This window comes from Megalopta genalis, chromosome 5 (assembly GCF_051020955.1).
Source record: "Megalopta genalis isolate 19385.01 chromosome 5, iyMegGena1_principal, whole genome shotgun sequence".
In the NCBI taxonomy this organism is placed as follows: Eukaryota; Metazoa; Arthropoda; class Insecta; order Hymenoptera; family Halictidae; genus Megalopta; species Megalopta genalis.
Window position 1 is genome coordinate 27,346,160 of NC_135017.1, and position 72,089 is coordinate 27,418,248.

Sequence of the window (72,089 nt, forward strand, 5' to 3'; positions counted from 1 at the left end):
GAAATCAATATTCTAAAGATATGAGGAGAATTTGAGAAATAACAATGCAATTTATCATCCGAACTCAAAAGTATTTAATTTTTCGGATTTTCTTAACACTTTATTTACTGGAAACTTGTTAATAGACTTTACAATAATAGAGTTGCATCTAAAAGAAGTTCGATAATTGATCAATTGAACAATTTTTTGAGAAACTCTCGACTGTTGATCTTCAAGTTTGAGATAATTATTAGAAAACTGCCGGCACATAAAGTGTTAAGAGGTGTCGAAGAACGAAACGATTTGCAAGGTTTATTGAAAGACTAATTAAATTAAAACGAATCGATGAATAAGACGATGGGGTAGCGTTCATTGGACGGAAATCCTAACGGGGTACAAAAGGTACTTCGAGTCCGGGATCAGGACGCAAAATGGCGGCGGCAGCGGCGGCGTATCAGACGGAAATACGTTCGAAAAGGTAGGGCGACATTGGAAATTGAAAAATAGTGCCTTGGGCCGCTGTCGTTCACAGTGATGGCTCCGTGACAGCCAATGTAACGCACGAATTAACGAAATAATTGATTTTCATACCGTTCGGAGTAAGCGGCGCGCACAAAAGACCGAGCGAACCGATCGCCGAACCGAGGAGATATTTTCTCGATTTCCTGACCGCAGGTGCATCCACGTTACTGCACCGTGTATCAAAAAATCACGGCGCTTGCCTTGGGCGAATTTCGCGTTACGTCACGAAATCGCCGATCTTTCCACCGATGCTTCATTCATGGTTGGAACCCAACTTGTGACAGAGCACAGTTCGATTTCGACTTTCACTGAATTAATCGTTTCTACGTATATATTAAAATATTCAAAATTTCATCGTGAAATGATATCTCTAATAAGATGCACCAATCTTCGGATCATAGTAAATACGATAAGCATTCGCACAATTCTGCATTAAGCTAAATATAAAAGTTTTTGAAATAATTAAGTAGTCCTTTGTACACTTCAGGTATCGTAGAAATCACTGACACAGATTTCATTGACAACCACAATTCACCGGCTACAACATCGACCAACGACAGACTTCACTGACACCGGACCGACACCAGTCTTCAACGACAATAATAGACGACGACGACGGATTTGTTTAATTGTCGACCATGAAATGGTTACACAAATTGCAATTTTTTTTTCTTACGTACGTACCAGACGATCAGAACGTATGGTTCACTTTTCTTACTAGATAAATCTTCGACACATGATCTAAAATTCAAAGAAAAACAGCGTTAAAAATATCGTCCAGAAATAGTTAAAAAATATATGAAACTGGTATTTTACATAAACTGGGGCAAAGGACATAACAAGGCTGCTGATAATTGTGGCACAATCAGTACCAACGCGATGTTCTACCAAGTTCTACTTAAATAGAGTAACTATTGCCAACGTTATTACATTTTATATATCTTATTCGAAGCCTTAGTTTGAACTACTCCGCGTGCAAGGAGTTAAATGAAGTGTCTTCAGGCCAAGCATCTAAAATATTAAACCGTGGACACTGATTGCAAGTGTCGTCACGCAGCAAGTATTTACGCCGGGATGTAGATTACGTTTCCCACTTCTGAACCGGAGCATGCAGCGGGTCGACGACGATTCGTAAAACTGGAGGAAATCGGCGTGTCTCGTAACGTTAATAGGCAGACCCGAAGGAGAGATTATTCGTAGCCGGGCGGATAATGTAAGCCGGCGAGCACGCCGCTATATGGATGGGGGTCGAGGGTGGAAGCGAAGGCGGAAAGAGAACGGACGGGAGAAAGAGAGAAAAGGGGAGAAAACAGATTTATATTTGAAATTAGATTAAGCTTCTGCGCTTGAAAGCTATATAAACGTCCCTCTACCCACCGGTGCCGTGTACGTTCCGCGTTCCGCAATCCACTAAGAGGAAAGACTCAATAAACCAACCACTCACTCTTTCTTCCTCCATCTTTTACCGTCCCCTCTCTCGACCGCGGTACCTCGGTCTCTCTCCTTCTCCTTTCGTTCTCTCTGTATTTCACGGGATCCCCGGACTGTTCTACCATTCTCCCCATCTTCATTTTTACCAATAAAACAACCAGCTCTCGTCTTATTTCAACCTCCACCCACCTACTTCGCGAAGTACGATCGTAACCGCGCGTGTCTTTATTCCCTGCGAATATCTCTTCGCGAATCCGGGACATATTGAACGGGCGCAAACGTTCTGCCGATTCTGTTTCGGGATTGTCTCTGGAAACTACGATGATCTGACACAATTTTGAGGAAGGTGTAGTTCTCATGGCTTCGCTACCGAGTTAAAATTAGTCATTTTCTCGGATGTACTGTATTAACACTAAACACTAAAGTGACACTAATCGTATCGAGAACTAAAATTAAGTGATGCATATTGCCCTTTTATTGTAACATGTGCTTGAATAAATTCAATAATTTTCCATGAAAGCATCTTTGTAATTTCAATAATCATGAAATGAAGAATATGTAATCGGTTTTATATGATTGGCTGCGTTACGTTTAATGTTGAACATTCTTATTAGTAAACTGTGGATTTTATGCATTTATAGCAAAATTGGGTAAATGCAATTAAAAATAGAAAAGATTGAATAATTTAAAAGTGTCAATATATTATATTAAATCTGTTAAAACAACTAAGAAAGAATGAACTTGGTTGCTAATTCTACCAATTGATGACACAGTCTACTTATTAGACCAAATAAAGTCTGGCTGCACGAAAAGAAGTAGTTGAACGAATCAGTTTCAACACTGGATCAACATTGTAGATCCAATTTGAATTTCGAATGGAACAAGTGTGACGAAATTCAGAAGTTTTCATAATTTTAACCACTGGTACTATAATATCGTGTCACACGTTGAGTAGATTGGATAGAAAGATTATTGGGAAGATATTTTCCAGTCTTAAGAGTTTCCTCGAGATTTTATTATGGCTCGGCCTCTCAAATCACTGTTATTGTTTGAAGTCTCGGTAGCTCAAGCTTCTTGTTTCCTCGCTTTTTGTAGTCGGACGTGGACTTTCTTTGCGCAAGAAATTTCATAATTTCCTGTTATTTTTAATAGTCTTTTTCTGCTTCTTATTTCGTCAGGTTCGCAATCTGCACGCCTTTCGAGTAAGACATTGTAACGGGAAAGTAGAGCGGAAAGAAAGGGCGCGAGTGTTTCTAGCGAGTGGATTTTAGGGAACTATGATGACAGTAAGAAAATGAAACTTTTTAATGAAATGGATGGAACAAACTTAATTGGAAAATTTTCAACTTCTAACAAATGCCCTGTGGTTGTAATAAAAATTACATTGTTCCATAAACGACATTGCTCCCGTTAGTTAACATTAAATTATTAGACGTAGAAGTTCGAAAGAAGAAGCTTTTCAAGAGAGAGCGTCCGCTATTGTATTAATAAATTATATTTTAGAATACGTCTTAGAAAAGTTGTTACAAATGTTGTTTATAGTTTAGAATATGTCTTAGAAAAATGAAGAAAAAAAGTAAAGAAAACAAGATCATAAGTAATTGCAAGAGATTTGAATGAGTTTAGCTTGCTCACTGTTTAACGTTCACTTTATGGATTCACATCGGAGTTTGCAACGTTCCTGGTCCCACTCCATACCCGTATCCCTGTGGTCCAAAATTTCGGACATAACATTCTAAATATTCAAAAGAAACTGAAATAAGATTGATGTAGGAACTCCAAGCGTCGAAGACTATTTTACTTAATAGTAACCATCGATATATATCATAGACAAGAATTTTATGGTTCAAAAGAGTAACATTGTATAGATTGCAAACTAACGTTTACAGTAAATTTCTCCGCAATTTTCCTGATACGTTAACGGCTCCAACGGCTTCCTACAGCAATTGCAACTGAAGCATATATTGTGATAGGGTATACCAGACACCATCTTGAATAAATATCAAGATACAAACATATGTTTTGTAAATATTTCTTTACGAACAATGTTCTAAGTCAGTAAATAAAGCATTCTCAGATACCGATAAGCGTCGATTAATAGAAAATTATATAACTATTTAATTACTTCAAATTACCTGCATTTCAGCCTGGTACACCTTTCGCCCACAGCGCTGGCAATCAAGACCGCCTCCCAAACACTCGCAAATAACTTTCGGTCGGCAGCAACCACCCTCATTACAATCTGCTCTGTCGGTACTGCATCTTCTACGACTCGATCGACATACGGGACTTTTGGATCTACATGGGCTAAAAATAGTCTTATGAGAAACAATGATATCAACGGTGCATTTAGGCGATTTTGAATTCATAAGATACTCGGATAACTGCATAATTTTTCTTTATCCAGATATCTTATAAATTAGCGGCTTTAGCGGAAATAGTCTCATACCGGCTGCAACAATTCGTACTGCCCCCAGTGCTGGGGCAACAAGGTGAGCATTTTCTACAAGAACAAGATGATTGCGGGGGACAAGAGCGTGATGGGGAACAAGGTGAACACGGTTGGCATGGAGTCGTGCAAGATCTCGCCGGTAGACAGGTCTGCCCGGGTTTTCCACAACCACCGCGACATCCACCTCCGCAACATCCACCGTTGCCGCAACCCTGAGACTCGGTACACGATGGACGACATCTAACAATCGTTTTCTTGCAGATTGGTGGTGGACAGCAGCTCCGTCGTTCGTTACACGGCGATGAACAGCTTGAACAGGAAGTGACGGTGCGACATGATTCCGGTTCTCCTGAAGAATTAAAATCATGTCTTACTTTATAAGCTATGGTTTTGATCTATGCTCCTGGCAACAAGTAATCCGTCAGAATATCTATCGTAATAATTTTAATAAGCGCTAACTAATTGCATTAATGTTCACAAATTCTCCTACGCTGTCCTTTGGTACAAATTACCGATATTAAATACCAAAATGCAGGAATGTTTACTGTAAACGGAAACAAAAAATTAATATGAAGGTCATATTTTCCAGATTACACGCTCGTCGATGTTTATTTAAATGATATTTCGTCACTATGTTACAATAGCTGAGATCAAGGCCAATTCGATTACCTCCATATGATATTGAGTAGGAAAAATTCAGGAATGTTTGTGAAAAATTTAAGCAACAGGTTTCGGATTGATCTTAGCCATGCTGATAAAACTATCCGTTCTTACCGATGACCTCGGAATTTTGAAAATATTACTTTCATTGGAATGTTTTCAATACAATTTTCTCCTTTAGATCCTTATTTACCATGAAAGATTAAAGATTCAAGCGATCAAATTATGTTGTCCACCCTGTATATGGAATAATACTTTTCATAATTACTTCTTCCGCAAAGGCAGGTAGCTTCTACCACCTTCACCACGCCGCAGGAGACTTTAGGTCGAGGTCCACATGGCGTGCATGATCCCCCGCAACCTCCTCGCAGACGTTCATTATCATCCTGTCCATTCGTTGAAGTGAGACAATTTTGGTAGGTCATCGAGTCTTCTCTCGAGGACTCGTCGTCTTTTTCATTCATTGTTCGACTCTGTCCGGGATTCTTCTCGGTGTCATTGCATTTGTTTAACGCCTCGTCGTCGTCGTCGTCGTCGTCGCAACACTCCGCGGCGCTTTTTTCAAAATGCATTCTGCCAGTCTCCTCCGTTCGACTTACATTAACATTTTCGTACCCGCCGTCATTTTTACCGACCGGATCGTCCGCTTGCCAAATGTCGTATGAACTACGATATTCCTCGTTACTGTCATTATTGCTACAAAACCTACGGCGAACATCCTGCATATTCGTCATAGAATTCTGGCTGTTTCCGCGTGTATCCCCGAAGACGACGTCGCAGAACGAGACTCGTCGTCGGGAAGGCAGCGGATTGCGAGGCGGCGGTACCGGCGGATACGTAAATTTTCGTCTTGACGGAATAATGACGTTATTGGCGCTAAATTCGCAAGCAGGAGCGGATTTGTTAATTTTATTATTCCAGTTGGTTGATGGCATTCGAGTTTTGTCTGTGCTGGAAATGTCTACGCTTAGAAAACTTTATATTGCTGAACTTTCAGCCGTACTGAAAATTCGAATGCAAAAAAAAAATAATAGAGACCATTTGATTAGCGTAAAAATAACATGATCTGCCTATTCTAATCTGTAATCTCGACTCTATGACTCTTATGTGAAACGCAACGACATCGAATCATTTCCGCGTTTAGACTTAATCTTTTAGGAACGACGCGCCACTATAGTGGCTTTCGCGAATGTCATCTTTCAGAACGACACGCCACTATAGTGGTTTTCGCGGATGTCATCTCTCTGGACGACGCGCCACTATAGTGGCTTGCTCTAGTAGCTCACTCGCTCATCGTTTGAACCAAATAATCGTCTTCATATGCATTGTTTCACACTTCTTTTGTCTTCACATCGATTTACAACAGTCTACAGGGCGTCCCAAAAATGTCTCGCAATCCGGAAATGGCGGGTTCCTCGGATCAATTGAAGCAACTTCTTCCTTTACAAAAATGTTCTCCGAGGCACCGTTAACGAGTTATTAACGAAAAACAGTGACCAATAAGAATCGAGTACGGCTGACGCGAGGCGGCCCAGCCAACCAGCGCGCGAAGCCCAGTTCCGCTCATTGGCTCGATCGCCTCGCGCCAGCCGAGCTCGCCTCTCATTGGTCACTGTTTTTCGTTAATAACTTGTTAACGGTGCCTCGGAGAAAATTTTTGTAAAGGAAAAAGTTGCTTCAAATCGCCTGAGGAACCCGCCACTTTCGGATTGCGAGACATTTTTGGGACGCCCTGTATACATATACAGACAGAATATACAGTATCAGACTCTGTTCAGTACATATCAGACTCTGCCGTCCAGAGAAATAGCATCGCGCAGAATTCCGCCGTACCTAAAAGATTAAATATTGGCCCGAGAATGATTTGACTTTATCGGTTTAGCTTATACCCTAATGTTGAATGCGAAAAGATTCAAGAAATGTTCCATACCTTAGCTGAGTCTCTGCAATGTCGATTTCATTATTACAAAGTAGCGGATTTAACTCAGATAGATCGATGTCTTGCTGAGCATCGAATCGACAATCTTTCGTGATATTATTCTTCTGCGACTCCAAAGACGTACTGTTCAAATGAAAGCAGGATTAATATCGGTGAATTTCAAACATAACCACGGAAAAGGTATTATTTAATCTAGAGCTACTATTTGAATCGAACTGTAACTGGAACACCTGTAGAATGAAAATACAAATTGACTAATCCAGAACTGAATAACATACGAATATTTACAAAATAATTAACGACGGAAGGTAGAAATATTAGGCAGAGGAAAATGGGGAATAAAGTCGTCCAGAAATCTGCATTCGATGACAACATTTTCGTAGGACGGTTTTTGTAGAAATAATAAGTTTGAACCTGCGAAATTTCGAATGCTGCCGATTGTACCATGTAGTTATAGCAGTAGGACTAGGTGGAGGATCACAGAGCGTTGACATCGAGTTGGTAATACTCAAATTAGCACATTCGTTTTCTAAGAAATGCTTTTTCTCTTCATCAAAACACACGTATGCCTCTCCACCTTCACTGCCTCCACCGCGAAGTCTGAGCGCGTCGGATTGGTAATGTCGTTTTCTGCCGAATGTGGTATTACCGATCGAACTTTCAATTCCGCAAGAACGATTCAATGAATTTTTAATTGAGTTTGTAGGTGAACGAATTTTCGATATAGTTTTATAATCATTTGCTGAATGGGATTGACGAACGTAACAACTCTTGCAGAATAATTCATCAAGATGCGTCACCACGTTACAGCTATTGAGTAGTTTTCGACAGTTACCTAGGGAGTTGCAAAAGTTTATCATCCGTGAATACGAATCAAATAGGGAGAAACATTCAAAGAGTATGAATCAGTCAAATGGCATTTATCAAGAAAGCAATACTAACGACAAGAAAAGCAGAACGTGTGCCAAACTTTGCCAAGAGCTAATTTTTCTTCTGCGAAGTAAACCTCGCGATTACAGCGCGGACAAACTCCAGGCATTTATCACTCGAAAAAGTTCCTTCTTAGGGTACTGAACAATGCATACTACAGAGATTTTAATCTGAATTAATATCCACAATGCACGATGATAAAATATTTCCTTATAATTGAGGTTCGTTCCATTTGCCGCTTCGAGTGCGAGATTATAAATGTTCAGCGCATAGTTACGCTGAATAAAAAATTTCGCATATCCAAAAATGATTTAGCATCTAACCGTTTCGATAATTTCACTTCAAGGATAACATGAATTAATGGCTGTTCCAATTTTCAACAATTCACCAAAAAATTAAAAAAATGTCGAACATTAATAACTGATCGACGAAAAACAAAACACTGTTACCAACACATGTTAGAAGGTAACTTCGAGCGAGTATTTACAAAAATACGCGATGGTATTTCAAAATATCCATTAATATATTTAAGTGTTGATTATTCAATTAAATATAACTGATCAATCACTTTCAATTCATTAATTAGATTTTAGTATCACAATAATGAACGATTCGCTACATGGATATACACAATACTTACAATGACAAGTACCTTTTTCAAGGTATTGCAGGTACATTCGGTTTATGTATTTACATTTATCATGTTCGAAAATATGTGCGATTTATATTTTTGAATCAAGTAAGTCATAACTCACACCATATTGGCGAATCTATGGAACAAAGCGTGAACGTGGATTTGATAAACCTGTAGCAAACGTCAAGTCGCAACCAACGCAAGTGGTTCTCCAAAGAGGTTAAGGGGGCTGCTCGGTAGAAATGGCAGCGATAAAGGGCCTGGGTAGAAATATTCCCTATCTGAGGCAACAATTCGCTGCCCTTTTAGGAAATACCAGTACCAGTGTGAAATTTATATGCATTGTAGTCTTGTTTTCCTATTGTCTCTCTTTTTCGTCGGAAGCGATACGTCTTCTGAGTGTGACACCAGGTTACTTACTGCCTCCAGCCTTTTGGATCTGGACAGCGTTCACTTTTTGTTTCCTTGAGATACATTTTTGGGAATTATGCGTGGATATTGTCACAGTAGGACTTTGTGGCAAATTGATCGAACCACTATGGGGCGCAATGGAAATGATGACTTTCTTCGCGGTAGTTAATTTTGGCGTCGCTGTGCTGTCAGCTTTATTTTATTTATTTTTGTATATGTGTACCAGCGATCCGGATTTACTATTTGGTATACACATTCATGGATTAACTGGATATATTGCAGGTATGGTTTTTATAAATTGACAGTTTTTATTGATGGTTTTGTGTTGTTATTCAATATATACTTTCTCATTTTTTATGCTAACATGTACTATTCACAGATCTATGTGTACATCATTATATTTAAGTTACTCAAATTACTCAGTTAAGTAATATCATTATTTATATTTTATTTTAGGAGTTGCAGTAGCTGTGAAACAAATAATGCCAGATCATATTTTAGTTAAAACACCGATTGGAAAAATTACAAATAGAAACATACCATTAATGGTATGGTTTCTAGGAGTATCATTGTGGCTGTTTGGATTATTAGAAGGCACTAATCCAACTATGTTCCTCAGTGGTTTATTAATATCATGGATATACCTTAGATTTTATCAAAAACATAATAATGGTACACGCGGTGATATGGCAGATAATTTTGCATTTGCAAGGTAAATTATATCTCTACGTATTTTGAATCAGTTTACGTCTTTATTTGTTCTATAACAATAATCTTTCTTATAGCTTCTTCCCCAATGTATTACAACCACCAATAGCACTTGTAAGTAATACTATACATGGATTTTTCGTACGCATTGGATTATGTAGAAAAGTAGTTAGAAGATTCGACATGTCCAATGCTCCCCCTGGATTGGTTATAAATCTCCCTGGTATTGATCCACATGACAGCGATAGGAGAAGGTTTGTTGCATATTTTTATATCATATACCTGTTACATATTATGAAACTTTTTTTTCTACTATTATTTTTTTTACACTTCCCACTGTGTTGACTGTTTCAGGCAAATAGCATTAAAAGCCTTAAGTGAAAGGCTAAGTAAAGATCATGCAAAGCCATGGCAACAAGATCGAGCTAAGAAACACTCTCCAGTTCCTCCTGCAGTTTCAATTCCAATTCCTGAATCTTCTACACCTAAACCACTCGCATCCCCTCTCATTCCACAAGTTAGTGTAAACATACATAATCACAGCTCTACTAATACGTGATTACATCAAATAGACTGATTTCAATAATTTTATGCATAAACATGGTAAGGAATATCTAAAGAAACATTTTTTGAATCTTATTGACAGTGCTGCTCTATTCAATGAAACAAATTGAGAACATAAGAAAGTATTTATAATAACATTATTTATATTACACAAAATTTGATTGTATTTTGGAATTTTCGAATTATACCAATAAAGCAATCATTCAATACTTGTCTCTTGATAAAGCCAAGGAACAAATTATAACACTCAAGTGGTGCCTTGGTATTCATAGATTTCAATTAGTTCATGTATCCATCCTTGAGAATCAGTCCTTAAAAATATAAACATCGAGTTGGTTTGTTCGTTGGTGTTGTCAAAACATAAGTTAACAAGATGCTTCAACAATATAATTACATATTTCTGTTATTTATGTACTAATCATAAAAAATCATGTAGTTACTTTTGTTATATCTATAGAAGTTACATATGAACATATTTCATACATTTCTCTTGTATACTGTTATTTCCTCAAATTTGTTTTCATAGTTCACCAAATTTTATTTAAATATTTTCTTAAATCTATTTCTATTGATTATAGCACCATATCAATAATGATACAACAATGTAATCTTTAGAAGATTCTTACAAACTGATAAATATAACAAAATCGATCTTTCTATCTTGTGATTCTATTTTCCAACAAAATCGTGTTCTTTGTTGTTAAGAACTCTATTTATGTAATTCAATATGATCCTTACAGGAGAAATAATTTAAATGCTTTTAATAAATTGCTGTACAATTCCTGCAGCTTTGTTTCGACTTTAATATTGTTAATTAATATGTGGAAGATAAAAAAAAATTACTAAAATAATTGGCTTCCAGTGACATAATATGCAATATGTTCACTAGAAACAGACCTAAATTTGAAGAAAGATTATTGCTTTCTTAATTTGTTATTCAACGAAATGTTTTATACCACCGGTTTTGCCATGAAATATTCCGTACGATATGAAAACGTTATTAAACAATACACACTCACACACACACACAAAATTATATATAAACATGTTAAAATTGGATGATTATGAGTCAACAATATGTGCATCATATTTCGAATTCATAATTCAATCGCTATCGTTATTCTTATTTTTATAAAATGAGAAGATACAAATAATTTCAAAATATATGTATTTTCACAAATACACTTTTACTGTCATTAACTTTTTCCAACGATATACAAATCTTATTTTATATAATTCATTTCTTTTCCTCTTCTTTTAAAGATTATTCTGTTTATGTTTATACCTCAATGCATGCCTCAAACAAATTGAATTGTATTTCTGGAAAGTCTATTTTGAATTATTCTTATTCAGTTCTTGAATATATATTACTTATGTATGTACACATACAATATTAGATTTGAAGTTTGATTAATTCATTCCTTTGATTTATTAAGCATAGCACAAAAATAATTATTGAGCATATTATTACAAATATTTTAAGTATAATTCATTTAATTATTATGACATTCATTTTTATAGTATCATCGTGAATAATAATCATTTTACTTACAACAATCAACAGTTGTATCATAAATACATATTGCAACATTTCTGCCATTTATTAATATATTAAATCAATTGTTAAAACTTCAGTGCTTCAGTTTCAACATAATCTTTTAAAAACTATATATAAAGGTGAATGGAAAGTAGTTGGTATAAATGTATAGCAATGTGGATAATATTTGATATATTAACGAGTTGTAAATATAAATGAGTGATGTAAAATGTGAAGGGAACAAGACATTATAGAAATACAGTGATTATAGACATATGGAGTAAGATTTTAAAAAAACTATTTTTATGTATGACACGAAAATATCTCTTGGGAATGTATGTTATGCATATTTTGGCCTTCCACTTAAATAAAACCTATATACAAATTTTTAAGTACTTTCATTATAAGGTTTTTAGTCAATTAATATTTATTATTATAAGTATGACTAGGGCTGAAAAAAGCGAAAGGCCAAAATTATGTGTGTGGATAAATGAGTACTTGTTGATTTCACTAAGTACATTTTAAGGAACTAATGTAATAATTACACATTTATGTACATGTTATGTATAATGAACTTTGTACATACGTTGAAATCGTTACTGTCTGTACAATATTAAATTCTACTGAGAAAAATATTTACCTCATATTTTCCTATATCGCATGTGGAATAAAGTTATGAATACTAACACCACATATGCAGTATATAGTAGAAAAACGTATTTGAACTATTGATATTCTATTAATAGTTTAATTTATAAACTTATAATCTGTTAATTGTACATAAATAATAAGTATAAAACATTTTCATATTAAATAAGCTACTTCTTTTTCTTGTAAATCCTATCTCTAAGTCTACAAAAACATCAAGAACGGGAAGTAAATAAATTTATTTATAGCATGAAAACAATTTTATTGCTATATTATATATTATATATAAGTTTAGCCACTTAATGCTGTGTATATAATTCTTAAAAAGTATAAAATATTTTTAAGTCAATTTTTCCTAACAGTAAGCAGCATCTGTACAAAATTAGTACTTGTAACCATTTTGTAATTGCTGCATATTAACCACAACAGTTTTATCACAACGTATATAATAGTATATACAAAAGTCTGTCCTCTGTAAAGGTTGTTTCGTTTACCTATAAAACTGTTGTTGATGTTGTGACCATTGGCTTTGAGGTGGTGGAGCTTGCTGCTGAGGTGGTGGTGGGCCATACGACGGATCTTGTATGTACCCTGTTGGAGATGGCCTTATTGAGGTTGGCGTAGACGATACATATTGTTGCTGCTGTGGTGGAGGTGGTGGAACATAAGATACTTGAGCAGGATGTTGTGGCTGTGGATAGTACTGTTGTGTTTGTGAAACTGGAGGTGGCACATTGTAACCTCCATAATTAACTTGAGGTGGAGGAGGAGGATAATAATGATGACTTTGTTGTGAATGTATTTCATGTGTTGATATAGACGTATCTTGAATGGGTACAGTTATCAGATTTGTTCTTAATGGAGCATTACTTGGTGGTGGTGGCTGAGAACTTTGAGAATAATTTTGCATCGATATTAGTGACTGTGGCCTATGCTGTTGCCTATGTTCCACTGGTATCTGACTGACCATAGAATTCACTCTAGGATCGTTTCCCATTATTGGCTGAACCATATGCGATTGCACCGACTTTATACGAGTATTCTGCATAGCAACTGATGGAACTTTTGTTAATTGAGACTCTATTTCTGACTTAGTATGGACATATTGAGGAGGATCAACTTGCATTCCTTGAACTTGTTGTGGTGGGGCTGAGATATGACGATGATTTATATGTGCCTGCACAAATCATATCATACAGTACCAGAATTAAAACATTTTATAAAATTTGAATAAGTTCTGTCTAATTACCTGCAAATCTCTTTGACTAAGATATGTTCTTCTGCAACCTGCATTTCCATATCTAGTTCCTCCATGCGTGCACATGAACACAGTACCCAAACCAGTTTGTTCGACTCTAGAAACCTTTTCCATACAACGTGGACAAACTTTGTCTTCCCTTTTAGCACAAGACAAGCAAAACACATGTTTACAAGGTATCTAAAACATTAGTTTTAAGAATTTTTAATGTTAAATAAGAAAATACATACACAATACATAAATTTGTTTGTTACTTAAAAAATTAAAACACAAGCATTGCTTACCATACGTCCATAGATGAGAATTGGTTTCAGACACTTGTCACAACAGTGTATCATAGGATTTAAAACTTTCTCTCCAATAAGATTCACTCTATGGTCCCATCTTAAACGGAGCATTGGCTCAGGGGGTCCCCTGTTAATAGTTGTGAAAGTTGGAGCCTCCAGTTGTGATATATCAGCCTCCAAATCAAATTGTTGTTCCAAGGGAGGTTGTTGTGCTGGTGGGGCTTCATGCTCTTCCAATTCTGTTCCAGGTGTTTCTGTTGGTGTCTCTTCAACTTGTTGTGTGGTATCTTCTTCATCACTTTCAATAACCTGACTCAGGTAATAAAAATAATATTAGGTCTGGGAAAAAGTTCGTGGCGTTTTTCCGATAGATGTCGTCAATTGTTAATAATTCACGAAGAACTTATTGCAACAATACCACTAAACACTTTATTTAAAGGTGACACATTGAACATAATTTTGAGCGTATAAACATCGGGGTGGTGCAGTACTTGGAAAGTTGTTGGCGTTTGAAAATGGAGGGAAGTAATGAGAAATTTTGCTATATTTTACAATATCATTACGATAAAGGGAAGAACGCTGTGCAGGCTTGTGAAAAAATTTGTGCTGTGCATGGTGAAGGTACATTATCAAAATCAGCTGCGCGGAAATGGTTCACTCGCTTTCGTTCTGGTAATTTTGATGTGAAAGACGAGTCACGCTCTGGTCGTTCAGTTACTGAAAAAGCTAATGAAATTGTTGAAAAAGTCCAGCAAGATAAGCATATTAGCAGTGTCGATGTTGGTATGGAGTTGGATACAAACAGAAGCTGGATGTTTGGGTTCCTCATGAGTTGAGCGCGGAAAACATGATGAATCGAATCAACATCTGTGATGCGCTGCTGAAATGTAATGAAATCGAGCCATTTCTGAAACGTGTCATAACCGGTGATGAAAAATGGATCACGTACGACAATCGGAAGCGCCAAAGAACATGGACAAAAGATGATGAGCCGTCACAAGTGTTCGCGAAGCCAAGATTGACGCTAAAAAAGGTGATGCTGTGTGTGTGGTAGGACTGGAAGGGAATCGTCCACCATGAGGTACTTCCAGTTGGTCAGACGATTAATTCTCAACTCTATTGTGAACAACTGGAGAGATTACGCCACGCAATTGAAAAAAAGACAGCCTGAATTGCACAATAGGAAAAGTGTTGTCTTCCATCACGACAATGCTCAACTACACATTTCTTTGATGACCCGTAAAAAATTGCGAGAGTTTGGTTGGGAAATTTTGATGCACCTACTATATAATCCAGACATAGCACCCTCTATCTATTACTTGTTCCGATCTCTGCAGAACTCTCCCGAAACTCCCCGTTCCGAACTCTCTCAATGGAATTAAACTAGCTTCAAAAGAAGCCTCTGAAAACCACTTGATTCAGTTTTTTAACCAGAAACTACAGAAGTTCTTCATCGATGGTATCATGATTCTACCCAAAAGATGGCGAAACATTGTCGATAATAATGGAGCATATTTGATTTAAATAAATTCATTTTCACAATATAAAAAATCCAGTTGAATTTTACTAACAAAACGCCACGAACTTTTTCCCAGACCCAATACTTATTTATATGACATGTATTATAGAATAGCATAAAAAGCTTACATGTGTATTGTAAAATAATGGAAAAGTTTACCTTTACTTGCTTTTTAGATCTACCTCTGGCACGACCTCGTGCTCGACCGCGTGCTCTACCACGAGTCCTACCTCTCATTCTTTTACTTCCATCTTCCTCCATTACTAAAACAAATTTTCATTAACTGTAAAAATAAAAATTAATGCCAAACGTCTGATATGAATTGTATAGTATATTTCTAAACATAAAGTTCTAGAAATAACACATAAAAGATAATTATAAAATATGCAAAAAATGAATATTATGTATTGCTAAAATCATAATAAACAAATACAAAAAAAACGTAAATACCATATGTTTAACGATACCGAACTTACTAAATGAATACATTACATACGTGTATAAAACAGGTGAAACGATTTTCAAATTCAATATATTCAAAACATCACTTATTAATTATAGGTTATATTTCTAATTCTAAGTAATGCAATTCTAAATTTGAATTCATACTTGCGTTAAAAAGATTTATTGTAACGCGTGTCACAGAGAGTCAAGTTACTCACATTTAAATAATAATTAAAGGAAAAAGGTTTTTACTACTATACTGTCCAGTATTTTACATTAAACTTCGTCATTTCACATAGTGAATGAAGAAATACATATGTATGTACATAATCTGTTGCTACAACCATCATTGTAGTAATCCATGTGACGCAATACAGTCATGTCTCACCATAGTAAGCCATTCTACTTCATGATGTAGCCCGTGACTTTCCCCTTGCCCGCCGCGAGGCATGTTACTAATCATATAGTGTTAGAATATCATATATGTGGTAATAATATTATTATCTACGTGTATTGTATCTTCAAATTCAATTGTATTCTTATGTAAAAGTATTTGTTTATTTCTGGGACCACTTCAATAGTTGATTCCGTTCCAATATTGTTTGCAATATTTTAAAAATTAATTATCAATATTTAAAATATTAATATATTGATTTTTCGATGTATATAATGTACAAAATTTGTAATGTATTATATTGTATTATATTATATATGTCGTTTTTCTATTATTAATTAGATATACGCGCGTACATGTATAGCGGCTCGTCCCCGTCGCTCACCACCAGAGGGACTTCTTTCTGCAATCATCTAATTCGTCTCAGTTCCTCAACTGTCCTTCCGATATCTCCACGTCTAAGGCCCACTAGATAGCATTACTGATAAGTCCTCCAGCGGGACCAGAACGAAATGCTATCATAAAGTTATCCCACAAGTGTCTTTTATATTAAAATGTGTTGTGTATAAAATAATTGTACGTAGCTATTGTACATAAAATGTGTATCATCTATTAGACAAAATAGATATTTATGCATAAGAACGTACCCATAAGTCTCTGGTACCATAAAACAGAACCATAAGAAAATGAAGACTGAGAACTGTATTGTTGGTGTTTTTTGTATAGATACAATAGTGAAGGTTACGTTCGAAAATTGTGCTTAACTTTCGTGAATTAAGCCATTAATGGGACATTTTCTTATTTACACAACGTGGAAAGCAAAAAACTACATTTCTTCATTCATAAATATCTGTATGCACGAATTATTAAAGCCGAAAGAAACTTTCTTAACCTCTACTTCGATTTTAAATTTGAAGCGGCATCAAGTATCATAGCAATCTAACATAACGTTAAGATATGTTTATACAATATACGATATAAACAGCAGAAAAGATACATATTCAATAGTACATAACCTTGCAAACATATTGACAAGATTGAGATTGCAAACATAAACAATATAATACAATGAGATGATAATTGTAATTTTATTTTAATATAATTGAGAATTGATAATAATATCAAATTTGGGAAAATGTCTGTGAAAAGAAAAGCTGACACTCAAGTACCAGCAGAGGAGAGTGACTTATTGTCAATTAGACCGCTAGGTGCAGGACAAGAAGTCGGGAGATCATGTATTATGTTGGAATTTAAAGGGAAAAAGATTATGTTAGATTGTGGTATTCATCCTGGATTGTCTGGGATGGATGCATTACCATTTGTAGATTTAGTAGAGGCAGATGAAATTGATTTATTATTAATTTCTCATTTCCATTTGGACCACTGTGGAGCTTTGCCATGGTTCTTACAAAAGACGAGTTTTAAAGGACGATGCTTTATGACACATGCCACCAAGGCTATTTATCGTTGGTTGTTATCTGATTATATTAAAGTTAGCAACATTGCTACAGAACAAATGTTGTATACAGAATCAGATCTAGAAACTAGTATGGATAAAATAGAAACAATTAATTTCCATGAAGAAAAGGATGTGTTCGGAATCAAATTTTGGGCATACAATGCTGGACATGTACTAGGTGCTGCTATGTTTATGATAGAAATAGCAGGAGTTAAAATTTTGTATACTGGAGATTTTAGTCGGCAAGAAGATAGACATTTAATGGCTGCTGAAATTCCTAATATTCATCCTGATGTCTTAATTACTGAATCTACTTACGGCACACATATACATGAGAAAAGGGAAGACCGTGAAGGAAGATTTACAAATTTAGTTCATGAGATTGTTAATAGAGGAGGAAGATGTTTAATACCTGTATTTGCATTGGGCAGAGCACAAGAATTATTGCTTATATTGGACGAATATTGGAGTCAACATCCTGAACTCCATGAAATTCCCATATATTATGCCTCATCTTTAGCAAAGAAATGCATGGCAGTCTACCAAACTTATGTAAATGCAATGAATGACAAAATTAGAAGACAAATAGCTATCAATAATCCTTTTGTATTTAAACATATTTCTAATTTGAAAGGTATTGATCATTTTGAAGATATTGGGCCATGTGTAGTAATGGCGTCTCCTGGTATGATGCAAAGTGGTTTATCAAGAGAATTATTCGAATCTTGGTGTACTGATGCCAAAAATGGAGTTATAATAGCTGGTTATTGTGTAGAAGGAACATTAGCTAAGACTATTTTATCAGAACCAGAAGAAATAACAACCATGTCTGGACAGAAGTTACCACTGAAAATGTCTGTTGATTATATATCATTTTCCGCACATACAGACTACCAACAAACTTCAGAATTTATACGCATATTAAAGCCACCACATGTTGTGCTGGTACATGGAGAACAAAATGAAATGGGAAGATTAAAAGCTGCTTTACAAAGAGAATACGAAGATGATCCTAATACAACAATGGAGATACATAATCCTAGAAATACTGTAGCTGTGGAATTATATTTCAGAGGAGAAAAAACAGCTAAAGTAATGGGTACATTGGCAATGGAAACGCCAAAAACGGGACAGACATTGTCTGGGGTTTTAGTGAAAAGAAACTTTAATTACCATATGTTAGCACCCTGTGATTTATCAAAATATACAGATATGAGTATGAGTCAAGTTATTCAACGACAAAGTGTATATTTCTCAGCATCATTACCAGTACTGAAACATCTTCTAATACAAATAGCTGGAAACTTAGAAGTGGTGGATGATAAAAAATTACGAGTCTTTAAAAATATTGATGTTACTATAGATGGAAAAATTGTTACCATGGAGTGGATTGCAACACCAGTAAATGATATGTATGCAGATTCTGTTTTGACTGCAATACTTCAAGCTGAAATGATGGAACAGCCACCAAAAGTACTACCAGCACCTACAAAAATGGATCGAATGCATTTTAAAGAATGTTTAATAGAGATGTTACAAGAAATGTTTGGTGAAGATTCTGTTCCTAAAATTTTCAAAGGAGAGAAACTCTATGTGACAGTTGATGGGAAAAAAGCACACATAGATTTATTAAATTTAGAAGTAACTAGTAAGGAAGATGAAATTTTTCAACAAATAGTACAAACAGCAGTATCAAAATTACATCAATCATTGGCCCCACCTTGTGATACAATCTAAAAGATAGTATTTTTACAATTATTTGTAAAGTAACATATTTATTTATAAGATTATTATAACTACACAACAGCACACATTGTTAATTAATAAGTTATTTTATTTGATACAAATTACATTATTTGTTTATCCTTATAAATACAACAGTAAAATTTATGTATAAAAATATAAAAAATAAATTCATATTTAAATATTTTTCATACAACATCCTTGAGCTTTGTTTTACATGGAATGATTTCTGTCTTCACTGGTTTGTATATATAATTAAATTTCCGTATAATATTTATAAAATTATTCTTGCGAAAAATTGTACAATCAGATTTATGCATCTAAAATTATTTTGTTTGATGTCATAAAATATAGTAAATAAATATGTTATTTATACATGAAAAAAGTATACAATTCATTATTTTAAATTATTATACTGAGGATAATTAATCATTGTGAATGCACACAAAAAACGCATAATATTACAAATTCATTAAATATAACAATAAATAATAATTATCTGAAACATGATTCACTGGAATAGTTATGCTAAAAAGCACACATATGAATACAAAATATTAGAGATTGTACTCAGAAAGATCTCCCCAAGCTGGACCAACTTTGAGTTTTACTGGTAATGGCACTGCAAGTTGACATACTTGTTCCATTGATTCTTTCACTATTGTTGCAACTTGTCGTAAATCATTTATGTTCACCTAAAATTAAAAAATTTAAGGTACTTTCATGTTCCAAAATACGTTTTGTCGTTGTGTTTTGTACAATCGAGTATTTAAAAACGAATGCAATTTTATTTCATATTTACCTCATATAGTAATTCATCATGAAGTTGTAACACCAAGAAGCCACCTCTTTGTAGTGTAACTCTGCTATTACTTCTTAATTTGCGTGTAGAATTAACAGTAGGCATAATTGCTGATGAAGTTGGAAATTCGAATCGCATTCTTTCTTCAATATTGACCATTGCCTTTTTTGCAATATCTGCTGCTGAACCTTGTATTTTAGTGTTCACTGCTTGACGTTCCGCTTGAGCTGTAATTTATTAATAGATAGTAAAATGATTACTAACAAAAGTTGTAAAATAGAATCATTTTTAATTAATAACTACGAGAAGAAAATTTACCTTTTTCTGCTAAATCCGAGCTTGTTAAACTAGAAAGCATTCTTCGCCTTTCTAGGATAGTTGTTACATATTTATTTGCTCGTGCTTCCTCTTGTACACTGGTTAACCATTTCGATATACCTGGGTATGCAGTCTTAAAAGATTCTAAAAATTCTTTTGCTTTAATTTCATCCATAGATAAATTTTCTGCAAGCGTTTTCACTCCCATACCATAAATCATTCCATAACATAACTGTTTTGTATGTTGACGCATTTTGTCATCAACCTGTTTAAGAATTTGTTAAAATAAATGAAGCTTATACTGAATAAAAATTCTGTTTTTTCTACATACTTGGTCTTCAGATACATGGTTCCAAGTCGCCGCAATATTCTTAAAAATATCTCCTGGCTTCCTCATTGTGTCGCACAATGTCATATCTTTAGAAAAATGGGCTAATATTCTTAATTCAAGCTGACAGTAGTCTGCTGATAGCATAACATTTCCTACAACTGGTACAAATGCCATACGGACACTTATGACAAAGCTATTATCTTCAGAATTAAAGTCTCTTGGAATATTTTGCAAATTTGGCTCATGCATTGATACTCTACCAGTCAATGTGTATGTAATACAATTACCATGAATACGAGAATTGGTTTGAGCCAGATTCAAAATTGGATTAATAATCTGTGGTATAAAATATAATTTAGTACTTTAATTTTATTAATTTCTTTGTAGTACGTTTTGTACGAATAGTTGTAGTTTCAAAGATTTTTTATATACATACTTTAGATTGAGTGGCGCTTAATTTACGCCATGACATAACAAGATTAGCTACAGGATGATCAGACTGTTCTAGAACAGCTTTATTAACACTAATTTTTTTCCCTTTGTATAATCCTAACACCTAAACAATTAACAATCCAGCAATTTGATTAAAGTATGCTAAATAAATGGACTATCTTTTAAATATACAATATTAACAAACCTTGCCAACTTCCTTAGACGATAAAAAATTAAATTTCATTCCTGATAATGCATATGCTCGTTGTTCTAAAGACATTATTTCTTGATGGATAGCAGAAGACAGATCTTGTAATGACTTTAAAGATACACCTAAACCAGTTAATTCCATACAAGCCAATAGAATTACGGTTTTCATTTCAATATCTAAGATAGTATTTAAAATTTGATTAGTACTAAAAATTGTGAGGAATAGTTTATTAAAACTACATATTAATAACAAAAATGTAGTAACAATTACCTTTATATGTATACAACAACGTTGGACTCAAACGTTCTAGTTTATTTAGAAGAATATCTGTTATGTGCCACGTAAGTACAGTTTCTGCAGATGCTCGAAATTCCCCTGGTATGGAGCTTTTTATATTTAATCCAGGCCCTGTTATAGAACAAGTATCTACTCGTTTCATTATGAAACATCCTTCTGGAAAATATTCTTTTACCTATTTACAATATAAATATTTTTCAATAAAGATAGAATTTAATATTATATATATATTTCTAATATACATTCACATTTTCTACCATTTCACTGAAATTTTTTTCATAAATTTCACTATCATACAGCCAATTTGCCACTTTTGGATCTAGAAATTTGCAACTCGCAATAATATCACAACATCTATATAAGATTTTAAATGTCTCCTTGGCTGCATAACATTTTATATGTAAATGTGTATTATTAAGTATTTCTTTTAGCAGCTTCATTTGTTCCTTGCCTGGAACTTTTAAATCTGAAAATTGATTATTTCAGTGAATATGTAGAAAACAATTGATGCAGATATAATTTTACATACCTCGGTCGTTACCAAAAGAAATGTAATATGCAATATTACTTTCCCAAGAAATAGCAGCACCACATACTTTTCTATCTTCGTCAACATAATTTTCTAGCTTCTTAGATCTTTTTTTTCTATCAGTAGTGGTGGAACTCATAATTTTAGAGCCAATAGTATATGCATCATTCTTATACAATTCACAACTTACAGCCAAAGCGATGTATCTCCTTTGCATTACTTCACGTTTGAATAAATTGAATGTTCCTCTATCACTTCCAACTTTTATAATATTTAACGTGTTCCAATTAATTTTGTCACTTGTATTACCTCGAGCTTCAGATTCTGAATATGTTTCAATCGGCTTTTGTGTTTCCTTTATGTTAATTTTAGATTTCTGTAAGATTTTTGCTGATTTTATTGGAGTATCCTCATCTGAATTTGAAATTGCACTATCTGCACTACAATCTTTATGAATTAATAAATTATGAGCAAGTATTTTCTTTAATGTTGGTTTAATCTTATGTTTTTCCACTTCTATCGTATTTGAAGCAGTAGTTGGGTACTCGTTGCTCAACACAGTTTTGGAAATCTTTTGTGTATTTGATTTTTTCTTTTTCTCAGAATCCAATTTATTTTTTATCTTAATACTTGTAGTAGGTGTGTGCATATTTTGGGAAGGAATTACGATATCATCCGAATCTGATTTGTTTGAGTCTAATGATAATGTCCGGTTTTTACCGTACATTATGATATTTGCAACAGGTGACTTTTCTACAGATTTATCTTTTAATCTACGTTTCAGAGATAACTTGTTCAAGCCATTAGGAGTATCTGGATATTTATCATTACATTTCTTTTTCTTTTCTGGCATAGCATAGTTTATACCAGTACTTTCTTGAATATGTTGTATATTTGTATTTTGTATATTCCTTATATTACATGTGACTGATATATCCGCTTTATTCTTTTCATTGATCTGGTTTATCTTTTCTGTTAATTTATTTGATTCATTCCAGGAATCTTCTCTCCACGAAATTATGTTTGGTTTTGATTGTGAGACTGTCAAATTAACTGAATTTTTATTTATGTTATTAACATTTGCATCACGTTTAATTGGGGTTTCAACATAAACGTTTTTGGCAGGTAGTAACTTTGTTTCTACATTATTCTCAGTTACTGGTTTAGATTCAGACAGTCTGGTCACTTCAAATTCTGAGATATGTAAAGAATCAATTATGTTTTGTTCAAGAACATTAAACATTTGCGTATCAAGATTTAAACTATCATCAAATAGACTAGGACTTCTTGAAACCCTTTGTTTATCATTATCTTCAAAACTGGATATTCGTGTAACATTATTTATATTCATTTCATTCGAGATTTTTCTTTTTTTTGATGTTACATAACTGGAATTTTGTGAACTTTCTATGTCTTCTATGTCTATATCTATCTTTATCGTATGTTTAACACTTTGAATTTGACTTTTCGTAGATTTGTTAATACTGATCACGGATTCACTATCCCTTTTTCTTTGAGAATCAGATGCCATCTTTGGACTACTGACCTCAAAAAAATCAGAGGATAGTTTATCATTTACTGAGTTTGAAATATCTGATTGCAATAATTGATCAGTAAGTTTTATATTATCATTTTTGGTTTCTTCAACTAAGTCAGACTGCAGATTACATTCAATATTTTTAAGATTGTCTGTCATATTTGAATTAATTTTAGACTTTGCATCATTATTTAATTTATTATCTAAGGATTCTTCACGCTGATTAATAGAGTTAATATTTCCGATAGTGGGTAGATTTAATATCTGTATATTTTTTTCTCCAAGTTCATTGTTTGCTTCACTTTCAATTTTCGAATCATTAGGTATAATAATTTCAATATTTGTTGCTTGTGAATTTGAATGTTTTTTATTTTGTAATATACTTTGCTGTATGCGTGAGTTAGTTATACTTTGAGGTTCATTTGTAATAACAGACTGTTCATTTTGTTTCCATGACATATCATGTAGTCCTAGTTCGTTCTATAATTAAATGCTAAAATTATTGTATCATTGAATAATTTAGGAGAACTTAGTTAATGTTAATAACAACGATTTTGTACCTGAACTAGTAATCTGGCTTCTTGTACTAACATAATTGCAGCTTCATGTGGTGTCATACCATCTCTTCCAGTTACAAATACAGTTCTTATTTTATTTCGTTTCACTGCTTCTGATTCATGCTCTCCGTCATGTTCTTTTTCACTAATATATAATTTCGGTAAATTTATTCAATATTATTGCAATAAGGTAATTGTATTAATATATGTATAGTATATTAATATTTATTCTTTACCTTTCAAAGGGCAGAGCTTTATAAAGTGCACGTTCAACATCAAGCTCATTAGCAACTGCTAAATCTGCTACGGTCATAATTCCTTGTTTGTAAAGACTTCTAGCACGAAGTCCATTTAACATTGAAAGACGTAGTAAGTCTAGCAATTCTCTACACACGCCGAATTGCAAACGTGCTTGAAATTGAGAGACCAATAATTCCATACAGTCCCAACTTAATTGTTTACAAAATTGTGTAACCATTCCTAATCATAAATTTTAAGCATGGCATTACTAGTAAATTACAAGTTCACTTCTAAGGAATTAAGTATTAGAAATATTACCAGCAAAAGTAGCAGCTGATTGTTGTAAACTTTGAAGAACTCCTCGACAACAGCCGTATTTCTTACAAACTGCGTTAAGAGGAACCTCGCGTACTAAATCATGTAAAGCTAATGCAGTATAGAATCTTTTATGTATATTGAGCTACAAATAAGACATAAAATTATATTTTCAATTATAAATCCAGTATTCAATTGATTTAGTTCAATGATTGAATTGCTAGTTAATGAATAATTTACTGATTTTCCAGGTCGTACGATGCCTCTAACAGCCGATGCTAGAAAACGCTCTTCTACGCCAACGAGTTGACCGACTCTTCGTTCACTTTCTGAAAGCATTTTCCATAATTCCAAGTAAATCATCCAATCGATGCTTCCAATTTGGTTTCCAGAACTAAGAGGTGTAACTAAATATATCACGTGCAATTCTGTATCTAGGGCGAAACAGCGTCTTGCTTTTTGTAACTCTTCAAGTAAAAACAGACCATCCCTAGGCGGTATAGAAGCAGCCAAACATGCTTTTCCAAAAGCAGTAGCTACCCATCTATGCTCTTCTTCAGTCTTTTGTAGTCTAGGAAACAGTGCAATTTTCATACGAAGTATAAACATTTTAATTGTTATGTATATTTACAATAATTGGGATACAAATACATACAGTAAAAACTCATTGTCTACTAAAAATTGAATTGCTTCATTTGATGGATTCTCTGTTATGTCTTCATTGCATAAATGTATTAAAGTACATTTGGTGTACAATTCAAGATCTAATGGAGTATGTACAACTTCACTAGCTATTGCTTCAAGAAGAGCTCGAATTAAAGGTGTTGAGTCTTTAAGACATGACATAATTGGTTTCAAATTAGCTGATAGTAGTAATTCAGCTGCTTTCTGTTCATTTGGTTTACACATGAGTATACTTTCTCCTACATTGCATAATGGCAAAATTAAATAATATATTTTATATATGTTCAAATGTAATACAATTTAATTCTACCTGCTGTATCTTTCCCCATCCTGCCCGCTCGACCTATCATTTGTTTGTAGGTAAGACTATCCAATAATCTACCACCGAACATTGGAGATCTAATAATTACTCTTCGAGCTGGCAAATTTACTCCACTACTTAAAGTTGATGTTGCCACAAGCACTCTCAAAGATCCTGATCTGAAACGATCAACAGTAAGCAACAGATGGTAGAATGATTACACATGAAATAAGTTAAATAATTACCTGAAAGATCCTTCTATGATATCACGTTCATCCATAGTTAGACCAGCATGATGAAAAGCTATTCCAAAAGAAACTGTGCGTTTTAAAACATTATCCAAACCTGTTGGGCTACGTTTTAATTGTTCCAACGTTTCAGAAATTAATGTAGCATCTAACTGCTGCCTTAAAGTTGTACCAAGTGATGTATTTTCTCGACCTATATAGAATATATATTTCTTGAGTAGTGGTTTTTGTGAATGTATAATAGTTTCATTAACTGTGTATGAAACTAAATATACGAATCACGATATTATTAAACGGACCTAATTTGTAAAACGCAGCTGCTATTTGTTCGGCTAACTTTTCACACCAATTTTTTGTTGTACAAAAGATTAGTACACTGTGACCATCTGATATTGTTTCAATGCATAAGTGAAAAATATCATCTATGTCCATAGTGAGCTCAGGCATTGGCATTAAAGTTCTAATGAGGCATAATTTATTATCATAAATGTTTTTATTGATCTAAAAAGTTAAAATATTTTCGTTAATTTTAATTCACATAAGCTTCTAACTTGTTGTTATGAAAAAGTACCTTGCATTGTTCATTTAAAGGTATGGGTCTAAAGTCTGTCTTATAGAGTTCTGCATTTAACCATTCTGCTAAAAGTGTTAAATTTGGAAGTGTTGCAGACATACCAATTAGTTGTATATTAATATTTTCATCTCTGTAACAGAACAAAAGAACAATGTGTACTAACAATAAATTACCATAATGTGTATAATATTATTGTTTCCTTTTGAAAAATGGTAAATTAATGTCAATTACCTAAGAGTCATATATTTCAATTTAGTTAGAAGTAATTCCAAAAGGTATCCTCGATTTGGGTCTCCAACAAGGTGTAATTCATCAATTACTACAGCTCCTAAATTGATTAATTCATTTTCTTCCATTAAACGGTTTATTAAAGAATTTGCTTTCTCAATTGTTGCAATTGCAATTTGTGTAGTTGCAAATCCTCCACGAGGAACTAGACCTCCCATAAATCCATCAACTCTAATACCACTATCAGACAATAAGTCCTACCAGATGAATTTTATTAATTAAAAATTATTTGACACTATAAATTGAAGCATTCAAGTGGACAAAAAATCTTACTTGAAAGTAGTACATTTTTTCTCGAACGACAGATATAAAGGGCAAAATAAAAATTACTTTTTTTCTTCTTTCTAGAACTGTTTTTATCATAAGGATCTCTGCTACTAATGTTTTTCCAGCAGATGTTGGAGCAGAATATACAAGATTACGTTTCTCTTCCATGACTTTATGGTTCGATAAACATTCCAGTTGCCATGTAAACATTTCTTTTATTCCTCTTGCTTCATATTTCTATAAAAAAGATAATTAATCATTTTTCACATTACATCTGACAATTTAGATGTATTTGAAACAAAAAGTATATTACCTGAAGAATATTTGGAGGTAATCCCCAAGATGCTAATTTAAATCGATCTTGAGTAGTAATAATGGAAATAGAAGAATTTATTTCTGTTGATTTTTCAATACTACTTTTCATATAACTACTATCTGATAATTTAGAATATGCAGTATTGTCTGTTATATTGTCTCCAATATCATGTTTTCTATTGCCATCATTATGTGAGTTTGTCAATGTAGACTTATCTGGTTGTTTTAACAACATATTTGTTGTAATTAAATTCAATGAAGCTTCACATTTTGTATAATTAATGTTCACATTTTCTTTATTTATATTACATGAATCATTTTTCTTTTTGGAGGAAATAATGTTCTTGATTTTTAGTTTGTTTGATATTTTAACTTTACTATTACTTTCTGAAATTTCTCCTATATTTTTTTGAAATTCTTTAAGACTTGAATTATCCTGATTTATACTAGCTTTTGAATCAATTAAAGTATTCAATAAATTGCTTTGTTTAGGTTGAATTACTACAACATCATTTGATTTATTTGCTTCTTTAGAAAAGAATACATTATCTTTGAAATATTTTTCCATATTGCTTTCATCGTAAACAATATTCATATTTTTAGCTTCAGCCTGAGCACAAGCATTTATCGTATCATCCCCAAAGGATGGTATTTTATTAATTGAGTACATTTTGTATATTTTTATTTATTTCATCAATATAATAGTTTGAAAATACTTAAAATAAATTACAATCGATTTAACTAATTCATTGTTTGTTTGCATAAACTTCAATTTTTATCTACTTGATCATATATGTAAACATTTAAAAACATCAATAAATATTCTATGAAGTCCTTCATTAATATTCATTTTATTTTAACAATTTTACAAATTTTAAATGAAAACAATGTACAATTATTGGAGTAAATGTCACAAATGTTACATTCTTATTGGTTATTTTATTGATTTTTTAAATTACACAGTTCAGATAATGTAAAACTGAGAATAAATAAAAAAATAGACGTTCATTTCCATCGCAATTTTTCCTTTTCGTGCACTCAGAAAAATTTAGAATAAAATTAAAACATTATGAACAAAATAAGATTTGAAACGCGTGTCAAGCGTCCATAGACGCATAAAATAGAAGGTAGTAGAGTTATATACCTTATAAGAGTAACATACTACTATAATAAAATACTATAAAAATACATATATGTATAATCATATATATATATATAATCATAAAATATATAATCATGCTACAATAAAAAATTATGTGCATAAAGTAAGATTACAAATTACTTTTCCGCAATATAAAAAGTTATATTTTTAAACGTGTTACAAGTTTCGATGAAATAAAAAATGTTTCAAACATATGAGTGAAAATTATTTTATTATAATTATTTAATGGAATAAATTGAATTAATTCTAATTAGGAACAAAGTTGTAATTATAAAAAATTTATTTTATAGGCAAGTGTAATATAATAATTTGTCAATATCATATTTTTCTTGTTTTTATTTCAAGTGGAACTACTTTTAATTACAAAGTAACAGTAGAATAATTTTTTGTACGTTTTCATTTTAAAGTAGAAATAAATATGTTCGTAAATTACTATTATTAATTATTATTGCGTTCTAATTTGAAAATTAACAAACGACGATATTTGTTAATAATCCCTAATTATGAGAATATATAAAAATTGAGATAGTTTAGATCATTGATGAGAGATAGAAAACCTGAAATAAGTGTTGAATATTTCTGATACAAATAGCAAAATATTAAATATTGTTTCTTTTTAAAAAAGTAAAAATTTGGAGGTATTCAAGACCACTGATCAGTGTGAGCATAATTGTTCTATATATTTTGAATAACTACGTTAGTGCAACATTTTTTTACGACTGTCCTGAAAGTGTAAAAGGAGAGGAGTGTTGTAAAAAAATTTCAGAAACTAGATTAGACCAAAACAGATATGAGGTTACGCGAGATCAGTGATTGTCAAGGGAATTCAAAGGCGTAAGAGATATACAAAAGAGTAAAAAAAAACAAGCTCCAAGGTTCGAAGAATGCACAGGAGAAAAAAGGTTTTCCATGCACAAGGGGTGTTGTTACCTAAGACGTATCCTACCCAAGATACAGCTTAAGATATTATAAAACCAAAAAACATGAAAGAGGAGTAAAACGATCACGAATGCATTATGGAAAATGTCACCTCTTGTAGATATTGCACATTTCGCCGCTTACAGTTATCTACGCGAGTAATCTGATATGATTTGATCAAAGAATGTTTTTTCGGCACCCTCTAAGAGCTATTTTACGGACAAGCAGCCTTTGAAATCAATTCTACAAAAGGAATAGCCTTTGAAAGCTATTTTGTAAACGAAATAGCTTGTAAGAGTTATTGTATAAAATCGATGGTATTGTTTTTCAAGTATTAGTTTCAATCAACGTCCATTTTCGATATACCTTGTTAACTTTGTATGATTCAGAGAACATTTTGTATTGATTGACGTTTTTTGCTAGTCGCGTCTCGCGGTCTAAAAGAAAAAATAAATTGTTTTGCAAATCAAAAATATTATACTGAACTGACAAGAGCAAAGGAATAAATGCATAATTCTGACATTTTTGTGTCAGGGGGCGAGCAAGTTACTCTTTAAATAGATTATTATTAACTATGTAACAATTTAAAGATGCTCCCCAATTCTTATAACCTTGAATTTTCAATAAAGGGAATATTAAAAATATCGATTGATTTTTTGCATTTTTCGGCAATAATTATTTCATTGAAGAATAGTCAGATTATCATCTGTTTTACGATGTTTCATAATACCGAAATTTTCAACAATTACCGTGTAGTATAAATTTTATTATATGTATACTCGAATTGTAGAAAATCATTTTCGAATTTGAAATTAGATTTTATATTAGAAAATATAATATCAGGAAATATGTGAAATATTTTATATGGATTATAAACATTGATATTTACGTAGATAATCAGATATTTAACGTGTTTGTTTAACAATACATATTCGGGAATTATGTGTCCTAGGGATCTGTAGTACCGATCCTTTAAAATGCCAGTGATTTTAACGACCTCTATGTTATAAGAACGGTGAACTTGGGAATCACATTCAATCTAATTCAGAACTACGAAGATCCTAGATTTCAAACAATGATGTTTTGCATAACATTTTCCTGCCAATTTATCTCTTTAGGAACGAATAAAGCCAGTATAATAAAAGGTCATTTAAAACTATTTTTTATTAAGTAGACTGCGAATTTTTATACAAAATAAAAATTGTCCGCATTCATTGCAAGAAACAGGAATTAAATAAAATTATATTCTTTCTTCCTAGAGTTTTAATACACTTACAATAATATAACATATGTACATAATGTACCATAAATGCATAAAATTCGCAGTCTAAAGAAGGGCTTGATAGATGCACAGAGCAACCAAGTCATAAATAAAAGGTTTCAAGTGTCAAGTCTTGTGTAATTAAATATTCTGAAATATGAACAAAATTTGTTCAAATAAATATGAAATAATCACATATATCTATTTGCATTTAAATGAGTTATCGTCTAACAATACTGTACAACGTGTCTTTTGGCACGTCAGGCTAGTCATCTGTGGCAGGGTTGATGCTCCACACATCAAATGAGCCGTTTATTTGGAAAGTGGCCTGAGACCATTTATTTGAAAATCCAGATATTTAAGGTTTTTACGTTTTAATAAATTTAAAAATATTGCTAATTGATAACATGGTGGTATAATGTTTTTGTGTTCCTAAGGGTCACTGCGTTGTTTCAGCTTTGCTGACATGAAATTATATGTATAACGTAGAAATGTGAATATTAAAATAGCTAGCTCGGTGTTTTTGAAAAATGACTTAGGCCACTTTCAAAATAAACGGCTCAAATGGATATTTGTAAAAGTCTTTGTCACATTGTTTCTAACGATCGTTAGATTAACGTTAACATTTATTTCGATTGCGTTCACTGTTTACAACTTTAAGTGATTCGTATTCAGAAAATAGAGTTCTCATCAATCACGTTTAAAAAAAGCCAGTTGATGAAGTACATAGTACCAATGACATGGGCCACCGAGGTCGTTGACTTAGAGGACGATGCAGGGGTGTCAGGTGTCAGCGAGAGTGGGTCATGAAGTCAAAAGGTAGCAACACGTGCTAGTGTTGACAGGTGACAGTGTGCATCCAACCTGTTGTGCAGAATTACGCCTCTATGTTTGCAGAATGAATCAAACTTGATCAGAAATATTGATGTGTTCTCTCTAATACTAGAATATACAACGATTTGTTCAAATACAACTATATATATATATAAATCGCTCAAGTAAAATTCATAACTTTCTTAGATTCTTCTTAACCCCTCAAGTGGAAATGACGACACTCGCCTGCAAAAATTTTCTGTGCTAAACTCGAATTTAACGGATGACGCCCCCACAAATTTCTTCTAACTGTTAAAAAATATTATTATGATATCTACACATTCTTTTGCCTTTTTTCATGTAAAATTAAAAGGAATTTAAATAGTTCCTAAATTTTGTTCTCAATAATTTCGATTATGTCAAGAATTTCTTTTTTAATCTCATTATAACTTAAAAAGGATATTTTTCAATTTTCATTCAATATTAGCGTTACATTATTAATATGTTCTGTTACAAATGATATAATGTCCACATTTATATAAATACATTAAATAAAAACAGAAATATTTTCGTCCCATTTGTTGCATAGAGTTGCGCTAAATTAAATCGTCTGCGCACACATGTTTCTTTGACGATAAATCGCGAGGCAAGGGGTGAAAATTGTGTAAACGATTAACAGTCAAGTAACAATCAGTTACCGGAATATGGAACAACTAGTAAAGGGTTACTGTGACATAAAAAGAGCGATCCCGGTCTAGTTGAGATCTTCAATTAAGCTAGATTGCTTTGACAGCCATCTAACGCGAATAAGGCGTTGTCCGCATCGGATTAAAAATAATAATCGCTATCGAAAGACACGATCTCCGGCATTAAAAAATGCTCATAGACGATCGAAGCCGAGAGAATCGTTTCTAGACGACATCAATTTCACAGTCGAGTAGGAATATGGAAATGAGATGCACGTTCATCCTTCATACTCGACACATTCTCTATTAGAAAATACGGGGCATTTGAATATTAAATTATAGATCCGTCGTACGTGGTACACGCTGATCAATCGCGCATTTATCAAAATTAACATTTACGATTCGATTCTGTATATCTTAAACGGTTTACGTCTCTCATCTTCCGCATAACTCAGTCCTTCGCCAATTCCACGGCACACCGCCGCGCCGCGCAGGTCCATTCGAAGCTAACAGACAGGCAATCATAAAATAGACGCTTGATCAGGTTATAACTGCTATTCGTTTCTATTTAATAAGCAGAAAGCTGAGGTGGTAATAGATGTAATCGCGTCGAGCCCTGTGTCGCGATGGATTTTTGCGATGTTATTTATCAGGAGACTGGGGCACCCTTTTCGTTTTTATCTACCAAACACATAATCCGCGAGCAAAAATTAGTTCGGAATTAATGAATTAGTAATGATTCGACTAATGATTCGACAACTCTTGATGTCGAGGAGAGATATTTTTAAGGGTGCATACGGAAAATTCTCTCAATTGTCCCTCAGATTGGAAAAAAAAAATGGACAATTTGGGAAGAGGGGATACGATTATTCGGCCCTTGCGGTTCGTTTTTATATTTGTTGATAATCGGCAACTATGAAAAGAAGCCTTTTTTGTTTACAAGCTGAAGGACAATTGGAGATAATTTATTGTATTTGCAAATCGAGACAACGGAATTTGTCTCAGTCAAGTTTGTTTTGGATTCAACAAGACCTGTTCCAATTGAAGAAGAAGAAGATTCAAAATGGTATAAACTTTTTTTTACTCTTCAATAGACATGTTGCGTGTGTCACTGGTACATCAAGTTAACAAAGTTTTTCAAATCGTATAAACATAATTTTTCAAACTATGTTTCATCTTCAATGCATGCGCAGCAGCTACTACAATGGGCGAATTGAACGACGTCAATTTTCTCTTCGTAATGAGGTGATAATGAGTTGCATTATTAATTATTAGTTATGAGTTGTATATATAACGTACGGAGAATTTTCCGACGTGTTTTTTATACTCCTTCCTGAAGGCATACGCCAGCCAGCCGGGGGTTCGTTTGTACATATATTGCGAGTCAAGTACCTTCGAAAGGGTACGATGACGAACGTTCTGGAATCGGACAACATAGGAACACTCCCGCTACAATTTTTCTAAAGAAAATTTGGGTATATAAAGGGTCCAAACGCGACCAGAAAACGGGCTAGTTTCGAATCTATCACCGACGAAGAAACGAGTTTAATTCTCTTTCGAGCAAAATAACCGAGTTTAGATACCAGGTTAAAAGCCCCCGCCGATTCAGTGCGACAAACTGAGAGCGCGATATAGAGTTCGCGAAACATTAGTACACATACATTTGTATTTAAACCAAAAACTTGTAATATACTATCTTTTACTTTGGTTTACTTTGTTTACTTTGGTTGCAAAATTCAATCATTCCATTTCCTAGTTCGAAGCAGTAGTTGGAAAAACTCACGGAGATATGCCTTTACCGCTCTAGGTATATCTTCATTTTTTCTTGTGAAAGTTACGAGGCATCCTAACTCCAATTTCCCTAAATCCTATCTTGATTATTAGGTAGCCACCCGTGCTGAAAGAAACATCGGCTGGTCTACGCATTCTATCCTGATCCCTAGGTGGCCACCCGTGCTGAAAGAAGCATCGGCTGGTCCACGCATCCTATCCCGATTACTAGGTGGCCACTTGTGCTGTAAGAAGCATCGGCTGATCCACGCAATCTCCCTTATAAAAAATCCCAATCGAATCGAACCTCCGGCCACGCAAAGCTGCCTGACCCTCGGCTCGTAACAGAGTTTAAACATCGATTTACAATTCTTGTATGTCATGTAGGCACTCGCGTCGGAAAGTATGTTAACACCTTTTCAAACGGAATAACTTTCTTTAAATTGGTCCAAATGATTTGGACTATACAAATATTTTTTTTTATGAAATGACCAAACAATTAAAAACTGACGATTTTCAACTTTCTTATCTGAGCCTACAAAAGAAAATTTAAAAAATACGTTTTGTAGATCCTGATAACTTATGTATGTATAATACATGGTGAAAAATTCACCGTAATCGATCGACGCATAGTCAAATTGCAGACACTAAAACATTACAAAAATTACCTGTTTTTGCTTAGGATTCGTGAAAGACTTAAATGTTAACAGATCATATATAACTGAAACATTCAAACGTTGAATGAAGTTTTTACAATCTATTTAAATCATCGAGATCTACAAGACTCATTTTTTATAGTTTCATTATAGGCTCAGATAAAAGAGTTGAAAAAACATAATTTTTTAATTTTTCTGTCATCCCAATATCGGTTGCAACCTATACAAATTTTGGTATACTCATTCTCTAGAAAGCCAGTTGGTTTAACATCTCAAAAAATTTAAGTTATTTGCATGAATTTTAAAAATGTGATTCGCGACGCGTATCTTGTCATACCATTTTATCTTACGGTTTCGGTTTAGATTGATTTCGATTTCGATGATGCCATTTCTCAGAGTCTTTTTAGTGTCTCTTTGACGAATCTATTAATTTACGACTCGAGTGCGACTAAAGGGCATTGGCTGGCTTTCCTGGGAAAGTCAGCGTAGCCGTACCGCTCTTAATGGCACTTGATGTGATCTAGGCCCACACAGGGTGACAAGGAGGCTGGACAGTTTATTTTCTGCAATTTCCATTGGGTACAACGGGTGCCATTGTTCGCGGTGTCACCGTTCTCGACGTCAGATTTTCAAGCCACCCTCATCGTCTCAGCCCCGATAGGCTATTTCTGATTGGTGGGCCTAGTGCCTCACTATTTTAATAAATTTTGGTGGAGGATTTTTTCACCTTCATGTTTTTTCACCGTCCACACCGACGAAATTGGCGATAGAATCTCGTCATCCGTCGTTAGCATCTCATCGTTCGTTATTAGTATCTTGTTTGTCACAATTTTTAAAATATATGTACAGTAAATTCTCCATAATTTTCCTTCAGCTTTTAAACAAAACTGGACAATTTTGGAGATACGATTATTCGAGTCTTGCGGTTCATTTTTATAGTGACAGAAAAATTAAAAAATTATGTTTTTTCAACTCTTTTATCTGAGCCTATATCTTTTCTTCCACCATTTTTATTTACAAGCTGAAGGAAAATTAGGGAGAATTTATTGTATTTATTTTAAAAAAAAACCGAAACCGTAAGATAAAATGGTATGACAAGATACGCGTCGCGAATCACATTTTTAAAATTCATGCAAATAACTTAAATTTTTTGAGATGTTAAACCAACTAGCTTTCTAGAGAATGAGTATACCAAAATTTGTATAGGTTGCAACCGATATTGGGATGACAGAAAAATTAAAAAATTATGTTTTTTCAACTCTTTTATCTGATCCTATATCTTTTCTTCCACCATTTTTATTTACAAGCTGAAGGAAAATTAGGGAGAATTTATTGTATTTATTTCAAACTACTGCTACAATTCTTTTCTGTTACTTGACTACACCTTCGTAAAGAACATTGGGTTCAGTAGAAGTCGCACATACATTCGTGAATATTACCCGCGGAACTGTGCGTACCCGTTACAAAGGTGTTAAGATACCTTCCGACGTGACTGTAAATGACAACTTTCGTGCGTTACGTGATTAAATTAAATTTTATGTGACCCACAGCTTCCTTAGATCGCACGAATCACTAACAAGCAAATTTTAGTTTCCACACATTAAAAGAATAACAGCTTATATTTTCGAAGTGTAAGTTGATCAGTATAAAATTGCACTTGAACCACACCTGGTTTCTTTCAAACGTTGTACATTTCATAAAAATAGGTCCCACAAGATCAATTAAGTTATTATTTAAAATAATGACTTCAAGTTCACAATGGAAGAACGAAAGATTAAACTCACGTAGATCCCCTGTAGCAGTTAAAGAAGTACATACCTATCATAAGCCCAACCAGTTTCAATAATTTGTTCATGGATGATTTATTAAAAGAATCGAAATAATAGATTAATGCGATTAGATAATAGATTATAATAATAGATTATTATTATATATTGATGTGATATTATATATTGAGTGGTTATATTATAGACTATAATAATATATCTCTCTATTATAATTATAATAATTATAATAGATAATAGATTAAATCGAAGCGATACCTATCGTTTTTCTTCTTTTTAAATTTGAAATAACCTTGACATAAGCCCAACTAGTTTCAGTTCATGGATGATTTATTAAAAGAATCGAAATAATAGATTAATGCTGCATTGATAAACTAAATCGAAGCAATACCTGTCGTTTTCTTCTAATTAAATTGACCACTGAGTATCGTTCTTGTAAAAGTTCTTGGAGACACTTCGACTGGCTGTCTTCAAGTTTTACTGCGTTTCTGGTGCATACATTTGGTCCGACTTCATCCATCTTCAATAATTTATTCATAGATGATCTATCGAGAGAATATACATAATGAGAACAATATCGATTTTTGAAGATCGTCAAGCGAGCATCATTACTGCCGATCTTGGTGATACTTCGAGGGTCTATCTTCATGTATCGATGCATTTCGCGATGCATACGCATGATCTGAATTCATCCATCTTCAATAATTTATTCATAGATGATCTATCAAGAGAATACAATGGGGAAAAATAGAAGCTACATCGATTTTTGAAGATCGAGAACTGGGTGTCGCGTCGTTTCTGCTAATCTTGTTGTACTTCGAGAATCGGTTTCAATTCATCTCTCGGTGCATACGCTTAATCTGATTTCAATCGATCTTTAATAATTGCATACCGATGTCTGTGCACTATACTGCCAATCCAAGCAGATTAGATCTCTGTAGATCTAATCAGTCGTCACATAGTGAGACGACCTTATAGTAATGTTGGATATAGGGGCAAAAGGCGAAAGTTTAAATTTTATAATTGGACTGTATTGTCGTAAAACTATAAATTTTTCATTACTATTTTTCACAGTTTTTTAAAATTTTGCAGCAGCTTCGATTTTAGGGGATCCAATAATAAATACTTTTGTATTATTAATTACGTGATCCTTAATAGTGTTAATTGTTTACAAAATATATATGCTTAGTTCCATGGATTTATTCGTGTATTTATTAACCAATTTGCAACTTTAGCTAATATTACTTACTAATATTTTTAATATTAATTTTCACTATACATTATAACACTTCACTCGCAATAGAAATGTTCCACCCAATTTTGGAGGAAGAACACAAAAAAGACAGACGACAATAACGATGAAAAAATAGATGAAGCATCATTAAGTTCCTCGTTAAATCAAATAATATGTTATACTCTTCTACCATCTGTCCCCACCTTAAAGTTTATATATTACTTAAAATGTCAGCATACTTACAGATCAATAAAACTTATAAAAGTCAAAAGATCAATAAAACTTATAATTTAAAAAATTAACTACAGTAATTTCTCCCTAATTCGCGTTCAGATAGCGTACAAAAACGGACAATTTGGGAAGAGGGGATACGATTATTCGAGCCTTACGGCTCGTTTCTATAGTCGTTGACAATCGGTAACTATAAAAACGAGCCGCAAGGCTCGAATAATCGTATCTTCTCTTTCAAAATTGTCCATTTATGTGCGCAATCTGAGAGCGAATTAGGGAGAAATTACTGTACTTATTTAAAAAAAAAAAGAATACACGAAGAATATTGTCCACAAATGTTACCTAATTTGTTCATACGACCGTATTATCAGCTAAAACATTCACGTCTACGAAATTTAAAAGATCCCAGTGGATTAGAAGGCACTTGAGAAATGAAACCTAAGATCTGGTGTTTAAAAAGAATAAAGCGAAACGAGACAGCACGTAAAAATGATAATTGCGTAACTGGCCTAGCATCAGGAATGACTAAGAAATAAGCTAAACACGCCATGTAAAATAAAGAAATCAGTTGGACGCATAAGATGCATTTTACCGCGTGTGACGCGCGTCTGCCCCGCAGTGCATCGGTGCGTTTCGCGGTGCGTACACCTGTTAACCGCATCCTACGATAGAGCCGTGCCGACTCCGATGCTCGAAGACATCGCTCAATAGCCGATTCGGTATCGAGTAGAGGTGTGAACGGAGCCTAAACGTTGGAGCAACCGCATCGGACAAGCGGGCGGACAAGCGAGCAGACAGGCAGACAGACAGAAGCTGGAGCACCTGTCTGTCCCTCCACTCTTCTGCACGGTAAAAGAGGGGCCCCGGCACTGGATACCCCGTGCCGTGGTTCAGTATCTCGTGCACGCTCACGCTGATAAGACCTTATTCTAATCACCCGTCACTTGGCGTCGATAGTCGTGCGCGGACCTTTCGCGCGATCTCACGCTCCGTCTGTCGCAATTCCTTCTTCCCTCCACCGTTCGCGGGCCGTATCGCACGCATCCCGCTTTTGTCCCTTTCTCTCATTCTCCTCCTTCTTTCTCCCTTTCTCTGCAGCGTGCACCGACGCGACGCGACGCGACCGCGAGCCGACGCGCGGCTGGTGGCACTTTCATGTCGCCGATCCGGAGAATTTCTTCGATCCGGATCTCCCGACTCCCGATCGAGCACGCCACCTCGTTTCCGCCTCGTTTCTTACCAGCCGGTACACGCAATTATCTCGGCCGATCGCAGCCGCAGATCGGTCCATGATCGCTAGCGTATCGATCGATACGCGCTGACGGGCCGCGCGACTTATCCGTCTTTGGGTCCCTATCGGTCGCCGGATCGGTCGCCACTCAGCAGCCAATTAATTCTCGTTGTTCTGAAATCGACGACGATCGCCGCGATCGGCTCGCGATCACCGGATTCTTTCAGCGGTCCGTAAACGATTGCTCCGCTCGCTGTGAATCATTGGCGACGTTGATCGCGCGCGAGATCGACCACGTGTTTGCGTGACACGAGGATCTCTTATCGATGGGGCAACAGGCCTGGGTTAATTGCGTCCTCGAGATGCTACGGATGGTAACGTCGAGAAACGTCACGAAGGAGCTCGCCGTTGTCTCGAAGGACGAACGTTGACACAAAGGGGTCCCAGGCGACCGTTCGACGCACGGTTCTTTTTTCGGCTTTTTTTAGCTTTGCCATCCGGCAGAGTTCACGTGCTCCACGGACGGGAAACCAGCTCCTCGGTCCGCGCCGGAGCATACAGGTGTTACGTAAAGAATCGGCCGAGCGACGGTTTTTCGCCGTGTCGCGGGAACCACGTGTCGAACGCGGCTGACGTCGAGGACGAGGCTCGGCACTTTCTTCGTGTACCACGGAGAGACCTGGTCCCTTTCCATGGTTCTCCATTCGTGAAGGGAAGTGCCCTATCGGTGAAAGCGTGCATCATCGACGCCGAGTGCCTGTGAAACCGTGAAACTACGGAACCACGCGCGTGACATCTATTACCCGCGACAGGTGTATCGTAAACATTTGCTTGCTCGTTTTTCTATCGCGAGGAAACCGACACGATTTCTCGACCCGCGGAGTGCGGCTTTCATAGGAAACCTTGTGGTACCGGCCACAGCAAATCCCGTTAAGCTTCCCGTCGAGTGGTGCTTGTTGGATTACTGGGAGCTTCCACACATGAAATTGGTGAGCAATCAGATCTCTGTCTTCTTCGGAGCCTCCTCGGCTATTCTGATCGTTGGATGGTACCTGGTCACGCTATCACGCTGCGTCTATCTAATCCGAAACACTTTCGGCGCTCTTCTAATTTCAGAGATACAGTCGACTCACCAATAATGTGGTATATATTTTGGGAAATATGCGGCAGTCCTCTCTTATAATATGATTTTTTTTTCTGGCACAACTGATATTGCTGGCAGAAATATTTCCATGGCACGGCATGGTTTCTTTGATGACACAAGCAGGACGTTTGCCTCGTACATGCAGGGTGTCCCAGGTTATTTCGGTATAACTGTATGAAATAAGAAGAAAATCTCATAGAAATATAGGTTCGAAAAGAAGACTTTATTAACACCTTGAACTACGATTTCTTTCACAGCTGCGTTAATCAGTAATTCTTCATACGTAATAATCTTCATGACAGAACGAGACATTTTTTGTTTCTTCTATGGCTCCATTTACTTGAATTCCTAGACTATAATAATGGAAGAATCAATTTTTGTTTCGCTTTAGAAGAATAACATTCGTATTCAGTAGACCACGTATGAAATCTTCATTACGAGTCTGACTTGTTGTAGTGCAAGAGGTTAATAAATTATATGAAAAATACGAAACGGCAACAGACTGATTGGGAATATTTATCTACATATGAGCCGTTTATTTTGAAAGTGGCATAAGTCACTTTGTTTTTAAGTCGATATATTTAAGGGTTTGCGTTTTAACACGTTTAAAAATATGGATGCTAACTTTCGAGAAGATTTACTTGTATTTGTTATCTCAGGATATTGATATTTTTCTCAGTATAAATAATTTCGTATAAACATTAAAAAATCACCACTTTTCGTTACGGTAAAGTAACTTATGCCACTTTCAAAATAAACGGCTCATATGTTAGCTCCAGTTCGAAGTGTCTTCCGTTTCTGAAAATACAGGTATTCACATCTACGAATGATATTCGCATCTATGATCGAGTTAAGTAAACATAGCTTGTGTAAGTAAATGTAAAAATCGATTCGTTGTTATTTCACATTTTTCTTATAATTTTTTAATAAAATACCGAACGAATCTGATCTGCTAGATCGCGGTTTTTTATAAAATTGTCTGTGTGAAAATACAAGATGTAGCTACGTTCTTTTTTCAATAATTTGAATAGGTCTTTCTCTCAATTATTCTAAATTCGTCAAATTATCCCACTAATTAAAATTTTACCTGTTCGGTTTTGTCACTTCAGTTTTTTAACATACTTCGGTATTGTATTTGTAAGTTATCTAGTTTTTAAACTAAAAGCTTTAAATAGGTCTGAATTAATTCAATTGTTCCCCGTCAAATTGTCTTTATAATTAGAACAATTTTAAAAGGAAAAAGTCGGTGGCTTTCAGAGCTAATGTGTTTTTACTCTTGACATAGTTTTATAGCAAGTATATGCGTTATGGCACATCTAAAAAAACAACCGGAAAAATCAGAATACAAAGATCTTGTTTTCATGAAAAGATAACTTTTCCTGATACAAAATACATTTTCTCTCTGTAGCGTTAGTAGAATTGCACCGTGTTCTTTTGTTTGATAACGTTGAAAATGCCGGTCACAGCGTTTGACTGACAGAAATATTGTCAAAACCGTCTCTGATGGTATCGCGGATATTTTAAGCCACGAAAACAAGAAACAATTTCACGATGCTAAGTCTGTTAACGCTATGTCTGGCAAGTATAGTATAGTGCGACGCTATAACTTTTGTTTTTCTGCAAAAAAGCATTTACATTGGCCGCACGATGTGACAGTATATTACCAAGCAGCGGAACCCAACTTTTTGGACTCGTACAAAAGCTGCAGTCCAGATTCGGACACAATGTAAACGGGGAGTTTATTTTCTCGTGATAAAATTCTTATGGAGATCGTCGGAAACTTCCGTCTCTAAGAGATTCCTTTAGTTATTGCGACGAATATTGTAGCTAGAGTTGTGCTAATTCAATTACATTGCAATTCTATTTCGTAATTTAATTTCATTGTATTTCAATTATATAGTAATTCGCGACTACGTTGTAATACGATTACATGATTGAAACATTTCGGTTGATTGAATTGCTAGCTATTTTAATCACGAGTGTAATTCAAATATAACGTAATCGAAACATAATGTAATTTAAATACAATATAATTGAAATATAGTTCTTCAAACAGCGCAGAATTTTGAAGAAGCGAGTATATAGTCAGAAAACGCGGTAGGCAACTTGTGAACATTATAAACAGTTCAGGGAACATTTAGATAAAGAAGAACAAGGGAACTATAAAGAAACATAGGAATGTTTCAATTAAAAGGGGGGAGAACATAAGGGAAGGGTAGAAAACAATTAGAACAATCATTCGTCTCAAGCAGAGATAATCCAGTTTTGCAAGAAGAAGAATGGAAACAAAGTGAACGCGTGAGATGCGGAGAGGGCTATTTCGAAACCACTAAAAGTGACGACTGGCTTAAATGTGTGAGGTATAGTCGATGGTATCACGAGGGATGCTCCAGATTTGAGAATTTTTGTGATTTATGTGGGAAGCTGAAGAAAGAAATAACGCAAGAATTACTTTCTTTATTTATAACACTTTTCATAAGCTACAGTCAAGGTTATTTTTTGAGGTCGCTCTCACTCGTAATAAGCGGACCCCTAACCCGGTGATACGGGTGAGATCGTCCACTTACAGTATTTTTGTTTTTTGCTTGAAAATGGTAGTATATATTTTAATTTGACGCAAAATATTGTTTATACGTATGTTAAATTACATAGACATTGCTGTAATTTGGTTAATACGATAAAATTCTGAAAAATCACAGCAATACGATTCTGTTTTCAGAAAGTGATCGGATTCTTCTGGTCTTACCCTATTTATACTTCGTCGCTAGTTTCTTTATATTGTACAGCAAAACTAGCGTCACCTGTCCTCATTCATTATGTATGGATTTTCAGCTTTGCATACGATGTTTGGGAACAAGGTTTTCTTTCCGGAGAAACCATTTGCAAATAATTTGCTAAGCTTGAGGACACTATTCTGTGCGAACAGTGAAAACACGGTGCTCATGATTTTCCTCGCGTATAGAAATTGGCACGATTTTCCCTTCACGGGGATTTAGAGAAATTTATCTAAAATAAACAACGAGCGAGCAGACTTTGATATTGTACGTACTTCAAAAATCATTTCTCCGTAGCTATATTAAGCAATTCGGATCGCTGTTATATTGGGCCTTTGTACGACGCTAAACGAACATCAGAAAATATTAATGAGTATATCAGTATGCCCGAGATCAATGTAGTTTATTTATTTCGCCTTGGCACACTTTTCCGTTTCTGCCAGTAAAAAAAAAACTGTGTAATGCGATTGCAAGGTGGGAGCACGATTGTACCTCTATGTTTTAAGGAACGCGTGCCTTCTTATGTAAATGAATATTTTCTCTCGTGAATTTATCTCGAATATCATTCGTTTGGCTGGAATTAATGGTGGTATACACTTAGGGTTTATCGATAGAAGCAAATGTTTATGTATTATCTCATTTATATATTGGAGACGAAAACACGTCAAACGAACAAGCTATTAAATCGTTCGATTCGATTTGCACAGAAGTTTTTATTGGAACACTCGTTTGGAATTGGAACTATTTAGAGCGCAAATAGTTAACGGGATAAGAAATTAGTTGAATATGGAACGTTTCTAAGCTGAAAAACTTCATACATGTTTCGCGTTGATCAATGCTGCGAATAAACATTGCGCACAAGTTGTTTATCGATGAGTTTGATGCATATTTAGTGATAAAAGGGTATGCTGTACATTATCATTACTCGACTACGGATTTTATGCATCGAATAAGAGCAGTTCAAAATAGTCGTTAAAATTAAAATAATTGAAGTGTATCGATGTAATATTTTCAACTTGTTGAAGTTATTAAAGAAAGAATTAAATGCACACGCGGTATTTATTTATTGCAATTAATGCAGAACATTTTTATTTTGTCTTCGAAACTGTATCGCCGGTAAGGATAACTAAAGTTTAGTTTGTTTCTATGGTAAACGTTTTTATAATCGAAAATAAAACAGTGTCTTTAAATTCTTTAATGGTTATTACATAAATACATTAATATGAATGCATAAGAAATCTGCAGTCTAATGATTACAATTTTCTATATATTTACTTTATCTCAGAAATGTTTAATTGATATTTCAATATACGTTGTACATAAATTTTATGTATTTGTAGAATTTTTAACTTCTAATGAAAATCTATTATAAAATTCAAATTTATAATAAAAATTCATTATAATTGACATTACCCCCATCTAAAATTAATTGATTTAAACCATTAGAAATCTATTACAATTAAAATTTTTATTTAAATTTCTATACAAATCTACTATAATCTAAATTCCTATAAAAGTCAGTTATAATCGAAATTTCTATAAAAACTTATTATATTATAAATTCCTATAAAAATCTATTATAACTCTTTATAATAAAATTTCATCATAATTAAATTTTACATAAAAATATCTACTGTAATCAATTTCACCCCTATAAATCCTACACATTTGTAGAATTTAGTAAACAGTTTATGTTTATAGCGCAATCGATAAAACTTGTCATAATGTTACTTAAAACTAAAGTTAACAATGCAATAGAAATTAAAATGATTATCTTTTCAATTTTGTTGCTTCTTACAAATCTTAACGTTAATTGGTTCTTTTAATACATATATTATTACATACAGAAAACAATTTTTATGTTTAGTCAATTGTATTGTCCATATACATATTGGTTTCCGGAACCAACACTGAGAGACAAGGCAATCGAAAAAACTGCAAATTTTTCTCAGTTGTAAAGGCAGCTTTAGATTTTAGTTGGTTACGTCGCGCGCGCGCACGTTTAGATACATACCCCCCCCCCCCTCCAAAAGTATTAGGACACTTACAAAACATTAAATAAATTTGAGAAACCGATAGGAAATTCTTATAATTCCTTCAATTTATGTTAAACTTAATTTTATAAAACTGTAACAGGTAGATAATATATATTTAACAGTATAATGAAAATAACGTCAATTTTATAAAAGGGAATTAAAGTTTCTTTTTGGCAATACGTCCACTGGGTTTTTAATTATTTCTTGGGCCGATTTCGGCATCTGTTTTATTAGTTCGTCTATTATTTTTGTTTCTATTCGGTTGCATGTATTTTGTACTATATTCCACATATTTAGAAAACACAACGGGAAATCGGCGTGTCTTACCGAGCGAGGAGTATGTAATAAACTCAGCATATGTTTTCAGCGAACAGAATACAATAAATGGGAAAACTAATCGTATAAGTGACAAAAACTTATACCTTAATGTGTACTTTCGACAATATGATGCCATAAAACTCGCCGGCATTACCTAAACCAAATAAATAAACTACAATTTATATTGAATAAGAAGGTGTCCTAATACTTTTGGAGGGAAGTGTACGTGTGTACCTTGCCACTATCCGCCTTGATAGTGTACGCCAAGAATAATCTAAATACAGTTGTGTGTTTGATCTTATTATCACGGAAGAGATTACGTTTCGCATGAAAAGCGTTAAAGTGCTAATTGAAAACGTAGATGTCAGAGACCGATAATTAATCTCAATTCATCGGATTTCGTTGTCAGCCACTTATCTCGGATGGAAGGATCGATCGTTCGGTCGAGCTTCGGGAAGTAGTAGGATTAACTTGCGAACTTTTATAAAGTTCATGGTCGAACAGTATATCAGGATACGTCTTTTGTTTTTTATGTAACGTCACAGGTTGTTAGCGATTATTCTTTGTATCTTTGGAAGAATCATTTTTCAGGCGAGGTTTCCGCGAGGTATTTTTAACTACATCAATTAATTGAATTATTTTGTTTTCATTTTATTTTTAAGGTTGCATCAACCCTCAAGGGTCATTAGCAATCCCGATTTGATTTACTCGATTTTAAGTTTCAAATTTGATTTAGTAAGTCGATATGTTTCAAGAAATTGATAACATTTGAACATGATCTGTCATTATTTATAGCTTCTTCGAGATTTCCGCTGATTTGATACGGGTTCCTTTCACAACTTGATGTTTCCTGTCGAAAAATACCTCTAGACTTATTTCATAAATTTGTTCCGGGAATTTTTCCAGGTGTCGTTCCACTTTTCTTTGATAATGTTATTTAAGGATCTTAGGACTTCCATGTGGTATACTGGGATGTTTGGAATGTTTGACGAGTTCGCTGTCTCTTTCGCTATTTTGTTTGCTCGCTCATTCTCTCGGATTCCAATACGTGCTGGGATCCAATTGAATTATTACTAGCAGGTATTCTTCGTTACTAAGGGCTTTTTTAAATCTATTGGTATCTGGATCTTTCTTGCTCCGTATCTTAGCGTTGCACAGTCTCAAAGAATATGTTGAAGAGTTACGTTACATTGGTTACACTTACTCGGAGTATTAAGCGAAATCAAATGACTATGGTTTATGCTCGTGCAACCTATTCTCAGATGGGTTACAATTGTTCGATCATATCTAGACTGCGGATTTATAGGAGAATAGACTTATGTGAAATTGGGGTATTTTTATTGGACGTAAACATGTTTCAAGCGGTTTTGGGCCATTTTGTCTGCAATTTCGTTGCGCTGGATTCCTCCGTAGGATGGGATAGATTAGTACTACCTCCTTATTATTTTTGTTAAGCTGCACTTAGTCTGTTTAACACTAGAACTACCGAGCCCTAAACGCAACTAATATACATGGTATTCCATTTAAGTTGAAACTGGCATATGTCCTTTAGTATCTCGAGTGGGGTGTCAAAAATTTCACTACTAGTTTCTTTAATACGTGGCATTTTCAAAGTTATTTTACGGTCATCTTGTATTTTTTTTATTATAACTTCGGAATCATTTTCTACATAAAAAAATGCACAACTTTTATTTAAAACATTTTCAAAATAACTTAATATATTAGTGAATTCTTTAGTACAGATGTTGAAGAATTCAATTATATCAAGATCAACCAGGGTAGAGATTACCTGCAAGTTGATGGTTTATTAGTAGACCGCAGACCTTTTTGCAAAATAAAAATCGTCTGCATTGTCTGCAGATTGGAGGTGTGCATTTATGTCGCACAGACATTGATGTCACTTTTTATTCATTTCAATTAGTTGAATTTAATATTAGTTAAATCGCATTTATTGTATTGAATACATCGTATTCTCCTATAAAATATAATAAAAACGTCGTCGAAAGGAGGCTTGAAGTTCTCTAAATATCATGCTATGTGTTACAATTTTAATATAAAATCGTGGTCGTCACACACATGTCATGTTGATAGCGAACATTTCAATACAATAGTATATTTAAATTCTTTAAATGTTTTCACTGTTCTGAATTTGATTTATACATTTTTTTCATAAATGCGTAAAATCCGCAGTCTAAATTCGGGAGTTTTTATTGCCAATGTGTCTAATTGTTGTTACAAACAAAAGCAATTGTAAAAAATTGAAGTAAAGGTTTTGTTATAATAGTAATGGATACGTCCAATGATAAATCGAATAAAATCGTATGAAGTTTTAATTAACCCTTTATTTGACGATCTTCCGAGAATATTTGCAAGCGTACGAAGATTCACAGCTTAATTATTCCAAGTAAACAGTTAAACACACGTAATTGCGTAATTCTTGGTTCAACTTTTTGTTTGTAAACGGAACATTTCGCCGTAGGCGCGCGGATAATTACAAGAGGCAAGAATGATAATCGTGTCCCAGGAATTTTCGATCGCAATCAACGTGGGAAGTCGTCATTCTTTGTGTCCACGACTAATTACCGGGTAATTAACCGGCGTAAGAATACACGCGTTGAGTGCATAAATGGTCGGCTAATTTTTCTGGACAACGATCAACTTTAGATCGACGGGGAGCTTAATGAACTCGCAAGGACACTTCCGTTAGGCTCAGAAGCTTCCTTGTGAATGTTAATTGTTCCGTAGCATAATGTGCTGTAACGAGTAATGACTTATTGTTCCGTGTTATACCGTGCGTGTAACCGAACTTGTTTAACTACCATTTTCTTTCGTGTCGCTGAACTATAATGATAGATTTCGAACTATCGCTTCTGACACAAACTCGATGGATATCAAAGCACGCTTAGCATCCATTGTTTAACTTGAAAACTATTGGAACATGAGAGCACAGATTATTTGATATATCTATTGCACAATTTATTCGTTACTGTAGGCAAATCACTGAATCACTGAACTATTTTTGTATACTTTTAGAATTTAAATGTAACGCTTTACAACTATAGTAAATTCTCTCTAATTGACGCTCAGTTTGGAAACGAAAATAGATAATTTTGGGAAGAAAAGATACGATTATTCCAGCCTTGTGGCTAATTTTTATAGTTGTTAACAACCGATAACTATAAGAACGAGCCGCAAGGCTCGAATAGTCGTATTAATCGAATAATAAACTTTTCTCAAATTGTATATTTTTGTGTACAATTTGAGCGTCAATTAGGAAGAATTTATTGTATGATAGCACTATATAAGTTGCGTATAAATTTTTGCAGAATGTATAATTTTTAATATTTTTGGTACACGGAAGGGTTTAGAACCTGAACATGTAAATAAATTCACTGCCATCTATATATATATTTATTTACTTATACATTTGTTCATCTCTATTTATCAAACCAATGGCTGTGATTTGTGCTGGTAATAATGCATGTTCCTTGTTTGTGTCTACATTTATGTCCTCATTTATTTAATTGCCTACAAATGGATTTTCACGTGCCTCTTTCATCTCTTTTATCAACGTATCCGTAACCCGTATCTGTATGCGAATTTTATTCACTGTTTTATTGATACTGATTTAGCCACTTCGATTTTATATCTCACCTTATTTTATTCTATTTGAATCATTTAATTTATCTGTCATGGCGTTCTGATTTTAACCTCAGTCTTCATCCTATTCTTAATGATGAGTAATGCGTTTTATCTTCTCTTATCCCAATTTCATTTTATTTTATCTTATATTACCTCTCCTCTTTTTTTATCTACCAACCATCGCCATTCATTTACTTTTATCATTTTTTTCCTACCAATCTAGTCGAGTATATTTTATTTTAATATATTTTAGTTCACTGCATGATATCTATTTTTTAGCCTATATTTTATTTTATTGTACATTATTATATATTTGATTTTATACTTTGTTTAATGTTAGTCTCCGCGAATGTTGAGGTCGTTGTATTCATCCCCGGGAAGCCATTGTGATCCCGGGGGAACATGAATTGAAAATAAATATCGTATTATCCACTTGAAAATTGCTGGAAGTTCATTAAGGGCATTGTTTAATTAAAATATTTTGCTGTCTATTATGTTAGATTCCAATCAATGTGCTTTGCCCTTTAAACGTTTTACCTAGTTCAGAGTACACGAGTACTCGACAAAAGGTAGTACAGCCTCGCAAAATGTTGCATTTAATGTCTTTACTAATTCTTTTTCTAATAAGAATAATTTACAAGGGTCTTTAGTGCAACGTGATATATGATCGTCGCAGAGCTATGAAATTATTGAACACGTTTGCTACATCGTTAGGCATCATCATCGTGTAATAATATCCATACGTCGTCGTTGATAGTTTCCTTGTTTATAATATAGCATAAATCCGTAAGAGTGGGGGACAGCTCGAGGTTACATTATTGTACCATACATCTTTCGGACGACACGTTTACTCGGAGCAATAATGCAGCGAATATTAACTTCCTGATTTTCTAAATATACTGTGCTTTCTTCTATAGGAATTTAATTTTTACAATAATAATCGGAATAAAAGCTCTCTGATCTTTCTAAAGAAATAAGATTACATGAAAGTACATAAACCACTAAAATTCTTTAATAATGACTCTGATATTCTCTATTGTTCGACAATATTTGATATATATTTTATATTTGTGTTCTACAATAGACGGAAACATTTTGTATGTAATTTGGTTACACATTTGCAAAGATCATTTGTTTCTAGTTTAATTGAATAAGTACAAAAGTATATTACACTTGCTTTTGATTCGTTCGTAATATAATATAATTTACTCTAATATCCTTTCAACGATGTAATATAATTTTTAAATACGAAATGGCTTTATAATAAATGGAATATTTTCTATTCATTAGACTTATACATTTGCAAGTGCCATTTGTTTCCTGTTTAATCAAATTAGTGTAGAAGTGTATTACATTTGTTTTTTATTCACAATACTTTTATTCAAATAACCTAACACAACATGATCCATTCCAATGTTCTTTCAACAAAGTAATGCAATTCTTAAATAAAAAATGCCGACGAACGACGACGATATACAGTTATTCACTTTAATATTCGGACGCTGCAACATTTATAAGGCCAAATTAAAATATTCATTCATTAATTTTTTGCTATGTTAACTTATTTATTATAAGGTAGTGAAGCCGGTTGCGGTGCCTTCGGTTTGTTTTCGGGCATAAATAACTTTATATTTACAGAGCAAGACATATTAAATGTTTATATTCTTGTATTTTGTTTATTTTTCTATAAAGTTAATTATGTCCGGAAACAAACCAAAGGCACAGTAATTGATCAGCTCACAGTAACCGGTTCTACTACCCTAGCTGACTGAAACATAAATATATTTGTTACCTAATCGCATTATTTCATGGTGTAACGAATATAAAAATTGCGTGAACAAATGTAAAATGTAATTGAACAGAATTGAAAATTCGATTACTAAGAAGAATGTGACAATATTAATTGTGGATATTTAAAACAAATAATTTCAAATATGTCTAAACGTTTAATACAGATTTCATCGCATTGGATATCCAATAAAATATCGAATTTTCGTTAAAACTTAATTAAAACATGCAGAAAATGGTCAATCTTTTGTGGCGTCCGAATATTTTTATAATGTGAGAACTAGACATCCTTTTGTTTAATATTTCTTACGCAATAAAATAACGCAATTGAATGTTTCTGCTTATAATAAGTAATTTAACCTAGCAAATTAATAAATAAAAAATAACGAATAAATATTTTAATAATTCAGGAAGATACGAGCCATTGAACTTATATATAACAGTATCATATATAGTGTTCGAATAATAACTGTGTATATAATAGTAACTGCAGTTCGGCAATGTAACGAGTGCAATCACCTATACGTTATCGCGATCGCCGAGGTGTTGAGAATTATTGAGTTTCGTCTAGCAACTCGAAGATTTGCCGCAACTCTCTTACGCGCGCCAAAGTCTTGCTTGTTAGTACGCGATCGCTAATGCATCGCAAATACAAAAGTAAATAGAATCGGTATTGGCTGCGGGGCGCTAAGTTAGCGCTTTGTGTAATTTTTCGATGTCGAGGATTGTTCTGGCACAATTCATTCACTCCCGGCGTTCTCGAGAAACAATAGCCCAGACATGTAAAAAGCTATCAGTTAAAAAGGAGCAAACAGGCGAGCAAACAGCGAGACTGTGTTTGCCCCGTTGTCTCTGGCAAGAAAATAGCGTCGGACTCTTGAGACGCTGGTAATAGGTGAATATTACGCAAGTCTTATTATCTCGTTTCATGCACCCTGTCGCGAGGACGGTAAAAACGTGAACAGTGCTTCCACATGGTGTTGCGTCAACGTTTGTCTCGTTGTGTTTCAGGTTTCGTTGGTAGGTTTTTCTTCGGCTTAGAATCGTTTTTGTGATGCGAATGCAAGGACAGGCGAGTGATCCAAGTACACTGGCCACGATATGTTTGCGTTAGAAAGAAATATTTGATTATTTTCAGACAATGCGGAATTGATCAGACTGATCAAGAACGATGTATACTTTAATATTTTCGATTAAATTACATATCTTATATAAACATTGTGATCGAACTAAATATGTAACAAATCAAACATGTACAGTATAATTACAGTAACTATGCACACTTGTTAAAGAAACAGCAGCAGCTAACTGGTTAAAAGGGAATAACTTTTTTTTAAAGTGGATGGAATGGCTCGCATCTTTTTCTTAAATGTTCCAGAGACTAGTTCATTAGGCAATGTCTACCAAATTTTTCTTTAAAATTGCTATTGGTAGGGATGAAAAAAAAGAAACTCGCGTTTTTTAATTTTCTTATCCGAGCTTATCAAGAAAATGTAACCAATGCGTTTCGAAGGTCTTTGCAATTTAGGTCTTTGAAAATTTCATCGAAATCGATTTGACGTCTTTTTACGAGTTACAAAAAATTAAAAATAGCGAAAATCTCAGTTTTTCACGATTTTCGACCAAAAACTGCGAGCGATACATGTGTTTATATGTAGCATATAAGCTATATACATTCAAATTTACCTCGCAGGTTAAAATAAAAAAGGTTAAAAGACGAGATAATCTATCTTCGCCATTGCAAGAAATAGGAAAATTAAGAAAAAAAAGTGTATTTTAATCATTGTCTAGTAAACTAGTTAGTAAAGGTAAAAACTAGTCAGTCTGGTAAAAAGTTATTACTTTTTCAAAAGGTGTTTTTGAGTACAAATGCTAGCCACTGCAATAATAAAGCATAGATTGCACATTAATTATGTCAGATAATATGCAAACGTTATGTTGCGCAACCAGCTGAACATTACATGTACTGTTACAATGCCATTTACACTTCGATCAATTCCATTATCCGAGACGTTGACGTCCGTCAAACGTTTACCTTGCTAATTCATACTTTTCCGATTTCTAATTGCCCCGTGACATCGCAGATTGATCGTGGATTACGTTACGAACGACTGATTGATCATCGGGCATCGGCGAGGTAATTTATCAGGCGTGTCGTGTAACTGTAAATAGACGGTGCTAAATGATGCCTGCATCGGAACTGATGGAAGCGTGTCGCGTTATCACAACAAACGTTCTCGTTATGGAATCATTTCGAACTGTAACTTCTGTTTGTTACGCAACCCGATCAATTATATTTGCCCTACAAAACTCAGCTGGAAGTGAGAGTTCCCCTAGCATCGTTTCTAGGTATCGCGGCGGCCGCTGCGCCGGGACTAGCATACTTTTATTTCGCAGTTAAGCGTCAAGGTGGAATTTGTATAGCTCGCGTGAAAATATGAAAAGTAGACGGTCGATCATATCCGCAACGACGAATGTCACTGACTCCTTTATTACCGCGTATTGCCGACACGTTTGTCAGGCTGCCAACTATGCGTACCAAAATCGCTGCGACGGTTTAATAATAATTATATTGCAGAAAAGTGAGCACACTCTGTCCTCTGCGGTTCGTTACATGCTTTGCTCGTAATTTTGCTGTAATCGTGCGTGTTTCGGTGACATCAAACCGAAATTCTGACCACTATGAATCAAAACATCTCGTAACGAGTGCATAGTCCGTTTGATCTGAAAGCGGATTGTTTCTAACTGTTATGGGATGGGCCATTTGTTGGTCTCTTTTTAACCCTAGAAAGATAACCATATGACAACGTACGTAAAAGATAACCATACGCTTCAGAGGCGCATGCTTTTCTAAGGCGTCAATTTTATACTAACAATGGATATTTATTTAAGTTAATCTAGTCATTTTAAAGGTTTGGCATTATTGTAAAAATAAAATGCATTTATATTATATTTTTTTATATTTTAAGTAATTTTAAACTTAAATCACTAGACCTCTATGAAAAATTAACAAAAATCAACAGTCTTCGCAGGCGCCTCTGCGACGTAGGTTATCTTTCTCGGGTTAAAACTGCTACACAAAGAAATCGTTTAATATTTTTTAAAGCTTTTCGATTTATTAAAAAGAGTTAACCCACCGAATAATTATGAAAAGTAATTGCATTCAACATCGAATTACTTAAGGAATTATAGTTATAAAGGAATTCATTTCGAGACTGTAACCGAATCACATTGTAATTTGTAATTCAGATCTCTATTCAATGAAATTACAAAGTAATTCGTAATTGCAATTGTAGTACAATTACAAAATATTAATTAAATTACGTTAATAATAGTAAAATTAAATTACATTAATTACGAATTACGATGTATGTAATTGAATTAAAATAATGAATTGTGTGCGATGTGATTTAATTAGAATTACTCACTGTGATGTAATTGAACTAGAATTACAAATTAAAAAGTAATTATTTAATAGGTGGTAATAGAGAAGAAAATACGCAGAACGGGCAAAAAAATGACTATACAAAAGACAAACATAAAAAAGTATCTTATTTCTTCAAAGTTCTAGGCTGTCATTTGAAGAACCGTATTTCAATCTCATTGTATTTCAATTGCATTGTATTTCAATTACACGTATGATGAAAATAATCAGCACCTGAATTAACTGAAAAGTTTCAATTATGCAATTCAAATACAATGTAATTAAATTGCCAAAATTGAATTAAAATATAATTGAATTAGTGTAACTCTGCCTGGCAGTAGCTCTATCTTGTCGTTATATCTTAGTTTCAGCTTATTATGATCAATGGAGTGTTAGCAATTTTTATTTTGGATATTTGTACAATTGCTGTTCGCAATCTTTAAATTATTATTTTTTATAGGCATTCTTTATTTTATATTTTACAGCTGTTTTTGTAATGAATAATGTTTTCCTTTTGCTGCTTACTAGCTTATTGTTAAGAAAGTCAATTAAGCGTATACTCACGTGAAATATGAAAGAAACTTACACGATGAGGAAGTTTACGTAGCTGTATTATTCTTTAGGGCTTTTACAAAAATATTTGATGTAACCATTTTGGATTTTAAAAATAAAGCATTTTCATTCAATTTGTTTACGAGAAGAGTTTCTTTACGTACATATTATAAAAATGTTATCGAAAATAAAACATATAAACTGTTATAAATAACATGGTGCAGAAAAGAAGTGGACATTCCTTTTTTTTCTGCATAAGCATGTGTACATTTTTTTGTATGTAGTAAGACACTATATCTAGTATAATACAATGAAATTATAGAACACAATTCTCCTCGGGAATAGCAAAGCAATAGCAAAGTATAAATGGCACACTCGCTAGTTTACCAGGGAAACGAGCGAAAAAATATGATAAAAATTACGATTGTTTGAAATGCTAAAGAAATTAGAAACGGTACCCCGTCAACTTATAAATCCGTGTCCACGCATTTCTGCCGATAAATCTCGCATTCTAAAATTGAATCGAACCCAATCGAAGCGCGAACGGAAGTTTTTCGAAATGTTGACACGCAACGTTCAACGGCCAGAAGCCCACGCTCGGTTTCAGAACAAATGACACGTCTGATCCAATAAAACAGTAGTATTTCACCGAGTCCGTGTTCATCAATAATTCAAGCGCGGCCAATATCTGTTCCATGAATCGTATTATAATTCAGCAATTCGTTGGATAAGGGATCACAACGGGAATCGTTGGGTAACTCCGGCTTATCAGGACGCGTGTGTAATTGGCATCGAATTGAAAGGATCGTTAATCGATATTTGAGAGTGAATAATTTGCAATTGAAAGGGGGACGGTATTTCCAGGCGTCTAAATCCTGTCGTACCTTTTTTGGAGAGGGGTGGCAGGCGGCAGCAGCAGCAGCCTCGGTTGCTCGGCATCCCGATTTTTCCGCGGTTCAAAACCCGGAGACAGTTCCTAACGGTAGAGAGAGCTGGGGCTTTCATTCATAAAACGGCACTCGCGGACGCGACATTACTCTCGATCAGATTGGAAACCAGTTCTAGACACGCCCGTTTCGAAGTAATTCTTCATTAGTTTTACCGCGTTTCATGCACAACTTCCTCGCGCCGCGCCGCTACAAGCACAGCCGGGATATCTATTACGTCAAACTATATTTCAAGGCTCATTTCCTCGCATTCAACCCTCGTTCCATGTCTACGCCCTAATATGGACCAAGCATCGGGGTCACCCGTCGGTCAGATTACTCGAATAACTTCGCATCGAGCGGATCAACGGCGCCCTCTTCGATAAACATCCACCCGATTGCCCGATAAATTCTCTCACAACCGTCGAATTAACTCGTCTGTCGCATAATTCTGTTACGAGCCCTAAATACAGTGACTCCCATTAATATTCGGACACCTTTTGGAACGCGATAACTTTTTTCAAACTGGACCGGACGATCCGAATTTTTTTTTAGATAACAAAGGGATTAGGATACTAGACAATTGCTAAGACACTTTGTTACAATTTTGTTGCCGCTTGGAATGAGAAGACAAAGAAGAAAACTCTCGTTTTTTATCTTTTTTATCTGAGTCTTATAACGAAAATTTTAAAAATGCCTTTCGTAGATCTCTGCAAGTTGTGAGCATGTTAAAGCAAAGTCAAGTTGCAAGCGTTAAAAGATTTTAAAAGCTGCAGATTTCTCATACTTGTCGAAAGTGTCAAAAATCAGGGCAATTTTCAGCACGCATGTACATGAGTTACCGAGACCTATAAAACGTATTTTTTTTTAAATTTTTGTTATAGATCCAGATAGAAAAGTTAAAAAAATGAGAGTTCTTCACTTTCTTTTGTCGATCTAAGCAATAGCAAAATTTAGAAAAAGCGACCTAGTTATGGTCTAGTAGATCACCTTCGTGATCTAAACAAAATTCAAATTATTTAGTCGAGTTCTAAAAACGTTATTTCGTTTTAAAAGTTGTCCGAATATTAATGGAAGTCACTGTATAACATATCATAAAAAAGAAATTCAGCTGGCATTGAATAAATCACGAATTTCGTTGGAATGTTTCAAGTTTAATATTCATTTTCGAGGTTAAAAAATGTTCGCACTATATTCTCTTTATTGTTTTCAATATTCTGTGACATTCTGTAATATTCTGTAACATCTCAGCTTTAACATAAAAAATATCGACGCTTTGTCTCATTTTGATCAAAAGTTCTTTGAGTTTCACACAACTTCGACGCTTTGCTCCTCTGTGCGGCGCGCGGGTCACAAAGAGGTTGTTTGACAACGATACCAGAAGGGGTGTACACGCTTGTTTATTAGTAATCGCTGCCCTCAGGCTACGATGTGAGCACGGTTTTTACTCTTAGATACAAAATTACAAAATGACTTGAAAAAATACCAAATTACTATAATAATTCGCCTTCTATCCTTTTTACATTGCTAGGCTAAGCGGAACGAGGGATCTGGTTTTTCGGAAAAATGAACATTCTCACGCGAGAAAATTGAACGAAGTGAAATTCAGTAGGTTCCGCAACTTGCGTCGTATCTGGAATCACAATTTATATGTTTATTTTAATTAATAGCTTCGAGATGAATTCGGATTGTCGTATGAACGCAGAAAAGGACACGATGTCTCGAACTTTACGAAGGATTTACAACTATTGTAAACCGTAAACGTGGAAGCGATAATAGCTAGACTGCGAATTTTATACATTTATGACAAAAATGAATGGGTCAAATCGTTACATCATTCCCAATTTATTACTAAAAAAAGAAAAGATATCTGCGCGTAACTTGTACAATTTCTTACAACGAGCTTAGATCATTTTTATCTTGCACGAAGATTCGTGGTCTAATAATAATACAGAACGAAGCAATTCTTTTCTTGATTATTTACAATTAATAGTATTTATGATAACTACCGTGAAATCGATTGTTTATTAACAGTTATCTAGACTGCGAGAGAGTCTTGATGCATTTATTGCATACACAGATTTTTCAAATCCAGGAAAACGTATAAGTTAACAAGGTCTAATAGCACTTTGATCATCTTTTTACAATGAGTATAATCGACGAAGGAAATGTTTCTTTAATTTGCATTTTTGTAAAATAACGTATGAGAATGAGACTTTGCATAGAGATCCGCAGTCTAGTTATTACTAACGTGAAATCGATTGATGATTAACGATTACAACTAATGTGAAAGCAATAAATGATTCACGATTGTAACTAAGGTGAAATCGATTAATGATTAATGACTATAACTAAGGTGAAATCAAGTAATGATTGACAATCATAATTAACATGAAATCGATGAATAATTGCGATTACTAACTAATCCAGCAATCCTGATTAATTAATAACTCAAATAATCTTCAAAATAATCAACAGTCTAATAACAATACAAAACAATACTTTACTAATCAATTATTTGCAATTAATAATCCTTTCATCTAACTATAATAATAAATCGATGAAGGACGAATGGTACAATAGAAAAATAATCATCGAATATACCAAGATTTTTCAACCACATTTCAAATTAATTAAATCCTTTTTAGCCGATAATTTGCTCTGCTTTGAAATGAGATAAAAGAAGCTAGAAAATTGTAATTAAATTCGCCTAAGTTCGACGAAAAAACTAAACAACAGTGAATAACGGCAAATGTCGCTGGCACTGTGACAAACTTAACGAGATAAAATACGAGCGGATTTTCAGAAAAATATTTGCAAGCTTGAAGATAATGGGTTCGTTAAAACGTGAAATTACCCGCGGGATGTGCATACGAGTATATATAGCGGTGTCCAGTAACGTAATGAACGTTTTAAAAGAATAAATTTCCACCACAAATCAATTTCCACCGGCCATCGCCGTGGTCCGCGTCCCTCGAATGTGCCGCATAAATGCAGCAATCATGTGGGAGGTATACTGCGATTATCTCGATTGCACCCTTAGCAGGGATTGGCCGGAGTGAGCCACTCGGACCACGAAAAACACAATAATTCGGAAAACGAACAAAGGCATTTGATTTTGAAACGACGCGTAATAATATACTATGTAATTCATTTAATCGTAAATAATTATAGAAGCACAGCGAATAAATTTGTTCCTCGGAGCTTCACCGGCAGCTAAGGTGTCGGACATGCGGCGGAAACTTATACTTAAAGCTTGTTGCACAAGCAATTTGAAGTTCGATCGTCGATACCGTGCGTTATTACACACCGTTCGAAACATTTTGCTGGTATTGCGGCGGGAGGGTATAAATCATTCGGCTTATCTAGTCTTCCCTTTTTTCTACCCCTCCGCGCGTTACATTTGAATATCAGCATAAAATGTCTGAAATAATTCGACGCATCGTCTCGTGGTAGAAGTTGGGGGGGGCTCAAACATGTTTCCATAGTGGGTTCTTGAACTTTGGATGGGATATAATGTTACTTTAAACAGCACAGATTAGTGTACATCACGATATTATGTACGTTGCAGATTAATTCTATGGGTAATGTAATACTTTAATGTGTTTCTTGGTATTTTGCATAATATCGGTACCGATCTCAATCACTTAAAATAAACGTTAAACCAAAATTGTGTTTTATGTCATTTAGGTATAATTAATTTGATGCTGTCTCAAAATAATATTGTGGAGTCCGTTACTATAGAGTTTTTCGGCATAATTAATTTTACATTTATCGAATAAGACATATTAAACTTTTTTATAACTTTCTTTTGTTAATTTTTTAATACAAAAATTTAATATGTCCTATTCGGTAAATATAAAAACAATAGACAAAACAAAAGAATAAAAGAATTTAATATGTCCAAACCGGTAAATATAAATACAGTAGAGAAAATAAAAGAATAAAAAAATTTAATATTTCTTATTCGATATATATGAAGTTAATTATGTCCGAAAAGAGACCAAAAGGTACAGCAATTGGCAACGTGATACTAACCGGCTCCACTACTCTACTTAATTCCCCAGAAAAAATCGTGAACATATGACTGCGGCAAACAACTGCTTTTGAACCGAAATGTCGTAAAAAGCCTTTGATCTACTCCGTTATTAATTTAATTATTTAAACAACCACCATTCTATTAAACACAAAAAAAATACTGGTCAAGAAAATTATCGTGACTTTGAATACCTTGCACTTGAAAAGAAATTATTATGGCTGTCTAAGTACTATACAGGTGTTCGTATAATAGTTGTACCATTATGGTTGTAATATTATACTATACAGGTTCTTCGTATCATGGCAGAGATATTTATAGAAAATCCATAGTGTGATGATATCATTCTTTTCTTTTAGAAACGAATGCAGACATTAGTGTTTTAATATAATGTACTTGTAGAATATACGATTAGAGCTGTGGTCAGAGTCATGAACTTTCGTTCACTACTAATTTAACTTTCAAGTGGTGGTCACTGTTTTGATATCGCTAGTAGAAACATGACGTCAAATTGACTCCGTGTCAATAACGGTGACTTGATGTCAAATTGACTCCGTATGAATAGTGGTGACTTGACATCAAATAGACACTCTCTATTAACAATGGTGGCGTGACGTCAAATTGACTCTCTCTATTAACAATGGTGGCGTGACGTCAAATTGACTCTCTCTATTAACAATGGTGACGTGACGTCAAATTGACTCTATATCAATGTGTAGTTACAAATGTAAGAGGAGATACGGTTATTCGAGTCTTGCAGCTCATTTTTATGGTTGCCGATTGCCAACAATTATAAAAACGAGGTGCAAGGCTCGAATAATCCTATGTCCTCTTCCTAAATTGTTCATTTTTGTTTACAATCTGAAGGATAATTGGGGAATGTTTACTGTATTATTCACTTGGTTGCGTCGATCTATTTTTACGATCAATTTTACATGCGCATTTTATCGACACACTGGGTGTAGTTTCTTTCGGCAAATTGTTCTAGAATTATTCTAAAATGTGCGTTTATGAATATGTTTCACAAGCATTTCAACCTAAATCATGGGAGAAGTACGTTTTTGTTGTAAGATGTAAAATTGCCATTTCCTTATGACGTGTATACACGTTGTTCACAGCTAATAGGTTAAATGATATGGAATCAATTTGACGTTATTGACATTATTGATGCAGAGTACGGTGTAAGAAGGTGAGGTGGACAGACCACGGTTTTACCCGACCACAAAATTTTTGTGACGCTAAAAATTTGCTTCCATGAGCTCCCGCGAGAGGTACTAATCAAACATCGGTGCTCACAGATACATTACCTTTTATACATTGTATTTGCATAAGTGAGATACTATAACTATATATAACATACTATATAACTATACTATAAGTGAGATACTATTATGGTAGTGTTACTGTAGTGGGTACCGCACCCATATTCAAACACTCACCTTTAAGATAGTATACTAGTGTAAAGTGCTTGTGTTTTTAATTTTCTTAGGGATTTTTTTGCAAAAAAACTATTGTACCTTCTGCTGTCAAATTGACAAGGTTTATTTGTACGTGTTTCAAAGGCGTTTAAAAATTTTTTGGAACAAAAACAAGTTAAAATTAGTGGCATCGCTTACTCTCGAACATAGTCGCTTTTAAAAAAGGTCATCTCACGGTGACCACGATTCCGGCCATTTTGCTTTTTTTCTAAATGAGAAGGCGAGAAAGTTCCTCAATTAGTATGAATTTGGCTATTATAATAGGTACTAGGACAAAGGAGAGTAATTTAAAAAGTAACGATACTTTGAAATTCGATTATTGATTTTTGCATGTTTCGTTAAACTTCAGCGGCCTATAAAATAGAAAAAAATAAAAATTGATTCTAGTAGTGGCTGTGGTCAGACATGTAAGTTTAGTACGTTAAAGTTTAGTATATCAATAATGATATAAGGTCGTCAAGTCTTTTAAACAACCATAGCTTCGTTAATTTTAGGAGTTCGTATGTAAGGTTCCAGAGATATATTTTTAAAACTACACCCTTTAAAAATATGCAGAAAAAGTGATTTTTTCAGAAGTTCAGACTGGAATACCCCTTTAAGACCACAGGAGTACAGATAATAAAGTCGTCCCATCTCTCTTTCTTACACCGTGATACGGAGTCAATCTGACTTCAAATCACCATTATTGGCACGATGTCAATTTGCCATGAAGTCACTATTATCGTAGTGATACGAAGTCAATTTTTTTTTGCCGTACATCTCCATTAAAGTCAGGAAGTCAATTTGACGTACTTCACCACACTAATGTTAATCCGAACCGGTTTATTCCCTATTGGCAATTTTCAATTGAGGTTCCAGTTAGTCAACTTGCCTAGAAATGATTTATCCATGGTAACGAGATCTTTTCGCATAATTTTGTAGACATTCAATAACAACGTCTATTTTAGGGTACAGCTTTCAACACGTACGAACACGTGCACCAAATGACAGATATGCAATACTTTATCGTTTTCTTGTAACACATTATACTTCCTATGCGATACACGTATGTCATACAATTTTCAAACAACTGTCAAACTGAATATAATTTGAATATTTACTAATATACTATCTACTATACTAATATATTATATACTATCTACTATACTAGTATATTATATAGTATCTACTGTACTAGTATATTATGTAGTATCTACTGTACTAGTATATTATATACTAGTTACATACTACTATTATATACTAATATATTATCTACTATACTAGTATATTATATACTATCTACTATACTAGTATATTATATAGTATCTACTGTACTAGTATATTATATACTATTTATTACACTAGTATACTATACATATACTTATATACTAATTTTTACTACGTAATAATTTTAATTAATTCCAATTTTTGAACAGCTGTAACTCCGTTGAAAGCTATCATAAAATTATGACTCTTTTTTTTTAAATTAAAGCTTGAAATCTCCAGTTTATGATACAGCATTATAAATTTTAATATCATGCAACCCTATGATTGTAGTCTAAAAGGGCGTTTTGCCTAAATGTAATAAAACCAACAAATTTAGACAAAACGCGTTTAGAGCATATACTCATTTTATACTGAACTTTCACTGAACATAAGCTAAAAACATACTAAATGCACACGGAACACATATACATGAGGTACAAGTCTGACCGCGTAATCACTTCGCGGTGTACCTTGAGTTATTTTAATGCCGTCGGCACATTTATAATTTAAAGTACTGTATCTCTTCGAGAAAAAATCGTAACGGCTTCATTCGGCTTTTAAATTAAAGGGAAAGTCCGAACTTTACGATGTTGTGCACGGCATGCTCGAGAAAAAAATTATGGCAGTCCATACAGGGCGTTAAACTTTGCACTTCTCAGTATCACGACGTACTCTCAGATTTCGGAAATTACAATCATGGGGATGCGTGACATTAAAAATTAGAATACGGTGTCGTAAAATAGAAATTTCAAGCTTCGATTTAAGAAGAAAGTCATACTTTCACGATAGCTTCCAACGGAGTTGCAGATGTTCAAATATTGACGATCTTACGACCAATAATTAGTATGTAAAACTTTAATTTTACTGTCGATTGTAGTTTCCTTGATCAGAATTCGATATCTCACTTCCGGGTACATTAAATTAATTGTTAATTTCACATTTTCCGAAAGAAAATGTGGGTCATTTAGATCCAGCGCGACGGCGGATAGTTAAGGTGAAATTTTGTTGCGCAACCTGCATGTTCGTGACTATTCTTGGAGCCTTTCGAGTTTCTAATACAGCATCGGGATAGGGATGCGAATTACTTGCGGTGTGCTCGGTTACACCGACGGTAACGTAAGTTCCACGATCGATACGTTCATTTGTAGAAATAAATCAACAGTCATCTGTTCGCTGTACGACGCATTGGTTATCGTTCAACGCGACGCGACATCTTGATCTTTCGAACCGTTCGAACCGTGCCATCGTACGACAGGGATAAAAAAGTCCGGTGGTTACATGTCTTACTCATTAGGGGTCCGCGAGCATCGAAAAAATCGGGGCCCGTTATCGCGCGCGGTTTTCCGCGCGTATCTTCGTTAAAGTATCGTTAAAGGCCCGTAGGCGTGTAAACACGCGGCACCGTATAAAAGCGCATGTAAATGATTTATCTTGATCCTCGCCCACGCTTTTGACTCCGACCTCCAGAATTATCCCGCGCGGTACGTTTCATTCGCGTCCCCCTCCTTTCCCTTTTTATTCCGCTCGGCTCGCTCTCCTATTTCCTCCCTTCCTTTATCTTCATTCGCATGCATTATTCGCAAACCGCACCGACGCTACATAGTACCGAATGAGAATTGCTCCGTCCTTGGCTCGAGAAAACACTCGAGATATTAGATAAGCAATTTCTTCTTTCGCGTGCACCGACACGCCAAATTGAGCCAAGGATTGCTATCTACCACGTGCAGAGTCCTTGAGTGGCTCCATTTGCCTTTGTTGACCCTCGCAGGGCTGTGTTTTTGATGGCCGCGACGCCGGGTCGATTGTGACCCGAGCCGAATTCTACGCCGATCACCGTGCAAGTTTGCACGTCTAATGATTAACGATTATGCTATAACTGGACCGCGGATTTTATGCGTTTATGGCGAAAAACGAGTAACAGAGAAACGGAACAGTGAAGACATTAGATGAATATAAAAACGCTGTTATATTATTTTCAGTGTAATAAAATTTTTGTAACTGACGTGAAATCGTTTGATGGTTAACAGTTATGATTATCGTGAATTCGATTGGTCATAAACGATTACAGCTAACGTGAAGTCGATTAATGATTAAAGATTACAACCAACGTGAAATCGACTAACGATTAACAATTATGACGAAATCGATATGAAATCGATTAATAATGATATACTGACTGCGGATTTTATGCATTTATGGCAAACATGGACCGGTCGAATACAAAACTATGAAGACAGAAGAATTTATGAATGTGTTGTTATGTTATTCTTCATTTATTAGAATTATTGAAAGAGGGTGTTGAAAGTGTTCATGTTTGGTACAATTAACTTTGACAATTTTTATTCTGCATAAAGATCTGCAACTTAATAATTACGATTATTAAGTAATCCAGTGATCCCGATTAATTAATAACTTCAACATAAATGAAACAACACATTTGACAATGCAATCTATATAATCCACAAAATTGATCACGTGTCGATTAGGTTATGGGGAAAATAATTTCGTCTCAAAACACGCTTGATTCGGTATTTCCTCCAGAAAAAATGTAATTACTTTCTGAACAACTTAATACGAGAACATAAAATTCAATTACGATTCAAATTGAAAAATGACTAAGATAATAAAAATTCACCATGTATCGCAGATCTATCTGTCTATCCTAGATCTATCCGCGTGAATTTCAAGTGAAAGAAAAGATTTTACGAACGCGTTCTCTACGCATTGCGTAAAGAAAGCCGTCGATCGTCCGCGTCGGCAGTCTTTTCGTGCTGTCTTTGACCTTAATACCGAGAGGTACCGAGGCCAAAGACCTTGCCATTGAATTTGGCTGTAATCGAAGTTGACGTCACCGTGTACCCGGCTCGGTAAGGAGCAACGATGTAAATGACTTTCACGAATATTGCCTGCGACATTTCGCTAAGGCGACGGCTTGCCCACCATTCTGCGTTCCGGCCTCGTGATCCCGGTGAACAAACGCGATTGCCAATTGTGTCCTTCGCTTAGAGGAGAGATATCGGCACCGGCGGACCATGAACGGGGCTCGTCCAGGTCCGCTTCAACGGACCCTAACCGAAAGCATTATTCCGCCGAGGAGCCTACTCATTGATTCGCTTCGACAAATGATCGCCTTGCACCGAGCTAGAATTATTTGGCCGGCTAAGCCCTCGGATACGCGAGCCGATCCGACGTCGAAACGGAGAAAGTTCTCTCGATTTTCGCCCTGATGAAGCCCCGTGTTATTGACTCAATTCCGCCTATAATCTTCTATAACGTCGCGTCGATTCGATACTTCATACCACGCGTACAAGAGTATCATCGAGACTCTTCTTATTGTGGAGATGGGGCGACAGGGAGGAGCTAACGTAATTATCAAACGGATTAAGGATCTTTCTGGGGAAATGTAAATACAGTTACATTCCAAAATAATTGTTTGTTTGGCTTGAAAATAATTTACAGTGACTCGCACTCAAAATCGGTCACACGATTATTTCAAGTTTAAGGTGTGAGATTGCAATTAGTTTTATTTAATTAAATTATAGATTGCAATTAGTTTTATTTATTTAATTATTCAATTCAATTAGTTTTCGATACATTCTAAAACAATTGCTTTGTTTCGAGTGTACTTTATTATACACGAACGAAAAACATAACAAAATGGAATATGATTTGTATCAAGTAAGTTAAAACTAAAATATACTGGTAGACAAAATTGTAAGAGACCTAGGAAATTATTTGTATAGAAATATAATTAACTATAATATAATAACTATAATATAATTAACTTAATATATTAACTATAATATTATTAACTAATATATATTAACTATAATAATAACTATATATATTAACTATAATATAATTAACTTAATATAATATTTACATTAAAATGCATTTCAAGTAAAACAAAATAGTTTGTTTCTAAGTAACATTTTCATAAATTTTGCAGAAGGTAACATGAAATATTGAATTTAAACCAAAATGGTACAATTTTACTTGTACGAAATTATAAGACGCTATTTACGAAAATAAAGGAAATATACAAAACTAAATAAAATTATTACATTCTTTTCTATATCATATCTATAAAAACTTATACAAATCATTTCCTAGGTATCTTATAATATTTTTTCCACTAGTGTATAAATGGTTCGTAGTGCATTTCGGCAATGAAACATATTATAAAATATTTCGCTAGAAAATGAAAGTGATTAAATGTATTTGTTGGGTACCCGATACTTTCCCCAATAATTAATGACCTGTTTGCCACGGATTCTACTAATGTTTCGGTTAAAGAAGTTGGTCTAGATTACGAAATATATAAGTATTAGTATATAATATATAAGTATAAATATAAATATTAAATAAAAATTAATAAGTATAAATATGTAAGTATACAATACGAATACGAATTTCCAATTCGTTCCATATACGTTCAATTACATTTAAATCGGGCGAATGGGCCGGGGTTTATTAACGTGTCTGTGAGAATTATAGAGTAACTAAATTTTGAACAATAGCTGATGAACGTTTTGGACGATTATTTTGGTGAAATCGAGATGTATCAAAAATTCCTAGTCTTCTAGCACTTTCGTGAACTTTCAACGGCCCTCCGAAGCTGAGGCGATGTTTCCGAAGTTGGAGTGCTACCATCGAACGATCGTGAAGTACTCGCGAACGATTCGATATGGCCTATTATACGGAGATGCATCGCGTTGTCTTTCTAGAAACGAAAAACAAAGGTGCTTCGAATGACACAGTTAGACGGGGTTGTTCTTTACGACTTACCCGGCCCGTCCCCACGATGAACCATATTTTATTGCCACCGCTCTGCACCGTGGCTCGCGACGAGCCATTTTCATTGTGATAGAGCAAACACGACGATGATATAATGCACAATACAAGACGGCCGGGGGCTAGCGTATGTCACGGACAATAGTGTATATATTTATACTCTTCCAGTATTTTGAGTTACGACCAAATGGCGTGTAACAAGTATGGTACCGTGTTTCGCTTTGTGCTCATGAATTATACGATACAATGGAAATTTACGACGTATCATTGCGAGATGTTCCGCTAATTAGTGTACCTAGACTTTCTCGCGAGATTGACTGGGAGTACGAATTATTTAGAAGCAAGTGTTCCTGGTTTGAATACGTTGAAACTTTCGAAAACATCCTATGAATATGACGTTTCGTTGCGATCGTGATCTTTGAGAATTAATCGTGCTTCGTTAAGCTATAATTTATTGTTTATTGTTGTCGTTTAGACGTCGGGAGATCGGTTAGGATATTGTTTCATTCGTATATTTGTGCCGTTTATTTTGAAAGTGATTTTACGTTCTAATAAATTTGAAAATATCGCTAACTGATAACATGGTAGTTTTTAGTAAATGAACTTAGGCTACTTTCAAAATAAAGGGCTTATTTATTCTGCGGATCTTTATGAAAAATAAAAACTCTATACCTCGATTCGAACGAACTAAAGTAAAATCAAAGTTTGCTTTCTTTCTTAGCAGGTCCAATAGGTTGAAAACAATGTAACAGCATTCTTAAAATATTTTGATTTTTCCAGAATTATGTGTTTCATCTACACATTTTTGTCGTAAATGCATAAAATCGGCGATTTATTCATAACACATATAAGAACACTCGAAATTTATGCAAATTTTCTGGTGATTCATTTGGATATGATTATTTAATTTCTAACGTACTTCTATTATATATATATAATATTCTATTATATATAATCTTTTTATACGACTAATGCCTGCAATGTAAATTAAATGTACGTAACTAGTTTTGTTAGTCATTCTACAATATTTAAAAATCGATTAAAAAAGGTGATTATTTCCCAATGACACGTATGCTAGAAGTTGCTTTAAGTCATGTTTCATCACATTACGTACCATATCAGTAAAATTGACTAATCTGAGACTATAAAGATGTTTTTGTGTGAAATTATTGAATATTCAAATGAAGACCGGTTATTTTCAGGCGACCCGACCTGTCGTTTTCAGTGCTTATACAGTGTCAACTTTCACTGTTGCTGAGAAATGTGTAACTTACAGCGCTCTCAAGCGTAGTAATCGAGACCAGTTTTTTGATTAATTAACGCAATTCGTATTTCCTATTATCTTTTTCAAAACTCTTCTGCGATTCCTAAGTATTGAAAGACGGAAAAGGTATTACTGCGAATGTACCCATCACTGCGAATTTTTTTTCTATTAAGATTAAAATGCGTAGAAGTTAATTTCTTGTCTTAAACAAAAAAAATGTTTGTAGTTCAAAAAGAATTTCTTCTAGTTGAGGAAATAGATATATTATTCAATCATTCTCGTATTTTTCATATACTAATATTTGAAACTACAACTTCATCAAGAATGTGAATCTGTTGTTTGAATAATTTTACAGTCAACACACTGTTTTAAATTGATTAGGAAAAAGGTTTTTTTCTACTATTTAAATACCTGCTTTATTGTACCAAAAAAATGTGGAAAGGAACTTTCCTTGTGTTTTCAATACAAAAATTAAGGCCTCTGTATGAAGTACACTCGATTGGTGGATGAGCTTATTACTGCAGCACAAAATTCAGTGAGATCGTACGTAATACTGTGGTAATGCCATTTATTGAACATAATCTATAAAGTAGGCCTAATCCATCCTGATCTAATACATATCTGTTACTAGCAGTAAAGAATGGAAAAGCTTGAAAATGCAAAAGGAAAAAATAAAACGACAATTGAAAGAAGATCTAGAAACATTTTATAACAGAGATTTTATACAGAGTGGTCCATGCAACTAATGCACCTCTATAACTTCCAAAATATGCGTTGCACGAAAAAATTTTGTATACAAAAGTTGCATGGTTTAAAGGGGTATATAGAAGTAGAATACTATGTATATTCTTTATATCAAAACATGGAAGAACATCGAATTCTGAGTAAAAAAGTATCGACCTATATTAACCCTAAATCTAATAGCTAATTTTAAAATGCATTACTTTTTAGAGAAAAAAACATTCAAAAATCGTTTTCTTATAAGAAATCAAGCGTTCATTTGCTAAAACCTACCCCCAGATTTGTAATACATATACAGGTGTCTTCTATGTGTGTATAGTAATAGTGTTTTGGATGCCCTACCCTTAATGTTTTTTGTTTTCTAATGATGTCACATGCTATCATGTGCTTTCATGTGATTTCGTGTGACGTGCCATTGGTATGTTTCTACCTTTAAGCTTCCCGCCGCAGTAATAGGTGCCTTCACCCTAAAGGTAGAAACATACTAATGTTACGCGTGACGCGTCCTGATCTGTTTCTGACAGATTTGAAATGCAGCAGAGCCACGTTTATTTTTGTAACATCCTGATTATATAAAATATTATATATAAATATATAATAATAATATAATATAATATAATATAATATAATATAATATAATATAATATAATATAATATAATATAATATAATATAATATAATATAATATAATATAATATAATAATATAATATATATTATATATTATATCAAAATATTATCTAAATATTTCGTTCGCGTTCTCTATTATTGTAGGTGATAATGAATCTAAACGATTAAATAATGGAACGTTCGGATGCCAGAATATTGTAAAAATAAATGTTCGCATAAGCGAGTCTTTACTTTAATAGAAATATGCAGGCTGACGCTCTTCGAATGCCACATGATTTCGCGTGATTTAACGTGACGTGACGTCACACTAAGCATGTTTCTACCTTAAGTGACAGTAATCAAATGGACTGCCACAGTCGTGTGTCTCTATTTCCACGAATTTATGACGCATCGGAGCACAGATCTCTCAAGATATGTCTGAGGTTGTAGTTTTCAAATTAATCTGAACGAAGAACGTTGAAAGGATCGTGCGTGGATCCAGCAGCGGGAGACAGTCCCGTGTCTATTAAAAAATACAGATCCGAACATGGAACGCGTCGAACAGCTTTCAATTATATTTTATTAGAGTCGAGGATTAAAGCTGCTATATTTCGAGATTTAGGCGCGGCCAATCGCATTTACCAGGCTCTTTTTGTAACTCCCGGCGCTGATCGGTAACCTATTCCTTGTCGCGGGGCGCCCATTGTGTTCAGTTTTCGACTGTGCGACGGTTAAAGTAGTCATGTACGCTGATTGTAATCTTCTTACACCGTGATTTAAGTGCTATGAGACGCGGATGAACGAGGACCGACGTCGTTAGTTATTCCCTTCCAGTTTCGTCGCCTTTGTCGCCGTGCGAAGCCAGTCTTAGGCTGTATGAGAGAAAGGCTGTCGTGTCCGCCAATCTTTTCGAGTCGATTTTTATGGTAATACGCGCACTTAGTATGCGCCGTTGCATTCGATTTCGGTATCAGATTCTCCAAATGGCAATTCGATATTTTCAGCCGGGCTGGACTTGCCTTTTTTTATCTCCTGTCGCAGAATTTAGCGTTTCGTTAGCTGCAGATAGTGGTCACGGCGTGACTCGGTATTCCAGTTGGTTTACCTTGGATTGATGCAACAGTCTTACTTTCGATTAGCACAATCACTCTATTCTTGTATAAGCCGAAAACTATTTTTTGAAATAACGTACCCAGTAACAAATTTATTTGTTTTATACGACTATGGAGATTTCGTTTCTGTAGCTTGGAAAACAGAAGCATCATTTTATTTGTGAGTTCGTTCGAAATCTGTGCGATTGCAATTAAAAGCACGTAAAATGGGGCATTGTTAACTCTGCAACTCTGTATCAGAGTGAATAAAATAACTGGGAAATATATTAATCTGTAAATACATCATAATTTATGAACTAGAGTATGTATATGTCTGTTTGATATAAATCTATTAATTAGAGATTTATTAATTTTGTCATTACACGGCGATCTTGATTTTTCTCCGACCTCGTTGCTTTGCGTTTTACAGTTGCATTAGTTACCGTCCATAGTGTTCAATTAGCTCACGCCATTTCTCTGGAGGTTTCATTGAGGAGTATCTAAAATTGTCGTAATTAACAAAGAAGGGAAACGCTTGGATGCACCCGACTTAATTAATTGGTTCATTAGATATTTCTGGCTGCTTCCTCATTCCTTGGTACTTTAATGTGAGATGGCAACCGAGATAAAATTATAACTTCGTCATCTTTAATGACTTTATATATGTAATGAACTTTATGGGAATCGAAGATTATAGGATTGTTTGGTCATCCACATTG

The 72,089-nt window shown here is 34.3% G+C and overlaps 5 protein-coding genes across 12 annotated transcripts; 2 read left to right on the forward strand and 3 right to left on the reverse strand.

Annotated features, from left to right (window-relative positions):
• Positions 1-3,409: 3,409 nt before the first annotated feature.
• LOC117222470 (uncharacterized) lies at positions 3,410-8,343 on the reverse strand. Of its 5 annotated transcripts, none has more exons than XM_033474186.2 (8): positions 7,926-8,343; positions 7,398-7,818; positions 6,975-7,106; positions 5,313-5,599; positions 4,382-4,733; positions 4,068-4,239; positions 3,814-3,922; positions 3,410-3,667 (listed from the first exon to the last, which is right to left on the reverse strand). In XM_033474186.2, the coding sequence occupies exons 1-8, from the start codon at positions 8,020-8,022 to the stop codon at positions 3,591-3,593; spliced, it is 1,647 nt and encodes a 548-aa protein (XP_033330077.2). In that variant the 5' UTR covers positions 8,023-8,343; the 3' UTR covers positions 3,410-3,590. The 5 variants fall into 5 exon arrangements, with proteins under 5 accessions (XP_033330077.2, XP_033330073.2, XP_033330072.2 ...); XM_033474182.2 differs by having other exon boundaries at positions 5,313-5,920; positions 7,926-8,246; XM_033474181.2 differs by having other exon boundaries at positions 4,068-4,230; positions 5,313-5,995; positions 7,926-8,246.
• Positions 8,344-8,789: 446 nt separating this feature from the next.
• LOC117222471 (transmembrane protein 115) lies at positions 8,790-12,402 on the forward strand. The gene is made up of 4 exons (XM_033474187.2): positions 8,790-9,240; positions 9,415-9,670; positions 9,744-9,920; positions 10,021-12,402. The coding sequence occupies exons 1-4, from the start codon at positions 8,790-8,792 to the stop codon at positions 10,223-10,225; spliced, it is 1,089 nt and encodes a 362-aa protein (XP_033330078.1). The 3' UTR covers positions 10,226-12,402.
• Positions 12,403-12,652: 250 nt separating this feature from the next.
• Positions 12,653-16,378, reverse strand: Hakai (E3 ubiquitin-protein ligase Hakai). 4 transcript variants are annotated; one of them, XM_033474144.2, is made up of 5 exons: positions 16,312-16,378; positions 15,639-15,742; positions 13,958-14,269; positions 13,665-13,853; positions 12,653-13,592 (listed from the first exon to the last, which is right to left on the reverse strand). In XM_033474144.2, the coding sequence occupies exons 1-5, from the start codon at positions 16,322-16,324 to the stop codon at positions 12,906-12,908; spliced, it is 1,305 nt and encodes a 434-aa protein (XP_033330035.1). In that variant the 5' UTR covers positions 16,325-16,378; the 3' UTR covers positions 12,653-12,905. The 4 variants fall into 4 exon arrangements, with proteins under 4 accessions (XP_033330035.1, XP_033330036.1, XP_033330037.1 ...); XM_033474145.2 differs by lacking the exon at positions 16,312-16,378 and adding an exon at positions 16,142-16,297; XM_033474146.2 differs by lacking the exon at positions 16,312-16,378 and adding an exon at positions 16,089-16,288.
• Positions 16,379-16,747: 369 nt separating this feature from the next.
• On the forward strand, positions 16,748-20,969 carry Cpsf73 (cleavage and polyadenylation specificity factor 73). Its single transcript, XM_033474127.2, has one exon. It carries the CDS (start codon positions 17,453-17,455, stop codon positions 19,511-19,513), a length of 2,061 nt encoding a protein of 686 aa, XP_033330018.2. The 5' UTR covers positions 16,748-17,452; the 3' UTR covers positions 19,514-20,969.
• Positions 19,590-28,900, reverse strand: DNApol-theta (DNA polymerase theta). Its single transcript, XM_076522035.1, has 21 exons — positions 27,764-28,900; positions 27,457-27,687; positions 27,127-27,380; positions 26,893-27,025; positions 26,621-26,822; positions 26,319-26,514; positions 26,083-26,252; positions 25,744-26,011; positions 25,329-25,659; positions 25,092-25,233; positions 24,770-25,013; positions 24,537-24,678; positions 22,440-24,456; positions 22,168-22,376; positions 21,884-22,085; positions 21,608-21,789; positions 21,407-21,526; positions 20,971-21,306; positions 20,640-20,904; positions 20,322-20,548; positions 19,590-20,214 (listed from the first exon to the last, which is right to left on the reverse strand). Exons 1-21 carry the CDS (start codon positions 28,433-28,435, stop codon positions 20,077-20,079), a joined length of 6,681 nt encoding a protein of 2,226 aa, XP_076378150.1. The 5' UTR covers positions 28,436-28,900; the 3' UTR covers positions 19,590-20,076.
• Positions 28,901-72,089: the final 43,189 nt, after the last annotated feature.

Coding starts and splice junctions, on each gene's coding strand:
- Hakai (XM_033474144.2), bottom strand. Junction 14,270..15,638: donor GATCTAAAAAGCAAGTAAAG/GTAAACTTTTCC, acceptor TACCTGAGTCAG/GTTATTGAAAGTGATGAAGA. Junction 13,593..13,664: donor TTAGTCAAAGAGATTTGCAG/GTAATTAGACAG, acceptor TGATTTGTGCAG/GCACATATAAATCATCGTCA.
- DNApol-theta (XM_076522035.1), bottom strand. CDS start 28,435: ATGTACTCAATTAATAAAATACCATCCTTTGGGGATGATACGATAAAT. Junction 26,823..26,892: donor CTTTAAATGAACAATGCAAG/GTACTTTTTCAT, acceptor TTAACTTTTTAG/ATCAATAAAAACATTTATGA. Junction 22,377..22,439: donor TTCTTTTGGTAACGACCGAG/GTATGTAAAATT, acceptor ATCAATTTTCAG/ATTTAAAAGTTCCAGGCAAG.
- LOC117222470 (XM_033474180.2), bottom strand. CDS start 8,022: ATGCCTGGAGTTTGTCCGCGCTGTAATCGCGAGGTTTACTTCGCAGAA. Junction 7,819..7,925: donor CACGTTCTGCTTTTCTTGTC/GTTAGTATTGCT, acceptor GCAACTCCCTAG/GTAACTGTCGAAAACTACTC. Junction 4,240..4,381: donor AGTACGAATTGTTGCAGCCG/GTATGAGACTAT, acceptor GACTATTTTTAG/CCCATGTAGATCCAAAAGTC.
- LOC117222471 (XM_033474187.2), top strand. CDS start 8,790: ATGGCAGCGATAAAGGGCCTGGGTAGAAATATTCCCTATCTGAGGCAA. Junction 9,241..9,414: donor ATTAACTGGATATATTGCAG/GTATGGTTTTTA, acceptor ATTTTATTTTAG/GAGTTGCAGTAGCTGTGAAA. Junction 9,921..10,020: donor CATGACAGCGATAGGAGAAG/GTTTGTTGCATA, acceptor TGACTGTTTCAG/GCAAATAGCATTAAAAGCCT.
- Cpsf73 (XM_033474127.2), top strand. CDS start 17,453: ATGTCTGTGAAAAGAAAAGCTGACACTCAAGTACCAGCAGAGGAGAGT.